The sequence below is a fragment of the Dioscorea cayenensis genome, chromosome 11, assembly GCF_009730915.1.
Source record: "Dioscorea cayenensis subsp. rotundata cultivar TDr96_F1 chromosome 11, TDr96_F1_v2_PseudoChromosome.rev07_lg8_w22 25.fasta, whole genome shotgun sequence".
NCBI lineage: Eukaryota > Viridiplantae > Streptophyta > Magnoliopsida > Dioscoreales > Dioscoreaceae > Dioscorea > Dioscorea cayenensis.
This window is the reverse complement of record NC_052481.1, coordinates 3,729,792-3,801,880: the sequence shown is the minus strand read 5'-3', so window position 1 is coordinate 3,801,880 and position 72,089 is coordinate 3,729,792. Positions and strand designations below refer to the sequence as shown.

Sequence of the window (72,089 nt, the reverse complement as noted above, 5' to 3'; positions counted from 1 at the left end):
ATTTTAGTATTCTGCGTATTTTCTGTATTCTGTATGAAGCATGAGCTTTTATTCTGTAATATCTGCTATATTTGTTGTTTCTGCGATCCTACTGGGCCCTTGTGGCTCATGCACTCTGAATTCTGTTCTCGCAGGAGAAGATCAAGTCTAGGATCGGGGGGTGTCTGTGGATCGTATTGTCTGCTTTTATCAATATCTCTATATTACCCTCTTGTGAGTGTAAGACTTGTATTTTGACTGTATTTGTAATTTGTGAACTGTTGGGTTGTATTTGTATTCTGTAGGGCTGCTAAAGTCCGTACTTGTAGTATTTCAGTTTCCAGTATCCTATTTGTGCTTTTGTGTTCTGTTCATATCTGCTTGTTAGGGTTGACTCTGACCAAGTTAATAGCTGAGGCCTTGCACCCAGTGGGGCCTAGTCCCATTGGATGCGGCCGATCTGTCCGCGGGCCCGGCTGTGGGGCTGGGACGTGACAAGCCCAATGGTAATTACCCATGGTTGTAAGTGAGAGATCTCGAGTTCAAACCTCTCAGCTTACGGTCCATATTTAGGGTTCCATGTGAGAGTTTTGTGTGAGGATTATCTCTTGTTCTACCCTCCAGAGTTGTATGGTGGGGGGATTATTCTCATGAGGTCATTTAAGCCATCGTAACTAATGCACCTCCGTGCCCGCTTATCCTTTGTTTTTATCGACATTTGTCACTTTTGTCAAAAAAAACTCGATTTTTTTCTCATATAAAATATTCATTTGAAATGAGAGAAATGTTATTCCTTCCACTCTAACACTTTTTTTAACTTTCAACTAAGCCTACTGTAGTATTATGTAGTATATTTTTACTAGGAAAATGGTGGCTTTTTTTTTAAAATAAAAAAAATATTTACTAAATTACGCATGTTTGGGATTATTTACCAAAATACGCACGTTGGTATAAAACAGTAAAATTTTCCCCGTTTTCAGCTTTTTTTTATTTTTTTTTATTTTAAAATTATGAAAACGGGAGAGTTTCTCCCGTTTTCATAATTTTTAAAATTTTTTTAATAAAAGAAAAAGAAAAACCGGAGAAACTCTCCCATTTTCCTTTTTTTTTTAAAAAAAAAAAACTTGATGTAGTTGATGGCCTTTTGTCTTAAAAGAATTCTTTTTATATAATTAATTTTTTAATTAAAAAATAATGGTTGATATATATATGTATATATATATATATTAACCTTTTATTTAAAAAAAACTATGAATCTCGAAAATATACAAAATAGGATGGTTAAATCTACAACGGTAAGTAGTTAGTATAAAGTAGGACGGTCAAACCTATACCGTTAGTAATTAGCACAAAGTAGGACTGTCAAATCTGCACAGGTTAATAATTACCACAAAGTAGGACAATGAAAAGTGCAACGGTCAGTACTAAGCACCGGTCAGTACTTAGCACAAAGTAGGTCGGTTAAACCTGCACCGGTCAGTAATTGGTATAAAGTAGTTCGGTCAAACTTGTATCGGTAATTAATTATGATAAAGTAGGAAAGTCAAACCTACACCTGTCAGTGATTAGCACAAAGTATGTCGGTCAAACTTGCACCTGTCAGTAATTAGTTCAAAGTAAGTTGGTCAAACCTACACCGTTCGAAGGGCGGTATTTATCAAAAACCTACGAGAGACACAGAGACTCCATCAAGAGCACTCTTGTGCAACTTGTTCGACGGAGGGGAAGAAGATAATTTTTGTCAAACTCCCCGATCGTCTGCACCTCATGGGTACGTCCTCTTCCCAAATACATCATGCTCGATTCGAGCGGATCATTGATTATGTCGATGATCTACCCGCTATATGGCGATCACGCATGGGCGTAGGGCGACGCACTGCCGTGGGCGATGGAGGACATTCCACAGCGCCCAGCTCGAGTGCAAGATAGATGCGTCGGGAAGAATACCAACACAGGATATATTAAGGGGTGCTCGGTCGCGCTTAACGTATGGTTTTACTGAGTGACCCGGAACGGGAAAAGAAAAGTCTGTTTCTGCAAGATCCCAAGGATCGTCGTGCTACTGGTAAAAGTAGTTACGAGGAAGCAAGCGACGGTAGAAACCAGACTTTGTCATCGCTCGAAGGAAAAAGAGGTAATAAATCATGGACAGATGTTTAACGAAGTCTTTAATGTTTAACCATTTTATTTAGCGTTTAACTTTATGATTTCTTCGTTTAAAAATTTATTCATAAATGTGTAAATATTTTTGTTCTCCGTTTAAATATATTCTATAATGTTTAATATATAAAAACTACGTTTTAAATATAGTTGTTATAGTTGAAACCCGAATGATTTCACTTTGAAAATTGTTTGGTTTACATATGTTAGTTTCTCGAGTCGGTTCCGCTGAGCGTCGAAGAAGAAATATTTGTTGGGTCCAACCGAGCGGATGGATGCTATCGCTCCGGAACCACTTGCTCGAGGTAGGGATGAGAGGCGACCTCGTCATGCGCGCTCAACGCCGTTCTCCTACTTCCAGACCCACCACGCCGCACGCATTCCTCGGCAGCCGAGAAGCACTCCCCCACCACGCCCGATTGCAACAACCCCCTTCCACGACATAGCGATGTCCCCCCAATTGTGGCGCACCGACCATGGCGACCCTCCGACCGCGTGGCGTCCCACCGACTCCCTTTAAGAGAAGATGTCATCAGTAACTCTTATGCGAGCGCTGCAGATATTGATGATCGAGGTTTCCTCGGCTTGTCGCTCGTGTTGAGGCAATCGGAAGGGACGTTCACAATTTCATCGTGTCTGTCCCTCCAAAGAAATGAACCACCCGGGGACTGGGACGAGCCGTCGGAATTTGACGACGCATCTACATTATCGGGAGTGGCCATTCCAAGACGGTCACATTCGAAGAGACTTGCGAAAAAGAGGAGAACAATCTCGCCTCTGTCTCCACCGCCGGTCGACGATGAAACAATAGCAACACCATCGGCGATCGATGTCATTCATCGAGTCTCGTCAGTTGATGACATGGCCATGACGGTGGAGGACATCGTAGATGATGTGGCCGTTGTCGCGGTTGAGAAGATCATTTACTCCCTTTGTTAACGAAATCCCGACCCGGTAGAACCCGGCCGCCGAGATCGGCGATCAAAGATGGACACAATCCACGAAGAACAAGAACAAGCTAAGGGTGTGTCTCCGGGTTGATCTCTGCTCGCGTGGCCATAGGCGAGAAGATCGTTGAATCCGTTGTCGTGGCGTGGCCGACAGATCGCGCATCGAGCAAGACACAATCCCACAACAAAAAGAAGCATGTAAGGGTATGTTTTGCGGTTGATCGTCGCTGCGTCCCCGCGATCGAGCTGGACACAATCCAACAACAACAACAACCATGTAAGGATGTGTCTGGCGTTGATGTTGTTGCTCGTCCCCGCGATCGAAAGAAGATCGTCGCTGAGTGCTTTCGAACACCGTGAAGGCTCAACGACAGATGCCCGTGAAGACCCCGACCGAGCAACGAGGGAGATGATCGAGGCCAATCAAAATTGGGACAAGACGGCTCGGCAAGTCTTCGTTCAGAAGAAGAAAAAAATGGGTTGACGATCGTGTCTTAACAAATACTGACGCAGGAGTTGATGAGGATCTTTCTTAAGCTGCCGTATGGGACGAGGTAAGTTTAAAAGTTTTCATGATATTGTTTAAAGTTTTTAAGATAGTGTTTAACTTTTTTGTGATAGTGTTTAAATGTTTATATGTTATCATTTAATTTATATACTTAACATTTAATTATTTATAATATCATTTGAGCATTGATAATATCATTTAAATATTTAGAATATGGTCTAATTATATCTGTTATCGTTTAATCTCAGCACTGTCGTGTGGAAGAATGACGCTGTCAGCACTACACGGGACAAATTATACACTCTGCTTGAGGGTAAGGAGATGGTCACAGATGATGTGATGGACGCTTTTGTATGCATAATACAAAAGTCGCTGAGCAAAGTGCCCTATCCCTACAAGAAGCGCGCCTCCATCACAAGACCGCTGGCACTATTTATGTCAAAGCAGGACGACGCACATGAAACAACTATGGCTATGATCGGAGATGCTGTGCGTAGCTTGCATGAAGTTCAAATTGTCATCCTCCCGATAATAATGAATGGCCACTTCCATGTCAGTCGTCCCTCGATAATGACAAATAAGAATACTGAGCATTATTCTTCATGCGCGCGAGTACGAGCGCGTTGGACATGGTAAGTTCTTTAATTATGTCCGATTGATAGTGTTTGTTATTTAAACGGTATCTTAATCTTAACTTGCATCTCTCGACAGCGCAATCTATTCGACACGTACTGTCGATATGCGGCTCGGGCGAGTCGGCGACCGAAAGTACCCACTGCGTTTCGACATGGAAACCCCACGGCAAAAAAACAAGGAAGCGTCGATTCATGCGTCTATGTCATGTGGTTTATCGAGTAATTACTTTGGGGTGAGAAGCTACGTCTGCCACGAGCATGAGCGTTCCCTTACACGAGATTAAAAGTATGTTACCCGCATACTTAAGGAGGGGAGAGCAACCGGCGTCCATGAGAAAGGGGGGTCGTCCGAAGCGGGTTAATTTTTGATTTCGCAGGACAGGACTTGTATATGTTAATGTTAATTTTGTTTTCGAATGTAAACCAGTACAAATTCAATTCATTGTTTTTTCATTTTCGAAGAACATGACTTGTATATGTCGATGTAAATTTTTATGCATTTTTCAATTGTAAAGTCGGACAAAAATTCCATTCAAATTCAATTCATTGTTTAATTTACTGATTAATCATTGTTTACATTTCAGTTTAAATGTTTAACTTTACCATCTATCGTTTAAATATCAGTTTGAAACATTTAAAATTAAAGTTTCTCTGTTTAACATAACACTGTCTCTGTTTAAAATTAAAGAATAAGAGTTTAAATATGAAATATTTCCAGTTAATTCAGATTATTTCTCTTTAGAAGTCAGCTTATTTTACAATGCCTGAGTCGGCGACAATTTCATTCATCGGATCTCACGATTGTGATCGGATCCATGGCGACTGATCGCAATGTAACTTCGCGGACATCTAACGCTTGCGACTCGATCCTCTTTCGCTCTAGGGCGGCCACGTCGCCTTCTCGCCACGGGCGGTCGCAAAGCGAAGCTCACGATTTCCGTCTCGAAGGCCATCGCCGTCGGGTATGGGGAATATAGCTTCCTTATACGCCCAGGTTTGTAATTGTCGACGGTGAAGTAGCCGCTAATAAATTGATGGACGTTGGTGTGCATGCGCATTATTGCGGTCATAGCGTGTTTTCGCAAGAGATACCATAAACTTGCCACCTTTCGACATGAACAAGTTCCGATGGTCGGTCTACGGAGTTCTTGCATGACTGGTCGATCGACCCGTAGCGATCATCGACACAACGACCAACACGAATATTTTGGCTATCCTCAACAATGATCTCTACCTTCGAATGTATGTCTGGGCATAAGTAGGTCTCCCATTTGTTCGCTTGCTCACGTCGGTTACATAACATGCGCATCAACTTGAACCTGACAAATAAGGTTAAATAAAGACAATGATTGTTAAATAATTCGTAAACATGTTTAAACATTATTATAAATAGTTAAACGAAAGGATTAATATTTAAAGTCAGACAAGTCGAATTAAAAAAAGATTGAGAATGTTTAAAGGGTAACACTATATGTTAAGTGTAAATCAACATTTGCAGACCTTATGGAGTCGACCATTTTCATCACCGGTAAATGACGAGCTTCTTTGATCCAAGCATTGAACGACTCCACGACATTTGAATACATCTCACCCCAACGATCACCTCTGAATAGATAATTCGACCAATGTGCCATATCCGATTTATTAATCAACCAGTGATGAGCTTCGGGTGATGTGGCATGCAGTTCATTCACGGTATCATCGAAATATTTAGCCGTGGATGCCCACGCAATGCGGAAGCATATAGACCAGCACTCCTCCCTCAATGCCTTCCCAAGTCTAACATTGGCTTTTCATAAAAATTGGCCTCCAAATGTCGAAGGCGATGATGCATGTGGCGAAGAAGGGAAGACTCTCACAATTAGCGTTCACAAGGCCCTTGGACTCGTCCGACACGAAGGTAATTATCTCATGATAATCTCCTTCCTCGTATAAAAGCATCGCCCTAACTTAGATATGAACCAAGTCGATTGGCATCGGTCTCGTTGTTGACTATACCGAAAGGCGACGTGGAAAAAAACCATTGTTTCCATCTTTCCTCGTGGCACCCGATGGTGTACCCCGATATTTTTCCAGGAGGTGGGTACCATCGAGAAAGCATGACGGCTTGCAAGCCCTCTTGAATCCCACAATACACTCAGTCGAAAGAAAAGAATGCCGCTTAAAATGATCACCGTCTCTTTCCACGATCGTAGCTGACTGCCGGATTTGTCTCGACCACCTTATCCACATGCCAAAGCAAGCGATCGTAGGCGGAGATGTCAGCGTCGATCGAGGACTACCCGGTCATGCTCTTTTTCCCAACCAAGCACCGCTTGTATGGTATGTGGACACCATGTTCTCGCAACATGTCCTTTCCGAATGTCGATGGCCTTGTCTGAGGGCGGTCCTCGACTTTTACGAATCACTCGTGCGCTAACCCATTTTTGGGACGCTTTTCGGATGTGGCCTGAACCTATGCCACCACCATGAAGTGTGTGACGGGTTGATTGTCTTGATTACGAAAGTATTTTTTTGTTATACTCTTTTGATGCATGAAGGCGCCAGCGACAACCATCGGCAGCGATTCCACGATCGCTCGATGTTTTTCGTTCTTTATGAATTTGAAGTCAAAATTCCGTTTGATTGCATGATTTCGAAGTACATCCCTGAAATGTTCAACACCATCAAAACATTGTCCAATATCCAGCGGCGACGACTTCGGAATGATCGGCGAGGAAGGAAGACATCACACGCGTCCGGGTCGCTATGGGGATGAGCAGGGAGCACTGGCGGGAATCGAATTCACGCGACACTTCGATCAAATGAAAAGATCAATATGTTAAGCGGAGAATATAATGTTTAAGTGATAATGACAATATTTAAACGTTAAATTAAATACTTAGCGATTCATCGAATAACATAAATGACTAGTACAAGATGTTAACCCAGATGGTCGACATATTTAAACACTAATGAACCCATACTAGTTGGATCGAAATAAAAGAGAAGGAACTTACTGACGAGTAAAAACTCGTTTTCATTAGGATTCGACGATGGCGCATCTTACGTCTCGACAACAAGATCAACTACGAGCACATTTGAAGATGGAGTGCGCGTGACACATCCATTTGGAAGTCAACATCGTTTTCTATTGGACAAACCGTTTTATATCTATCTGGTGTGATAAACTTCACGCTGACAAGAGAAACTTTGAGACCCCATCGCTCGCATATCTCAGTAACACCAACTCCCAGAAGTGCGAGCCGTGAACATTAGCACTCTTCCCTCCCTGTTGAATCTAGCAATACCACAAAAACTCTCCATAATATATCGGCCAAAAACCAAATCGTACAAACCAAATGAAATAAAGAACAAAAATAAGACGAAGAAGAAGAAGAAGAAGATGTAAACAACAAAGCAGCGATCGAATAGGCAAACAAAAAAAGTCTGCGAGTTGTATACATAGAGGTTAGACTAGGCGTGATGTGATTGGGCGGTATTTTTCCCTCCATCCCGAGGGCAAAAAGGGAAATATATGTCATCTGTCGCGATGAAGACATATTATCATCGCTCGACGTAGAAAGTCTCTGTTTAAACGTCGAGCTTTTTTATGTTTAACGAGATACATATAGTGTTTAAAATAACGATTTCACTGTTTAACTAAAAGTCTATATCATGTAAATAATACGTAAACCGTTTAAATATAGTGATTTAACTGTTTAAAATATATGTTATTGTTGAAATTGAATGCTTTCACTGACATCGCGTTGAAGATGGGTACCTCCTGGGTCACTGTTTAAACATCTTTATGTATTTTCTTAAACATCGCATTGAATGCTTTCACTGACATCGCGTTAAAGAGTAAATTGATTATTGTTTAACTTTTTGTATTGTTTACAATGCCGTTCTTTGTTTCCCAAATTGTTTTTACTATGTCTCTGTTTAAATTTCACAAGTTATCACAAGGAGACACTGAAATAGGTTTGTTTGTTTAAAATATTTAAACGTTTACAATGGAGAATCTGATTAAATATTATAAGTTCACATTCAAATAAGCTTGTTTCATTTAAAATAAAACATTTACAACATTTACAACATCTTCTCGGACCTTGGACACTCACGACTCGACCCTCGTAGAACGAAACAAGTGTCTGTACATTTGAATGCTCACGGCGGTTGCATAACATGCGCATCAACTTGAACACCACTGGCGTAGAACATTAAAAAAAGGTTAAACAAACACATTCATGAAAAGCGTCTATTAATCGATGTGTCATGGTTTGACTTAAGCGAAGATCCTGATAGTTAAACACAGAAAGTAATAGTTGTACACTAACGTAAGGTTCTTAAACGGTAACAAAAAGTCTCAGTGATAAATATCAACTCCGTCTTAAAGGATGTTTCACGATCTCCCTCCTCTAGAGAATCCTCCATGATCACGCAATAGGTGAAAACTTTCTTTTTCTTACCCAGTCGAAATACCCGCTTAATTGCTTGCCGTCGTCCAGCATTTGGAGAATCCTCGCGTTCGAGGCGATTATGCGGGTATTTCGACTTAGGGCGGGGAAAAAGATAGTTTAACTTGTTGCGTGATTACTGGCGATTGATTCTCAAGATAAGGAGGATCACGAGACATCCTTTCGAGATAGAGTTGATCTTGAACTTTTAGTCGACTCCGGTGAATATCATACACAGGAAGCAGATGACGAGGAGGAAGAGGAGGAGGAGGAAGGGTTCTTCCTTGTTATTTATGGTGTGAAGTCCACAAGTAGGCTGACGCTTCATATCCGAGAAAAAAAGTTAAGCACGCGATGGGACCGAGCGTTGTTGATGACAAAAGAGCGAGTGTTCGGATATTTATGTTACCATGCATAAGAATTAATGTCAGTCATTAATTCTTATGCACGAGATCTCATAACCTTGCCACTGCCGCGTGCCACTGCCCAGACAATTCGGATCAAAGCGAAAAAGATCACCGTTTCTGCTGAGACTTTGAGAATTTACCGTTAATATGAATAGTTATACGGGTAAAGATAAAGTTAAGCGGAGATGACAATTATTAAACATATTGGTAATATATTTAAGCAGGATAATAGCAAATAGTTAAAGCGAGTATTTAAAAATATACAAATAGATAACCATAAGCGAGGAAGAACTTTACAACGAAATGAACTCGTTTTTCAAACGGAGACAACAGATGGCACGTCTTTGTAATACCACTGAACACATGGATAGCTGTTGGAAAAATATATTCAGGGGTATTACTACGATTCTGATAAGATTTTTTGTCTGAGTAATTTTTGGTGAGAAACCCAAGTGAAAAGAACAAGGACTTAAATGTAAAAAGTTTTTTTAAAAAGATTTTTGGGTTAAAGAATAAATGAAAAGGATTGATATAAAATGTTTACGAAAACCAAGGACTGAAAAGGTAAGATGGAGGGATCTTTTTGAAATATTGTGTTATAATCCAGGGGACCATTGGATAATTTGAAAGGACCTTTTTGAGAATACTATTTCATAACTCAAGGACTATTGGGCGGTTTTTTTCAGGGACTGTTTTTGTAAGAAGTTAAGTTTTTGAGGGACTAAAAAGTGAATTTCGGCTGAAGAGTTAATTGAGAAAAAAATCTAGAGCTTGTGTTGTTCATCTCTTCTCCACCATTTTGCTCTGATAACCCGAGAGTTAAAAATGAAGAAATGGGAGAAATTAGAGGTTTTTAAGGAGAAAGATTTGGAGATCGCTGGGAGGGAGTTCGTCGGAGTGGCTACTTGCTTTAGTAAGGGTCTTCTTTGGTGTTGTTTTTTGTTTAATGTTTGTGTATGTTTAGATGTATGTATTTTTGGGTGATTTTTGGAGGAAATAATGAATTTGTTTTGAGGAAATTATGATGGAGTTGATGAGAGTGTTGTTGTGAAATTATTTTTTTGTGTTAAAAAGCCCTTAGTATTGGTGATGAAATTGCTTGGATTGGTGGAGATGTTTGCTTAGGGATTCTTGTAGCATCAACTGTAGCACGAGATTAGGGTTTGGTTTAGTTAATTAAATTGATGATGATGATGATTAAGGTGTTAATGATGATGGTTAGATTGAACTGGTTGGGTTTAACCAAATTGAAATTGGTTGAGTTGAATTGGTTTTTGTTGAGTTGGGTTTGATCAAATCAAGTTGAGATGGTTTTGGGTTTGGTTCAATTGATTTGGGTTAAGGATTTTTGGACTGAACCAAGTTGGTTCAATGGATTTTTGTGTAAGAATTGAGTTGGTTCAAGGTGGTTCGAGTAAAATTAAGTTTGGTTCGGTCAGATTAAGATTGGTTCGATTGATTCAGCGAGTGTTTAGCCTAAAGCGAGTTTGTTTAAATACAATTGAAAGCCGGTTGGATTATGCAAGGTCGGATTTTTAACCGATTGGAGTGAGTGGAGCGATAGAGAGTCTATTATTATTTTTGTATTTTTATTTTTGAGTTTTAAATGTAGTATTTATTTTTGTTATATTATTACATTAGGGTGTTGTTCGGGGCTTAGGAGAGAGTTCCGGGCCTAGGAAGGAACCCAAGGACACCGAGTGAGTTGGTAGTGGCTATTATTTTTAAATAATTGATTAATTATTATTATTTTTGAAATAATTGTTTAATGGCTAGTATTTTTGGAAATAAATGTTTAAGTATTTCATTTTATCATGTTTGATTCCATATATAGTTGAAATATACGTATATTTGTTTGCCATTGATGTTCATGATAACCCAGTATTGATACATTCGTTTTGTATAATTATACGTATTTGTGAATAGTAAAAAAATACATGTATATGTGATTTAATCATTCAATTCTTGTATTTATTTTTTTGATGGGTATATATGCTTTTGATTTGGAGTGATTTGCGAAACCATGTGAGCATATTAAAGATGTTTTATCGGCATTGTTAATAGAATTGGTTTTCATTCACGGTATAGGAATGGTATCGTGGATCTGGGCTTTCTTGGTATTATGCATTATTATCGTTTGGCGTTGGCTTTGTGGAAAATAATGTTTATTTACGTGATGTGAATACTTGTCTCGGAAAAGGATCACGTGTTATGATTTATACGAGATGGTATTATTCTCTGTATTTACTTGATGGTTTTGATGGTGACGGGCTAAGGGCCCGACTCTGCGATAGTGGGTCCCCACGGGCCGACCTTTAGAGGTGGCGTGGTGGACTGGGTATTGATTACTACGAGGGCCGGTTCGGTGGGAGTGTAGAGCCACGGCTGGATATTCAGTCGGGATGGCAGGGGTCAGCGGCCAGGTGAGCCGATGGGTCAGCGATTAGGGACATGAGTTCCTTGACGGCTCCGAACCTAGCCGCGGCCACGTGCAAGGTTTAGAGAGTTTTCTAGACTCATGTTATCTTTGGGTGAGTGTTGGGTATTCTTTGTATTTTTGAATTTGAGATTTATGTTATTTTTTTGAATTGTGATGAGGCGTCTCTCACGAAATTTGTGTTTTTCGAGAAAATCAAATTGATGTTGATCTATGTTGAATTTATGTTTCAAGAGTTCTTTAAAGATTGTATTTTGCTAGAATTCTGGTATTTTGGAAAAGTTGGAAAAATTATTTGAGCGAGTTGGTATTTATATACTTTATATATCTGTATTTAAATATTTGAAATTATTAAGCCACTCACGACCAACTGAATGTCTTTGTAGCTGCGGGGAGCGAGGACCCTATATTACCCGATTGAGTATAGCGCTAGTCGGGGTTGAGTCGAGATTGCAGTGGGTCCCTCTTTCTTTCTTTCTTGTTATTGGTGTGGTGATCTTGTAGCGGTTGTACCATAATTTGAGTATTTGTATTTATTGTATTTACGTATTTGAACACTGTATTTGGTGTGAAGTTGTAAATTGTGATTTGTAGGTCCGATTTTTGTTTTAAAAGCGAGTGTCGGGTTTCCAGTTAAAAGGGAATTTTAACTGATGGGTGCCACATTTACCTCAGTAGAAGGGGTGGGTGTGACATCTTTTGGTATCAGAGCTGTAGGTTGAGATATCCCGGTTTGGTAAAGATCACGGGTTGTGATCTGAGCCTAAGTTTAGAAGTCATGTCTAGACTTGGAGAGTTAGTAGTGATTAGACATAAAGTTAAGGGCCCAATAGAAGTATTTAGAGTCTCTAATCGGGTTAAAACCTAAGTTGCATATTGGGATTGAGGACTGATAGTAGGTTTTGATATTTGAGACAAAGAACTGAGTAGTGTACTGTGATCAGGATCATGTGTTGAGATATATGTTGGTTTTATCCAAAATGATTTAACTTAAAGATGCCAAAGAAAGGGTGTTTGGCATGCTCTTTATTGACTGATATATAGTGAATTGCAGTGTGATTATTTACTATTGAGCAGATTTGTAGCAAGAGAAACAAGGTCTTGGAACAAATAAGTGAAATTCAGTGATATCAGATGGATAAATGCTAATAAATTTCGAGGACGAAATTTTTTTTAAGGGGGAAGGATTGTAATACCCTGAACCTGTGGATAACTGTTGGAAAATATATTCAGGGTATTACTACAGTTGCAGTAAGATTTTTGTACAGAGTAATTTTGGTGAGAAACCCAAGTGAAAAGAACAAGGACTTAAATGTAAAAGTTTTTAAAAGATTTTGGGTTAAAGAATAAATGAAAAGGATTGATATAAAATGTTTCTGAAAACCAAGGACTGAAAGGTAAGATGGAGGGATCTTTTTGAAATATTGTGTTATAATCCAGGGACCATTGGATAATTTGAAAGGACCTTTTGAGAATACTATTTCATAACTCAAGGACTATTGGGCGGTTTTTCAGGGACTGTTTTGTAAGAAGTTAAGTTTTGAGGGACTAAAAGTGAATTTCGGCTGAAGAGTTAATTGAGAGAAAAATCTAGAGCTTGTGTTGTTCATCTTCTTCTCCACCATTTTTGCTACTGATAGCCCGAGAGTTATGAAGAAATGGGAGAAATTAGAGGTTTTTAAGGAGAAAGATTTGGAGATCGTGGGAGGGAGTTCATCGGAGTGGCTACTTGCTTTGGTAAAGGGTCTTCTTTGGTGTTGTTTTTTTGTTTAATGTTTGTGTATGTTTAGATGTATGTATTTTTGGGTGATTTTTGGAGGAAATAATGAATTTGTTTTGAGGAAATTATGATGGAGTTGATGAGAGTGTTGTTGTGAAATTATTTTTTTGTGTTAAAAACCTCGATTGGTGATGAAATTGCTTGGATTGGTGGAGATGTTTCTACGGGATTCTTTCGTAGCATCAACTGTAGCATCGAGATTAGGGTTTGGTTTTAGTTAATTAAATTGATGATGATGATGATTAAGGTGTTAATGATGATGGTTAGATTGAGCTGGTTGGGTTTAACCAAATTGAAATTGGTTGAGTTGAATTGGTTTTGTTGAGTTGGGTTTGATCAAATCAAGTTGAGATGGTTTGGGTTTGGTTCAATTGATTTGGGTTAAGGATTTTTGGACTGAACCAAGTTGGTTCGATGGATTTTTGTGTAAGAATTGAGTTGGTTCAAAGGCTGGTTCGAGTAAAATTAAGTTTGGTTCGGTGCTAATTAAGATTGGTTCGGATTGATTCGCAGTGTTTAGCCTAAAGCCGAGTTTGTTTAAATACAATTGAAAGCCAGGTTGGATTATGCAAGGTCGGATTTTAACCGATTGGAGTGAGTGGGCGATAGAGTCTATTATTATTTTTTTGTATTTTTATTTTTGAGTTTAAATGTAGTATTTATTTTTGTTATATTATTACATTAGGGTGTTGTTCGGGGCTTAGGAGAGAGTTCGGGGCCTAGGGAAGGAACCCAAGGACACCGGTGAGTTGGTAGTGGCTATTATTTTTAAATAATTGATTAATTATTATTATTTTTGAAATAATTGTTTAATGGCTAGTATTTTTGGAAATAAATGTTTAAGTATTTCATTTTATCATGTTTGATTCCATATATAGTTGAAATATACGTATATTTGTTTGCCATTGATGTTCATGATAACCGTATTGATACATTCGTTTTGTATAATTATACGTATTTGTGAATAGTAAAAATACATGTATATGTGATTTAATCATTCAATTCTTGTATTTATTTTTGATGGGTATATATGCTTTGATTTGGAGTGATTTGCGAAACCATGTGAGCATATTAAAGATGTTTTATCGGCATTGTTAATAGAATTGGTTTTCATTCCTGGTATAGGAATGGTATCGTGGATCTGGGCTTTACTGGTATTATGCATTATTATACGTTTGGCATTGGCTTTGTGGAAAATAATGTTTATTTCTGTGATGTGAATACTTGTCCTGGAAAAGGATCCTGTGTTATGATTTATACAGATGGTATTATTGCTGTATTTACTTGATGGTTTTGATGGTGACGGGCTAAGGCCCGACTACTGCAGTAGTGGGTCCCCACGGGCCAGCCTTTAGAGGTGGCGTGGTGGACCTGGGTATTGATTACTACGAGGGCCAGTTCAGGTGGGAGTGTAGAGCCCTGACTGGATATTCATCGGGTAGCCGGGGTCACCGACCGGTGAACCGATGGGTCAACGTTAAGGACATGAGTTCCTTGACGGCTCTGAACCTAGCCGCGGCCACGGCAAAGGTTTAGAGAGTTTTCTAGACCATGTTATGCTGGGTGAGTGTTGGGTATTGCTGTATTTTGAATTTGAGATTTATGTTATTTTTGAATTGTGATGAGGGCAGTCTCTCACGAAATTTGTGTTTTCTGAGAAAATCAAATTGATGTTGATCTATGTTGAATTTATGTTTCAAGAGTTCTTTAAAGATTGTATTTTGCTAGAATTCTGGTATTTTGGAAAAGTTGGAAAATTATTTGAGCAGTTGGTATTTATATACTTTATATATACTGTATTTAAATATTTGAAATTATTAAGCCACTACCGACCAACTGAATGTGCTGTAGCTGCAGGAGCAGGACCCTATATTACCTGATTGAGTATAGCGCTAGTCAGGGTTGAGTCCAGGATTGCAGTGGGTCCCTCTTTCTTTCTTTCTTGTTATTGGTGTGGTGATCTTGTAGCGGTTGTACCCGCAAATTTGAGTATTTGTATTTATTGTATTTCTGTATTTGAACCTGTATTTGGTGTGAAGTTGTAAATTGTGATTTGTAGGTCTGATTTTGTTTAAAGCAGGGTGTCAGTTTCCAGTTAAAAGGGAATTTTAACTGATGGGTGCCACATTTACCTCAGTAGAAGGGGTGGGTGTGACACATGCTCTGTCTTGACAATAAAATCGACTACACCTCATTTGAAGATGGAGTGCACTTGACCAATCCGATGGAAATCAACTTCATTTTCTGTTGGAGAAACCGATTTATATATTTCGGGTATGATAAACTTCACCCAGACTACCACAAATGAGTTGCCATAATAAACACCTGGAGAAACTTCACCCTGATAGCAACGAAGAGATTCTCACCGTATTACGAAACCGACAGAACTGAAGTCGAACAAATCAAATGAGGAGAAATGAGGAGAAGAACAAGATGTAATGCAACTTCTAGGCATTGTCTATCAGAAACCAAGCAGAAAGCCCTTGAAAAGGTTGAACATGATGTGATTTGGCGCTTTTTTTCCCACCATTTTCAAGGGCAAAAATGGGATTTCACAACATGGACCCATTTGAAGTGAACGGTAGGGGGTAAAAGGGAAGTTAAACACTAACGGAAGGGTTGTCCGGGGTGTGTAAAAGTAGGAGGGGGTTTTTGGGAAGTTTTGAAAATTACGATGGGTGAACAGTAATTTTCCCTATAAAATAAATAAAAATAATAAAATTATTATATAAGATAAAATTCATGTTGGGTGATAATAATAATATAACATGTGCAATGAAACATGTGTCTTCATAATATTTTTTGTTTTGAAATTTATATTTTAAATGTATTTTTTTATTAAACTTATCCATTTATAATTATTAATTATCTAAGCATATTAATGTAAAAATAATAGTATAATAAATAAAATAAAAACTTTAAAAAATGCAACCATTATCTCAAAAATATCTAACAAAAACATAATCCATCGGCATTACAGTGAAATTTAACTCTAGATTATTTGCTGGTTTAGTTGATTGGTGAGTTTCTTTTTTTCACTCAATCTCTTCTAAATTTATATTTTATCTTGTAGGGACTTATCTTGCTTTTTTTTAATATATCTAATGTAATTTGTTTCATTGATTGTGTTGATTTTTTTTTAATGAAAATTTAATATTTGTTAAATATTTGTTTGTTATTTGTTAAAAAAATTTGTTATCAAGAATTTATTATCCAATGATAGTAAAAAAATATTAAATATTTGTTTGATTAAATGTTGTGAAAATTTTGATTATTTATTAAATTATTAATTGAATGAGATTATGAATTTACATTAAGTTGTTTTCTAATTGCATTATTTGTTACTTTAGTTTTTTGTTGAGTTAATTGTTAATTATGTAAATATAATAGATTTTTTACACTTAACCCAAAATTTTTAGATGTATGTATATTTTATATAAATTATTATTATAATCTCAAATTTAAATTAATAAAATTATTTAAACTTTATAATTTTTTAAAATTTGAATTCAATCCTTTAATTTTGTTTTTAGTTTCACCACTGCATATAATCTCACTTTCTTTCGATCTTTTCCTGTCATTAAAAAGAATTGAATTTAAAGATTTCATATTGAATTGAAAAATACAATATAAAAAGAAGAGATAAATAAATGAAAATTATAGAAAACATCCCACATGCTTTATGTTTGGTGAGGTGACTCCTTCTTAATTTGAAAGTTCATAAATATTTTTATAATATAAAGACGTGCCATGCAGGGACGTCCACAAGTTTTAAATTTGTGGTATGTTAGATCTCTCAATTTCAACCCGTCTCTTTTTTTTGTTTAATTTTTATCATCTGTAGGCATCTATAAACATTCATAAATGATATTTAGTTTTATAATATTATTAAAGATTGACAATTTGGTAGGCTGATCATGATAAATATAAACCAAACGTATTATTTTAAATTTCATTCAATTTAAAAACTTAAGTTAATTTAATTTTATAATTTTAAATTAATTAGTATGAAACTATTAATTCATCTAACAATGATAAATCAATATAGAAATCAACTATTTTCTAGTATTACTAACAATCAGGTACTTATTAATTAACTGTATAATAAAATGATAAAAATAAAAAGGACTTCAAAATTCATGAACCATCTCAATAAAATAAAAGAACAAAGCTAAACAAGTAGTTTAAAAAGTGGGTTGGACTTGGAATCAAATCAATAGGACAAATGCTTGCTACCAAACAATCCATCACAACATGCAAAGACTAGTAACATAATAGAAAGAAACATGCACTACAACAAATTTGTCAATTATTGACATATGTGATAATGTCATAAAATAATATATTTTTGTCACTAAAAATTTTTTATGACGCTTTGTTGCCGTCACCACATTTTGTCGCCTTTGCTCCGTCGCTAAAGGGTTAATGTGACGATTACATGTTCGTCACATAATGATACCTTTTATGTGACAAAATTATCATATTTTTACCTATTTTATAATCATTAATGACATGCATTTTTATCACTAAATGTTGTGCCAAACTGTCATAAAATGTTATGAATTGTCACTAAATATAAGGTAAAGTTTTATCATTTGTGACATTCCATTAATTTTCAAATAATAAATAATAAAAATATTTGTAACCATTTCAAATAGAATAGCGTCATAAAAAGTGGTTAACGTCACTATATATTGTTAAAAAATTATAATATTTAGTGACAAAAGTCTATTTTTGTGATGATGAAAATGCGTCACTAATGAAAAATATGCCATAAATTAATTTTTTTTGTAATATCACAATTAATTAAATATTATATAGTTTGCAATATTTTTATAATGTCACAATCAATCATGTTTTTATGATGTATTTGTAATTTGTGATATATTTTAGTGAATATTTTTAATAAATTAAATAAATTATCAAAAATTTAATTTTTGATAATATATCATAAATAAAATTAAATCAATATTATTATTACAAAAAGAAAAATAACACAATTATCATAATTTATAGTTAATCTTATGGATTAACAAATTTCAATTTCGTAAAATTTCAAAAACATTAAAAACTTATAATCTTAAGTAAATCATATCAAAATAGATAACTATTCTTCATGCAACTCTTGTGGAGTTCGTGTTTATGGTGTTTTGTTGATGCAGAGCTTGCCTCATTAAAACCTGAAATAAATATTTTTAAAATAATAAATATTAATTTATAAGAAGAGTAAATTAACAAAAGTAAAGTTCAAAATATAATTATATATACATATACATATATACTAATATGCATCCAAAAAATTAATAAAAAGCACAATAGATAGTCATAACAAAAATTAATTGATTAATGACAAACTTTAACAATTTAAACTGCTAATCAAACAACTATAGAAATTAAAGCAATAATTCCATTATATAATAATGATGATTAAAAAATACATAAATTAATCAAAAAACACAAGAATCAATATTGTTAGCAACCCTTTGGAAAGAAAACTTTAATCTAATGATTGTAGCCGATGTCAATCTCTTTCCCATTCAAATATTCCCTTCTCCAACGGAACCATTATCACTACAAAACCCATAAAATTAGAAGCGAATCAAGCAATTATAAAAAATTTATGAACTAAGTGCATTGGAACACTAATGCAAATACTAAAAAGATTCATGAGATCTTTGATGAAGTAGGAACTTACACAAGCATTATAAAAAAAAATCAAGAACTTAAAAAAAGTGGAAGTGTGCCTTAAGATGGAGGCAACAATAAAATAAAAAATAGACGGTAGTATAAACATTGAGAAAGAGAAATATAATGTACCTTAGTAATGATGAGAGAGAAAGAAAGATTGAGAAAGAATAGAAATTGAGATAGAGATTTATATAGAATTTTGTTTTTAAATTTTTATAAACTTTAAACTAAATTTAGATAAATGAAAATTATTCAGAAATTTTTATAGGATATATCTTTTTATTGAATGAAAATCTGTTCAAAGTCTATATTAAAACTAACATATTTTTATATTTTTTAATTAAATTCACAATAATTTTAAAAAAATTATTAACAAATTTAAACTAAATTTAGATAAATTAAAATTATTTAAAATTTTTTATAGGATATATCTTTTTATTGAATGAAAATCTTTTCAAATTCTATATAAAAACTAACATATTTTTATATGTTTTTAATTAAATTCGCAATAATTTTTTTAAAAAATTATTAACAAATTTAAACCAATGAAACTTGAATTTTAAATTATCGTTTAAATATATTTCGCAATAATTTTTTAAAAAAAGCTTATAACAAATTTAAATCAATGAAATTTGAATTTTAAATTAATACTGTAGTTATAAAAACTTCTTTAATATCTTTATAAAATTACTTCAATAATATAAAGGTCTTTTATAATTTAGTCCTTATTAATAAAATAAATTATAATATATATGAAGGTGTTAATATAAAATATCTCTAATAAAATCTTTAAAAATAAAAAAATTCAAAAAGAGATAAATAGAGTTATTTGAATAAAAAAATAATTTAAAATAAATCAATATGAAATTAAACTAATATGGGGATGCTATAACCCTATATTCACAATTTTTTTTTTGAAAATAAACAATGTAGAAATTGATAAATATAGTTTAAAAAAATTATATTTTTAGGAAAAATATTTGCAAAAAATTTTTTTTTATCCCCTTGCCCCTAGGTATTAAATTGGTTTATATAACATGAAAAAATTTATATTCGTTTGCAAAAAATATATTGTTTTGCTTTCTCAAGTTTTTTTACTTGCAAAAGCTATTTATATTGTATAAAAATATATGATTTTAGAAAAATATTTGGAAAAGTCTTTTATTTGCTTTTATATTCGACAAATTGGTAAGCATGATATTGAAAATTATATTTTATAAAAATATTTATATTAGTTGTTTGGTTTATTAACGTTTTGCGTGACTCCACCCTAAAAAAATTATTATATGTCCTTTACTCATATCTATGTCAATTTATATAAATAATTTTTGTTATATTTTTCTCCTAAATTAATTGTAAAGCATAAAAGAATGTTTACGTCATTTAGTATTTTATCTTTCAATGGTATTTAGCATTTGACTACGAAAAAAAATTATTAGTGAGAGATAATTAGTGTCATTAAATTTAGTAACAAATAGTGACATTATTCAATATCATCAAGTAATGCGATATTTATTTGTAACAATATTATAATATCATTATTACTTATATTTTTGGTGACAAACCCATATGTCACAAAAAATAAATTAAAGATGACATAAAAAAATTCAAATTATCGGGTGATAATATATGTTAATATTAGTAACATTATTTAAATTTAGTTTTAAAACAACAAATTTTAAAATTTGTCGCGAAAAAATATTATATTAATGACGTACTATATTTGTCACTTAATATTTAAACCGTCACTAAAAGTACGAGTGCATTTGGAGCTAATTTTTTTGTGACAATATCATGTGATAATTTAAAATATTGTCACATAAAATTATCAAACAAGTAAAATGAGTGACTAAATAATGATTTCGTCACATTATGTATTTTTTTGTGACAAAAAACCAATATGTCAAAATTAAAATTGTCACTAATCATCAATTTTGTTGTAGTGATGGCACCAAATATATAAATAATATAAATAAATAAATCATAGTTTCGGACAATGGAGTGTGATGGAAGATGCCAACATTGCCGAAGTTATTATTATTTAGGTAATCCATCATTTCATTTATTTATTAATTAAAAACTAAATATTAAAATGAAAATTTAATAATAGACCCAGATTGAGAAACTCTAACCCACTTCCTGTGGCTGATTTTTCATTAAACCCCTTTAATTTATATTGTATATGTTTAAAAATAGTCAATATAAATTTGAAAAATGAGGAAAATAAATCTCTCCAAGATATATATATATATATATATTATTTATAAAACTAATCAGATAATTATTATTTTTAAAATAAAAGAGGTTATCTCATAATCCTAGATTCATGGATACTAAGTTTTTTTTTTTTAAATGACCTACCATTAAAAAATCAGAGACATACACAAATATTGGTGAAGTAAGTGGAAGTGAGATTTATATACTAATGATTGCTAAGGCTATCTACATATAACCATTACTCACACCCTCATAAATATATCTTTATTCGTGATTCAAATTCTTACCACTTGTGACACATGGGCACTGAGATCATCTGCATACAACAATTATTCACGATTTAAAAAAAATATGCACTCATTAATGATTCGAACTCTCACCACTTGTGATATATGAATACTGAGACCATCCACATATTACTATTATTTACATTTCAAAAATATATGATCATCTATAATTTAAACTCTCATCATTTGTAAATAATTATAATGGGAGTTTTACTATTATTCATATTCACATCTCAAAAATACATCATCATTTATAATTTAAACTCTCATTATTTCATTTGTAAATGGTTGTAATGGGAGTTAGAGTTTTTTTTAAATTGAAATAGAGATAAATAACAGTGCTTTCTTAAAAAAAAAAAAAGAATTAGTTATAAACCGCTCAAAAATTCTATAATTGCATATTTACCATCAGAAGAAACATAACTTATATATATCGCTAAAAAATATAGGTAATTATGGATATGCCCCTACTGTTAGATTCCGGAAATCAAATTTAATTAACTATGGTTATAACTTGGATTAAGATATACAAAAGGTCCAAATTAACCATTGTACAACCTAAAAAAACTTTTCAAGAGTATATATGCAATGGTATAATGATAATTTTATATATTTGTTGTTTGTTAATGTATGGTTTTTCAACTAATTTGAATCCCAAAAATATATACATAATTATGTATATTATTCAAGGGTATGTATGTAATTAACTTTTATTCAAAGACAAATATGCAACTTCAAAATTTTTTAGGGCCCTTTAAAAAAAAACCTTTCTTTGTTATTCTTTGAGATTCGCGCTGGATGACTCACTGCTGACCATCAGATCTAACCGCTTGGTGGGGGCAGCAAACGACAAAAGAACTTTTGTAGAGTGTTAAAACGGTTGGGGTAATCCCGTAATTTAAGTACATCAGGACACGTGTAAGGCCAAGATCGATTGAGTTGGCGGGAAAATCATAGAATATTATTTTTCACGTAAACCCCCAAACTTTTCATAATATATATATTTTTAAAGGTTTATAAAAACTCAAACCCACTAAAAACCGATTCCATTCCACTTCTTCTGCTTTTTTTCTTCTCGTTTTTCTAGGGTTTTTGTCCGGAGTTTTTTAGGGTTTCCGAGGGCGATCGGGTTAGCAGTTGGAGTTAATCGCCGCTCTTTGTTGTGAGGTTTGTAGTGATGGAGTTGCATCTCGATTTCTGGGTTTTTTTTTTCTTTTAATTGAAAGAAAGCTTTTGAATTGATGATAGGAATTTTTTTTTTTATTGTTTTTAATGTGAAATAATGGAAAAAGCATCGTGTTTGTTGGATTTTCCAGTGTTTTTGCATTAAAAACCTATTTTTTTCTTTGTGGAATTTTGATCTTGTTTGTAGAAAAGAATTGAGAAAAGGTGAGTTGAAAAATCGGTTCTGTTTCTTCTTCTTTAAAAAAAAGCTATTTCATCATGTTGTGATTTTATGTTTTGATTTATGGATTCATTGAAACTGAGCTGAAGGTTGAGATTTTATTTTATTTTTTGGTGATCTTTATTAATGAGAATTTGTTCAAATTAGTAGAAATTAATGCAAAACAAACAAAGAAAAATTGGTTTAGTGTTTGGATTAAATGATGGTCATCTCATTGATTTGGTGATTTGGTTATATACCCAGAGTTTTTATGCTCTAATTTAAGCACTCAGTTTAGTCATATCTATTAAATTTTTTAATCTTGTTCATAGGGTAAATCCATTGCCAAACTATCAATTTACTGAAAATTTCATTGTTGGCAGTAAAAGGATCATCAAACAATCACAATGAAAGCAGTCATTCTTGTTGGAGGTTTTGGGACAAGGTTGAGACCTTTGACACTTAGTATACCAAAACCACTTGTCGAATTCGCTAACAAGCCGATGATTTTGCATCAGGTTTATGAACATTCCATTCGATTTCGCCTTTATTTCACATTTATATAATTTTCTTGCTATCCCTAAATCATTTCCTTCTTCTTGGTTGTTTTTGTTTCCAATTGGATTAGATTGAAGCTCTCAAAGCTGTTGGAGTGAAGGAAGTTATCTTAGCTATCAATTACAGGCCTCAGGTGAAGTAAATTTTGATATTGGATTTGTTGAGAATTGAGAGTTAATCATGGAATTCTCTTATAGTTTGAGTATTTTTAGGTGATGATGAGTTTCTTAGAAGAGTATGAATCAAAGCTCGGGATCAAAATCACATGCTCACAAGAGACGGAACCGTTGGGTACTGCAGGGCCGTTGGCTCTTGCAAAGGAGAACTTGACTCAGGATAACGACGAACCGATCTTTGTCCTCAACAGCGACATTATATGCGAGTACCCTCTCAAAGAAATGCTTGAATTTCACAATGTTCATGGGGGAGAAGCATCAATCATGGTCACCAAGGTTAAATCTTCACTAGCTCTTATTCTCTCTACTTCGGCATTCAATGCAATATATGTTTAACTCGATGAAATTAGGTTGCGGAACCTTCGAAATACGGGGTTGTGGTCATGGATGAGGATACGGGCAAGGTGAAGAAATTCGTCGAGAAACCTGTGACTTTTGTTGGTAACAAGATCAATGCAGGGATTTACTTATTGAACACCTCTGTTGTTGACCGGATTCCGCTTCAACCTACGTCCATAGAAAGACAAGTTTTCCCGGCCATCGCCGAGGAAGGGCTTCTATACGCAATGGAATCAAAAGGTTTCTGGATGGATGTTGGGCAGCCGAAGGATTATCTTGCAGGTCTTAGGCTCTACTTAGAACACTTGAGGAGGAATTTCGCAAATTCTCTCGTTGCAGGGCCTAACATTATAGGAAATGTTTTGATTGATGAGAGCGCGAAGATTGGGGAAGGATGTTTGATAGGCCCTGATGTTTCTGTTGGTCCTGGTTGTGTGATTGAATGTGGAGTGAGGCTCTCTTCATGTACATTGATGAAAGGGGTGAGAGTGAAGAGCTCGGCTTATGTCTCCGGGAGCATTATCGGCGGGCATTCAACGATCGGGCAATCGGTACATATTAGTAGTATGGCAGTTCTAGGAGAAGATGTTCATGTAAATGATACAATGTTCCTTAATGGTGTGGTGGTTTTGCCTCACAAAGAGATCAAGACACATTTTGTGAAGCCAGAGATAGTAATGTGAAGGAGAATGGAATGAACTTTGTATGTGCTGCTCTATGTGAATTTTATTAACTTTGTATGGATTCCACATATAGAAATCCACAACTCTGGTGTTCAATTTGGGCTTTATTCTGCTCATGAAATGGAAAGGGGAAAAAGGGGCAGAATGCCAGAATCTATCATTTAAACACAATAATTATGCCATTCTGATTATTATGTTCAATTATTTTCATTTAAAAAATTATCCCACTGTAAAATCATCAAAATAAAATAAAGGAAAGATTTAAACCTCCGTACAGTCCCTGTACTTTTCGAAAAATTACCTTTTAGTCCCTCTACTATTTTCGGTGCCTTTATAGTCCCTTTACTTGTTAAAATGTGACTTTTAAATCCAGACGAAAACGGACGTCCAGTTTGCCGTTTAAAACGGCTGATGTGGCTTTGTTTTATACAAATTTAATTGATGCCATCTGACGTGGCTTTTTATAATAGATTAAAGATTAAAAAAATTGGAAAAGTAATATTCATATATGTTATCGGATCCTCAATCCTGGATCCGAAACTTAAAAAATAAAACCCTTCTTCTTCCCGAGCCCTATCCTCTCACTCATCTTCGACGATCCTCCGGCTATCTCAACCTCCATCTTCCCACCCAAGCCGACGATCCTCCAGCTATCTCAACCTCCATCTCCCCCTCCCACACCTATTTTTTGATTGGATTGGATTGGATTTTGATATTGTTTAACACAGCTATTGTTTTTGGATTGGATTGGATTTCATCAAAATTTTTGGATTGGATTTCATCAAAATCAGAATGAGTGTCCTGTAATTTTGATATTGTTTAACACAGCTATTGTGTTTGGATGTCACTTGGATTTTGCCAATTTTTTGAGTTTGAAATGTATGCAGAATGATATATGCAGACCTGCTGATATAATACATCAATGAGATTTTTTTGACTTTTTGTTCCTTCTTTTTTTATTTTTTTGGGAAATGTTTTGATGTTGTATTATAATTGTTATAATTGAATATGTAAGTTGTATTACATCAGGTTAGTCTACACAAGTGTATTTCATCAAAATTTTTGGATTGGATTGTAATTGAATAAAATAAATATTGGATTACATCAAATTAGTCTTGTATACAATTGTAATACATTAATAAAACTGGACATATGTGCAGGTCAATACAATGAATGTCGGATTATATTAGATTATTCTTCATTACATCAAGTTAATAAAATTGGACACAACCAAACGGGGGCCTAAAATAATTTCCACTAGGATTCGGTCGCTCGGCTGACGACTTCGGTGTGGGAGGGGGAGATGGAGGTTGAGATAGCTGGAGGATCATCGGCTTGGGTGGGAAGATGGAGGTTGAGATAGCCGGAGGATCGTCGAAGATGAGTGAGAGGATAGGGCTCGGGAAGAAGAAGGGTTTTATTTTTTAAGTTTCGGATCCAGGATTGAGGATCCGATAACATATATGAATATTACTTTTCCAATTTTTTAATCTTTAATCTATTATAAAAAGCCACGTCAGATGGCATCAATTAAATTTGTATAAAACAAAGCCACGTGTAGGCCACATCAGCCGTTTTAGACGGCAAACTGGACGTCCGTTTTCGTCTGGATTTAAAAGTCACATTTTAACAAGTAAAGGGACTATAAAGGCACCGAAAATAGTAGAGGGACTAAAAGGTAACTTTTCAAAAAGTACAGGGACTGTACGGAAGTTTAAACCTAAAGGAAACGCCTGTATCAAAATGCATGGACCAACTTAAGCACCACCCTGTTCCTCACTCTAAGAAGGGAGAAAAAGATTCAGAAAGATGCAAGCAGTGAAAGGACATGGTCACCTTATTAGCCATGAAGGTAATTAGGTAAAGAAAAAGTAGAAGACAATGATAGCAACAGTAGCCACCAACAGCGAGCAGAAGCCTGCCATCCACAGCACAAACACCACTGCACCAACTGTCATCCTTGCTTATTGGGCTAACAGGAGTTCAGCACAGTGACTAGTACTTATAGGTTTTGTTTGAATTGGTTTTTAAAAAAAATTGTTTTTTCAGTTTATTAGAAAAACTTCTTAAAAAAAGTACTTCTTACGTTAAGTTAAACGTTTCTTTGTATTTTGTATTTGGATATGTTAATATAAAAGTACTTTTATGTTTGAGAATTTGTTTGTTCAGTAGTAAATTACTAAAATGAGTATTCATTGAATTATAATAATATTCTAATTATTATTCATTTATCACACAGGGCGAGATAGGAGCAGACAGGAGAAGAGGCTTTCAAATTTTGGAGACAAAAAAAAATTCGATGGAGATGCAAAAAGATTGAAGAGAAAACTTAAAAACCTAGATCGTTTCTTTATTTTATAAGAGCAGTTAAATAATTGTGTAATCCAAAACTTTGTTTTTTTTCGAAAGAATCACAGGACCAGACTACGAAAAAAAGCGTGTTTCTACTTTTTGTAGCTTCTGCAAAGAAGCTAATCCAAACAATAATTTTTTTTGAATCCGGAAGCACCTAACTCATAAAAAAAAACATTTCTAAGTTTCCTAGAAGCTAGTTCAAACAAGACCACAATCTATCTCTAATTAGGGTTGATTAAGTTTTTTCTAACTAAAAGTTTCCAGACTTTGTGGTGTGTGTTTCCAGTGATTGGCCTGAATTTAGCCTCATGCATGTACCCTTCTGTGTCTTCCTAACCAACACAGGTTTTCACTTTTACAACCAAAAATCAATAATCAAACAAACTTAAATATTTCGTACTCTCTGAATAAAAACCAAAAACTTATTAATTTATGAAACAAGAATTAAAATGAGTAATTTTTTTAAACAACAGGACTTTTTAAGCAACTATTCTTGTCGCTGTAACATAAGCAAGTCAGCATTCAAACATGTGTATAACAGAATCAGTTTGAACATAAATGTTGCAGATCAGTGGTAGAGATGAACTATGTGCAACTTGTTACAAGAAATAGCAGGCCAAAAAATTGAGAACCAAACACACCTGGGCCAACGACAACCACCTTCATAAAATTATGTATGTTATAAAGTTCACACCCAATGTAACTTGCCTTGTAACTCGATGCTAGACCGCACGTTGCCATCGTCGGAGATGACTTGTTTTCTGATGGCTGCTGGCCTGGTGTTGTACTTCACCTCGAATTTGGGATGTGTCTCTGTAGTGCAAACTTCACTCAAGAACTCGTCTGCCATGTCTCCGTCTTCATCGATTCGCATTCGTCTGGAGTACCACCTGAAGCCCTGATGATAATAAAGTGAATGCAGCAGTTTAGTGTTTGATTTACTTGTTTTCATAATTTCTATTCACTGCATTTGATCACATTGATATTTATCCAGGGAGATGATAAAAAAAATACATGAATAGCTGACAACAAATGTGGAATTCAGGCAATGATCAACACAAGAAACTAAAAATTAAAGTTTATGATGTTCATGGGACAAAAGTATGGTATGTTCAAGTAGTACTCTGTATTTGCTTTGATGTGAAATATAAATAACCATAACTTGTTATTGCAAATCAACAGAAACTTCAGATTATCCAGGCAAAGTACGCTCATCTACAATTGGATTCTATATAGGAGATGACTTTTGACAATAAGTACTGATAAATATCCCTATATCTCTTCCATGACTATAAATGTCTTAGCAAAATAATTGTGATGCAACTAAGCTAATACAACAGTAGAACAAAATTTAAAGAGATTAACACAGAGCAGTAACAAACTTCAGTGTTCTTTTCCCAAGTAACAGTCATACAATTGATAATATACATAAAGATAAGTAATAGTGGTATACACAATGCAATTCATTCTTCAATTAAAATGAAGATTCCAACATTATATACCATGTGGGATTCATCTTCCAATCCATATAAAGGTCATTGCAGTTATATTGGCCCACCTGAAGACCATGTCCAAAAACAAATAGCCCCTCCGGAAGGGACTTATCCATGTAAAATTCTTTAGGGGCACTTTCCATAATAATGATCATGCCACATAAATCATATAATTGTTCTATTCTTTATTTAAGTATATGACCACCACTACTTTCAAGAACCTATACATAGTGCAAATAGGAATATCAAGATTTCTACCATGCAAAAAGTTTTGATTTCTATGAGGGCTCTTGCACAGATGAAGCCATAATCATCCAAAAACAATGAAAAAATATTAATGGCTATTCATTTTATTAACTACTGGTTTAATGAATAGATCAAACCAACTCATATGTTTCTCATCTGAGTCACCATGTGGTATAGTCTTATCGAATAATCATGCTAATAATCAAGTTTGATCACAATGGCCATTCCTCCAAGGGCAGATTTCCTAACTAATAAATTTAGCAGCATAAAGTTCCCAATAAAGACTTGAGGTATATAATACACAAGTGTAATAGTGTCGAAACATTCTTGCTAGAAAACAAGTGCAATGGTCTTCTGCCACAGTTTTCTGCTCTGCTCTTGCCTAACAACATTTGAATGCCTAAACTTTTATCACCCTACATTGCATCTGGTATTGAGCTAATGGACTTCCCGAAAGCGTGTCATAAATATTGTCTATGTAAACAGAGCAAGATAGAAATAATACCCTCTTGGAAGCAAATCCATATGCCCAAAGACACATGTATTGGGATACAGATTCTAAGCTAAGAAGCTCAAATAAAATGAAATAAAAAATTATGTTTATCAGCTGGCAACAAAAAAACAATTTTATAACCAAAGATGTACTACATTTAAAACTACCAGAACTTTAGGCAGCATGTGCGTTTGCCAAAGAACACGCCAAGAAATTAGTGAGCTAAGAGACCTAATTATGATGTTTATGAAGGAAAGGCTTATACCACCATAAAGGCTTAATGCAGCAGTACAAGATCACAATAGAGAACGGAGTCCAGGACAAAATTGAAATCAAAAGAAGAAAAAAGAAATCACAAGCTTTGAAACTGGAGTTTATGCAGATCAGAAAATGCAATTTGCTGCCAAAACGCCACAATGATGTATTAATCACAGCGAGATAGAGAACTATGCTACATGAAGAATTCCAAGACCACGAAAAATTAAGCATTTCAAGAAGTTATCTAATGCATACACAAATGTGAAGACATAATCTTTATAGCACCTTACCTCAGAAACAATACAAGAAGCAAAGATTGAAAATAACCTAATTTTCAGGAAAATAAAATAAAATAAAATAAACAATAGATCAAGGATTATAGGGTTAACTTCCATTCAGTGGTTTGAAAAAAACTTGTCTCATCGCGCGCGCTCGTGGTCCAATTTTACCCACCAAACCCATCGATTCTCACCACAAGCCAAAATAGCAGCCAAGTAACAAAAACTGCCACAAAGACTACAATGTCCAACTTTTCTTTGGTTTTAACAATGTATTTTTTCATCTACTCATGCTCTAATCACAAACACTGCACTCATCACAGACTAAATATAGAAAATCTCAATTTCAGCGAACTTTCAATTTCATGAACGGAGGGAGACTCCATATCCAAGCTCCTAATCACCAACAATCAAACTCAACCAAGCACCAATCCAACACCAATACACAATCAATTGATCGCTTTTACAACAACATCCAAAGCAATTCCGAGATTCCAACCAATTAAACAAAAAAAGATCCAAAATTTAACCATTTCTAAGCTCATAAATCAAAAGCAAAAGAAACAAAACCGAAAAAGGAGAATCCGATCCGAGTACCTGAACGCCGCCATCACCAAGCTTACAAGGAATGAGAACAGGACCAGGGGCGGGACGATCGACCGCAACTGGGACCTGAACACTGAACCCTTTGGTGCCGCGATGGTGCACATCGTTGGCCTTCCGGTCATCGTCCTCCTCGGCCTCATGCCCACCGTCATGCCCGTCGTCCCTCGAGAAACCGAGCATCCCTGCGATCCTCCTGAAGAAACCCATGGATCCGAAGAGGCGTTCTTGTTCTGGGGTTTGCTTCTCGGGTTTTACTTATCATTGTGGAGATAAACCAATTTTTTACAAATAAAGGAGTGTAAATGTAATTATTATTTTGTCCCCTTTTTTTTATTTATCCATTTTAAAGTTAGTTAATATTAATTAGATTAAAATTATAAAAAAAATTAAATAATTTTTTTTAAATAATATTTAATAATTTATAAATTTTTTAAATTAACAATTAAAAATAATTAAAGAAAATCTCTAAATTAAAACAATTAAAAATAAAAAAGTACTATTATTATTATTATTATTTTTTTTTACTTTTTACATCTTTTAAAGGGTCAAAATTTACACCTAAAATTTAATGTTTAATTATATATATATAAATTCTATTATTTCTTAAAATTTTAAAATTACAAAAATAAATTCCAGTTTAATGTTATTCTCAAATAAAATGAAGGATATTTTTGTAAAATTACGTGTCTTTGACTAGAGTTCAAAACCATCGAGATGTGGAATGAAATATAAATGGTTGAAAATAAATTCAGTAAAAGTAAAGGTGTAAACTCTAAAATTCTCGTTTCTTATTTAAAAATAAAAAGCTGAGCTTTTTACACAGTTCATCAAAGGAAAGCCCTTCTTCCTCTCCAGGTCGAAGAGAAGAAGAGATCGAGAGATCGAGAGAGAGAGATGCCGTTGGCCGCGTCGGCCATATACTTCCTCAATCTTCGCGGCGATGTGCTTATCAATCGTCTCTACCGGGATGATGTGGGGTGGGATTCATTCATCGTTTTCTCTTGCTGTTTTTTTTTGTTGCAATTTAAGCGTATGGTCTTGATTTGATGAGTATATAGCGTTGTATTGCTTGTGAATGCTGGAAATTTTTGTGATGGATTTATCTGAGGGTTTTGCTTGTGAAAATTTTTTCCATCTTTTTGAATTATTCATAGGAATGGGTTTCAATCTATATTTTTGTGTGGTTCCTAGAGTTTTAAGAATCAGTTTGATTTTAGGAGCAGAGAACACCATTGTTAGTTTGGTTTACATTCAATGCATGAGGAGCCTAAGCTAATTTTATTTTATTTTATTTTTTATTCTTGGGATACAATTTTAGGGTTCTTGTGGTTGAACTTTGTTATGGATTTTCATTTAACTTAATTAAAAGTTGGTAAAAGTGTTGGTGATAGATTAAATTCGGCTAATCATGTCTGCAAATAAGTTGATCTTGTTACTTGAGAAGCTCATGCTGTAATGGAAGATTGACAAATTTAATTTCATTTTTGATAATTAAACACTTGATGCCCGAAAAAATTATGTAGGTAAAAAATTCAAGCCCTCGTTTAGATTCTTAGATTCTAATTATTTGCTTTGTTCTGCAGCCTTAGATGCATTTTGTTATCGTTTCCTGAAATCATTGTTTGTGTTTGTTTGCCTTTTTGTGGATACAGATAGATAATAGATATCAAGCCGATATTGCTTATAGGGTGGTTGCCTTTTTGTGGATACAGATAGATAATAGATATCAAGCCGATATTGCTTATAGGGTGGTTGCCTTTTTGTGGATACAGATAGATAATAGATATCAAGCCGATAGCCTTTTTGTGGATACAGATAGATAATAGATATCAAGCCGATATTGCTTATAGGGTGGTTGTTGTATTTTTTTTTTCTTTTGAGACAATGGATTCATGTCTTCTTTTTGTAATTTTAAAATTTTTTGTTTTTTACAGTGGCAACATGGTTGATGCATTCCGACAGCATATAATGCAAACAAAGGAACTTGGTACATGTCCTGTGCGGCAAATTGGAGATTGTTCCTTCCTTTACATGAGAATTAGCAATGTGTACATTGTGATTGTAGTTAGCAGCAATGCTAATGTTGCATGTGCTTTCAAATTTGTTGTTGAGGTAGATATCTTTATTGGTTCTACTGGTATAATTTACTGGATTTCAAGTTTAGCTCTCTCTTTCTCTCACCTGTATCTGTATCTTGCTAGTTGACATTGTCAAGATGCTTTTATTTTATGTTCAATTAGAATTGTAATTGTTGTTGGTTGATTAGTTTTATTGTTTATATTTATTTTTTAAATTAATTCTCTGAATTTGGATATCAGGCAGTTCAACTATTCAAATCTTATTTTGGCGGTGCATTTGATGAAGATGCCATAAGAAATAACTTCGTTCTGATTTATGAGCTTCTTGATGGTATGTCTCCATTCCTATGTACAATGACTTTAGTCTTTGAAATCATGGTTCAAGTCCTAAATTTGTTTTTATTGTTAGCATGGAATTAGATTTTTTTTTCTAAAGTAACATCCTTTTAAAATAGCTTAATTGCGTACTCTGTTAAGGGGTTCCTTTTGTTTGTGTGGGATGTGTATAGAATATTGTTGCATTTAAGATTTTTTAATCATTTTTTCCTTTGCCATTAGTTTTGGACAACTGTTGATAAAATATCTCAAAAAAGTCATAAGAGATATTGGATCAATTGCAAATTAATTTAGGTTCTTAGGTATGAAATTGAATCTTGCTTTGGAAAATGTAATGTTATGTACTTGATGGGAGACCCTTGGGAGGTTCAATCAGTTATTTCTATTGCAATACATAAGTATTCACTCTATCTGTATTTATTTCGTATTAGCATTTGGGTTGTTTGAAGGTGATTAAGGGTTACATAATGCATGATTCCGTCCAAGAATAACATTCCCAAGAAAGTAAAACCTCGGGATTACTTTTCAAAGAACCTTGGAATGATTTATTTGGTTCATTTACAAAAATTGCTAGGAAAGTAACATTGCTATGTTTGGTTCAATAAGATGTCTTCTAAGAATATTTATATTTAAGGGATTCATCAAAAGAGAAATGATCCCACTAACTCGGTTTTGTGGTAGTTACAACGGAATTGAGATGTGGCTCAATTTTAGTGACTTTTAAAATAAAAGGCAACAATTTTTCAATGTAATTACCAATTTATTCCAATACTATATAATAAATAAAAAACAAAATTTATAAATCCATGGCTAAGAATGAGTCACGTCTCGGTTCCGTGGTAGTTACATGGATCCGAGTCCATTGTATTATTTTTCTTCATTCATCAAAACACCCTTGATGTTATTATATTTTTTATTTTAAATTTGTTATATTATTTAATTTAAAAACCTCTAACTTTATTATATTTTTTTCCTACTTTAGTCTACATTACACAATAATCCGAAAAAGAAATGTATGGGGCTATATATGCAATTTATCTATTTTATAGGTAAACATAAGTGAATTCCTTTATAATAATTGATGGAATATTAATTAGAATAAATCATAAAATTTGACTTATTCTCTCAATATTTTGTTCTAATTAAATAAAATTAAAAATCAAGCTATAGTTTTTTATTTATGGCAATTAGAATAATAAGACTAAAATTAGGATTTCTGAGAATATATATATATATAAGTAATAAAATAAATCATATATATTCTAATTGAACAATAAATGTGAGTTTATCATTATTCTCGTTAAACCAAAATAACATTTAAAAATTCTAGATATATTGAAAAGATTATGCTGTCAAAATACCCTAACCTTATTATAATTTTTCTATTCAAATTTTTTTTTTATTATTCTGTTTAAAGCTACATATTCTACATATTCCTTATATAATCGTCATCATATGCAATAAATTTATTAAGTTTTTTTTTTTTTACCAAAGAGTATATTAACAAATTCATTTTTATCTTTTTTCTTATCTAGAATTTTTGCAAAAACAAACAAAAAGACATAATGGCCTCTTAATATCTAAAATTTATCAATGAAATTGATTTTTATTTTTTACAAAAAATTTTGCATAAGACATTTCAATTTGAAAACCTAATCCAATTATACAAATAATACAAATCATAGTTTGGGAAAAAGAAGTATACGAGAGTAGGGAATGGCTTGTTGACGGTGATGAGCAGACCTCCTCGACTTCTGAACTAGTAGATTGTGAGAGAAAAGAGGAAAATTTTAATTCACCCATTTTATCAATTATATAAGGGTAATTTTAGAAATTTTTTTGTGTAAAGATTCTCACATGATAGAAATCTTACATTTTGGCTTTATGGATGGAATCAAATTACCATAGTTTATAAGAATTCAACACCCATGCATTTATCACTTTCCCACCCATTTAACCTGTATGTACCAAATGTAGGAATCGTATACATGCAACATATTGTTTACATTCCTGGAAAGCGTTTAAAGATTATGTGAACCAAACGCTCCCTTATGCTTTCTAAGCCTTTAGTTTTACTGTTGTTATTCTCCTTATTAATATGTTATCATCCAGTGTTTGAAACAATGTCTTTTGTGTTTTTTGATTACAGAGATCATGGACTTTGGGTATCCTCAGAATCTTTCACCTGAAATTTTGAAGTTGTACATCACCCAAGGGGGAGTCAGATCACCATTCTCATCTAAGGTTGTATTTGAAAAGTAGTATTTTCAGTTCATATAGAAGTTCATATGCAATTGTTAGGGCATACTCACTGAATAGATGGATAACAGATAATTGACCTAGTTACTTCATAGCAAGTTTATCTTTATTTGATGTGGACAAAAGTTGACTGATATATAATCATAAAATTCTTATATTTTACCCTGTTCATAAATAGCCTTCAGAGAAGCCCGTTCCAAATGCAACCCTGCAAGTTACCGGTGCTGTTGGTTGGAGACGCGAGGGTCTTGCATATAAGAAAAATGAGGTGATTTTTTTTATGGTGTTTTGTGAATTTAGAAACTTAAATTTTCTAATCTTGTATATTTTAGGTTTTCTTGGACATTGTAGAAAGTGTCAACCTTCTAATGTCTTCAAAAGGTATGTGATGATAAATTGTATGTTGTCCTTTTTTTAATAGTCAAATATTCTTGTTTTATTTGAGACCATGCCATTGTCTTTCTTGAAGTTAAACTGATTCTTTGGTGAATACTTAAATGCTTTTACAGGGAGTGTTCTACGTTGTGACGTGACTGGAAAGATCCTTATGAAATGCTTTCTTTCTGGTATGCCTGATTTAAAGCTTGGGTTAAACGACAAAATTGGTCTTGAGAAAGAATCAGAGCTCAAATCCAGGCCAACGAAAAGGTGAGTTAGCACAATCTGTGTACCGGAGGTTGCTTGTTTTTTATGCTGTATAACCTGCATCTTCTTTTTGATGAACACTGCTGATTTCTTCTTGTTTCATTTTTATAAATCGAGCTAGTCCATCTTTTTATGTTTGAGTTTTTTGACTTCCCTGCATATGGATGGTACTGAAACACTGAGATGTTCTAAAAGACTGATTTGGAAATGACTTGTTTTACTAAATATTGTCTGCATAAAGCATCATATTTTTGCTACATATAACTGTTCATATTATTTGAGCTTTAATTGAAGATGGTTATTCTTAACAGTGGGAAGACCATTGAGCTTGACGATGTTACATTTCACCAATGTGTAAACCTGACAAGGTTCAACTCAGAAAAAACAGTCAGTTTTGTGCCTCCTGACGGTGAATTTGAACTGATGAAGTAGCCACCCCTCTCATTTTATGTTCATTCTTGCTTCCTGTCTCCTCCTACTGTATGATACATTTATTTACCTTCCCATAGATATCGTATTACCGAGGGAGTTAATCTACCATTCCGAGTGTTGCCAACAATCAAGGAATTGGGCAGGACACGCATGGAAGTAAACGTCAAGGTCTGATATTACTCAAAAATGGGCAAAATTGTTTAGTATTCATATAGAAGATGACTGCGTAAATGCAACCCTTTTTGCAGGTTAAGAGTGTTTTCGGTGGTAAAATGTTTGCCCTTGGAGTAGTGGTTAAGGTTCCTGTTTCAAAGCAGACAGCCAAGACAAACTTCCAGGTGACATCAGGTCGTGCCAAATATAATGCTGCTACCGATTGCATTATCTGGAAGTAAGTGATCCATCAACACACTTATGTATGGTTCTAAATTATTTGTTGATCTTTTATTAATCGTCATATTATAGTTTTTCATTAATACTGATTGCAATATGCATCATGGTTTTTCTATTGAATTATTTGCATTTAGTTTTCGACAAGTAGCTAGCTTACATTTTTTCACTTAATACTAGTGCTTAATGCTTGGAATGTTAATAGTAATTTTTGTGCGACAGAGTTAACTGAATTCACAATGAATCAACTGGCTGTCACATTAGGTTAAATATAATTCTTATTACCTGTGACCTAGTAACTTTTCACAGAAATGATCACACCTGCGCACGCACGCACACACACACACACTGATAAGGGAGTTTCTAGTTGCACAATTGTTACCTAGGTTTGGTTTGGTTCAGGTGGAAAATAAAAGATAGAAACTTTAAGATGATAACTCATTTAGCATATAATGATATATTTAAGTAAATAACATCTTTTTCTCTTAATATCCCGAATAATATGATATATTTATTTATTTATTTATTATTTCATATGATTATTATTTTAATATTTAATGTTTGTGTTTATATTTTCATATCTTTGGGTTTATTTGGATATACACTTTGAGATTGTTTTTATCAGAGGATATTTGAATGTTACATTCACTATGTCTATCCAAATGAAATGGTTAATTAATTTTAAAAGAAAACCCAACTTTAACCGCTAATGGCTTCTTATGACATCTGTAAGTCTCCCATAATGCAATGCCTAAAACACTTTCATAAGAAATATGATTAACATTAAGTAACAGAATAGAAAAGAGCTACCATTGCAAGTGGATTGCCCTTTTTTCAGAACTTCATTGTCTTGAGGTGGAAATGGGTTGGTGGCTTGTATTTGCATGCTGGTTCTGATATTTTTATAGGTGGCCATCCATGTTCTTTGTGTTGATTTTTTTTTAATAAATTTTTTCTTCTTGGGCTGAATTTTAGTGCATTTGTGGTGTGGGTTGATTCTGATATTTAATGGATGAGTGTGCATGTTCTTTGTATGGACCATGTTTTATTCTCAGTATTTTAAGGCAACCTTGCTAAAGATGGTTGAAAAGGTGTAGTTCATTATCAGATTCTGTGTTGTTTCAACCAATTAATTATATGCTAAATGTACCCTTGCAGGATAAGAAAATTCCCAGGACAAACTGAGGCAACCATGAGTGCTGAGGTTGAGCTGATTACTTCAATGACCGAAAAGAAGCCTTGGACTCGACCACCAATTCAAATGGAGTTTCAGGTTCGACTTAAATCAATAACTGCCCTTTTCTCCTCACGCTACAATTGCATTTTAGAACCTGTCGAAAATCCAAGCAAAGTGCTCTATATAAATCAAATTGCACTTGGAATGCAAGTCTAAAATTTAGTTCAAGCTTTATCCAACACATGTTTTTCCAACATCTGTGATTTTTGTCCTGTAGGTTCCCATGTTCACTGCATCAGGATTACGAGTCCGATTCCTCAAGGTACATCCAATAACAACAACAACAACAATGCAGTTGTGCTAATTTATGCTTGCAAACAATTAATCAATTAAAACAGCAACTAAAATTCTTCCGCTCCTCGTCTTGATGCAACAGGTTTGGGAGAAAAGCGGTTATAACACCGTCGAGTGGGTTCGCTATATCACCAAAGCCGGATCATATGAGATCAGATGTTAAACAAAACCTTCAATTGTGCATCAGTACTGAATCAATAACTGTATGTCATCAGGGTGTACTATATCACAACATTGTGAGGCTGTTTCTTGTGTAATGTAGAAGGATATGTTTGCATTCCATAGCCTTTGTACATGCTTCAAAGGAAAGCATTTGAATTGTGAAATGAAAGCGATGTTTTTGCATTGGCATGAAAAACCTGAACTTTACTAATTTGTAAAACAACTCAACTGCAGAGTTAAATGTCACTTTAGTCATCCTGAACTTCCGACGACATAAAACACTAAGCCTAATTAGAAGACTGATAAGGTGCAGAAAGAGGGTAACATCAGCCAAATACTAGATGAAGAACTACCATATTACAAATAACTAATTGATCGATGTTGATAATTTATCTCTTAAGGCATCATCTTTCGCTCAGCGTCATGCCGAATCTGATTTGCCGGGTGAGGCCATCCCATGGGATTGTACAGCATATTGTGCACTGGAGGCATTGCGTTGTTGCAGTTTACTCTGTTTTCGATTGGGCTTCCTGCAGAGTCATCGGATGATTCGCTTGAGGTGCCCTGCGACGGTGGGCTTGCAACCGATGGTGCGCTGAAGCCTGTGATTTGCGGTGGCGCTGATGAAGGGTCGATGTTCAGTCCTTCAGACTTCTGCTTCTTTCCTTCTGCTATGAAACTACCCACCACAACCTGCATAGAATTCTCAGAATCCCATCAGAGTAAACAATACAAAAAAAATGCATGTAATAATGTAAGTCGATGTAGGACCTGCACAGGGCCTGCTGCCATAAGCATTCCGGCTACACCACCTCCGAGTACGCGACCATCTGGCCCAGCTAAAGCGATGCTCAAACCCCCAGTTCTACTTCGAGTGCCACCATTCTCTGTGAGCAAATAAGAGCCTGAAAGAGAGATGATCTCAAAGCGACCCTGTACCAAACATCCAAGAACCATCACATTCAGTATTTTGATCTTCGGTATATAACGAAATCATTGTGCGGATTTTTGCAAGTAAATAACTCGATTTTTTCTTAGATTTTGCGGAGTCAACTTTACACTATAACATTGATTGGAAGAAACTTCATCAACTCCATCTTGTTTAAAAAAGTAGATAACAACCAAAAGCAAGTACCTCAAAAGTCACAGTCCCACCAGAAGTTGAAGATTGTCGAAGAGTAACATTACAAACAATGCCATTAGCCGAGAGAATGCATACTGTGCGAGGACCTTGCTGTGAAAAGGCCAAAATCTTTGAAGCAACATCCTGCCGGAATAAAGAGAGACGAATGCCTTAAACAAACTTTCTCATAATGGAATCTGTTGCTAAATGCAGAAACTGAAATTTTACTGCAAAAAATGATTACGTCAATTGTACAAAGCCTTTCCGATATTTCTAAAAGGGCCACCAAATGCATTCAAAATCTACTAGTAAGCCCCCAAAAACATATGCATACAGAGCCTTCATCTGATATGTATATATAAAAATCTAGACGATAAGTATTAAAAGATGTCGTCATGAATCCCTATCGTGATGTGATCCCACTCATCATTAAAAGAGGGGCCCTCTCAATCATACCAAAATTCTACATAACTTTTATCGATCCGGCGATACGCAGGCTTGGGCTTCTCCTTATATTATATATGACTCTGGCTCCAAACATAGCCTGAGGTGGGAAGTTAAATGATTTTGCACTATTAAACACGACATGCAGTCAGCAGGCGGTGGAGCAATGAATGAAATTTCCTTCTTTCTTTCACTTGTGCATTGTTTTGATAGTTTTCGGAGAATACCAAACACTATCTAGCGATTGTTTCTCAAGTAAAGCATTGAATTTTGTCTATAAAAAGTAAACCCTGCTATGAAAAAAATTTTCATGAGAAAATTCATCATACCTCTCCAGATTTAACAGTAATGACATGCGGAGTAAAAGAAAACCCTGCAGAACCTGTCGTAGAGACAAAAATTTAAGTAGTTCAGATATAGAGCATGATAATGGTACAATTAATAACCATTTGAAAAGGACAACAAAATCAAACAATAAGCTAAAAAATAGTAATAATAAAACAGTCATTACCTCAGATGTTTAATACATAGAAAGCATTTAAAGCCACCTTCTGTGACAAATTAATAGACTGACTCATGTCACAACCATTAGTTACACATTTAAATAAACAGACCGACAAACATAGCAATTGTACTATATTTAATTATGGAAGTGAAGTGCCATAAATAAAACACAATTACTCATTCTATGGCATTCTCTCAGAAAAATGGAATTAAAGGTTACCAAAGCTATAAAAAGTATTGAACATACAGCATATCATTATTCAAATGGTTGCAATTCATGGCAATACCTAAGGCATTAAGCTGTTGCTTCTTTCCCGACCCCGGTGGGCGGCCACGCCTTTTACCCGTTGATTCTGATTGTTGATTGTTGGAGTAAGTTGGAGCTGAAGGCATCGGAGATAAAGCCAATGCCATACTGCCATCCGGTCCGTATTTCCTCGGTCTACCTCTCTTCCTCTTCACCGGCTCTACGCCCATGTTCAGCATACCAGGCCTAATTCCCTGCATTCCATCGCCATGGAACAAAGAGCTAGGAGAGTCTAAGGACTTTGACACATTAGGTGGTATGTGGTTAAAAGAGAGCCGCATTCCCGGCATCATCATCCCTACAGAGCTCTGCGGCATCGCCATCGAATTAGTCGGCACCGGGCCGAAAGGATTAGAACCCACCATCATGCCAGGAGGCTCTGGTGAATTCATTTTTGAAGGTTCTCTAGGGTCCATTCATGCACAAAGAAAAACACCTGATCAAGCAAATGCCATCAAAATCTCAGCTTTGAATCACTCCATATAACACTTCAAGATCAAATAATTTTGCCTAAAAATCTCTAAAATAAACCTTATACCCCCGGAAAAAAAAAAACACACCTTGTCTTGCAAAAAAGAGTAAAACCTAAAAACACAGCCAAAGATCCGATAATTTTCCTCTACAAACAGGAAATGCGCTTTAGGGTTCCAGCAAACACAACGAGTTTCATCCATAAAAGATCAATAAAAACAGAAAAATCCTATCAAAAACCCATAAAAATCCCATCTTTTTCACAAAATCAAACCAAAAAAACAACATTTAAATGAACAAAAAAAAAGGGGGCTGAAATCTACAAAGAAATGCAACCAAAAAATTGGGGAAAAGATCACCTCAACACCGCCAAAAAACACAGAACTAGGGTTAGAATTCTCACATATATCTTCGATTTCTCAAGATTCACCGATCTAAAAGCAACCAAAAGCCCACCAAACCCTCGCCGCTCGCAAACGAGAAGAGAGAGGGATAGATGTGAAAAAAAAATAAAAATAAATAAATATATTCCTCAAAATTAACAAAATTCAATTAAAAAATCAGAAAACTAATATCCTCTGAAATCCTGACCGTTGATTCCAAGATCAACGTCTGAAAACGCGTTGTTTGTTTTATTGGATAATTTTCTTAGTAAGATAGCATAAGAAAAAAAAGGAAAATAGCCAGCTTTTTGGCACAATGGCACCTGCGCGTGGGCCTTGTGATTCTCTTTTTTCTGGAAATAAATAATTAACGCGTTGAAATTTTAATTAAAATTAAAATTAAAATTATTTTTAGAAAAAAAAAAAAAAATTTCAAACCCGAAAGAGAAAGTTGGGTTCGTGTCACAATTTCCCTCGCTTTGGAGTTCAAATGGAGAGTGAAGACTTTGGGGGTTGAGTCACGTGACAAATGTGTGACCGGCAAGTGAGATATTGCTGGTTGCCTCGGGATTTGGTTTCTTTTATGATATATATATATATATATATATTATCTTTGAGGGATGGGGAGAATATTATTAAAAAAAAAAGATAAGAAATTCATTAAGATAAATTAGTTATTTAATTAATCACATAAGATTTTCAATAAAAATTCCTAAATTTAAAAGAAAAGAAATAAAAAGCGATGCTATTTTTACTGAATAAATCTACTAGGTTTCCCGAATGACGTGGATGCCCAACTTGTCATCCACATCCTTATTTACGTCATTATTTTTTTAATATAAACTTCAAATTTGAACATTAAAAATTCTTAAATACTTAAAATTAAAAAAATATATATAAAACTATATCTAAAATCATAAACCCAAATACTACAAAATCTATACCCTAAAAATCTAAAAATTTAAACCCTAAATAATAAATACTAAACCCTAAACTCTAAATCCTATGCCCTAAAACCTAAACTAGAAATCACTAACCCTAAGGGTTTTCAGTTTATCATTTACATGTTTATTTTTTTAGGATTAAATGTTTAAATTTGGGATTTAGATAATAAAAAAAATTAAATTTTTTTAAAAAAAATATAAAGAAAGAATGACGTGGATGCTGACATGTCAACTTGGCATCCACATCATTCAGGAAACATATTCGGGAAATCTATTCAGTAAAAATATCATTACTCAGAAATAAATCAGTAATAAATCAGTGGAAGAAGATCAAAGGATGTGATTAATTCAATTATAGTAATTAATTTTTTAAAAATTATGGAAATGATTTAAAAAATTAATAATAATAATAATTACTATTATTATACAAATGATAATATTAGTGTTTATAAAATAATAATTAATATAATAAATTGAGTATTTTGAATAAATCAAAAGTTGATCTAATTCTGTGTCATGTTTATTTTTAGTAATTTTCAACTTTTGAATTAATGTGTTACAGTATGAACTGCTTAATCTAGTTATAGAATTGATCCTATAAAACACAGTCATTCAAGCAAAATTTATAACGATCATAATTTCACATGACAATCTTAGCAAGTCCTTAATGAGTATTATCATGTCTACAATAAAATATTAATTTGTAATTTAATGATAATTTAGAACTATCTCTGCATGCAATAGATAAAATAGTAATGTTATTAAATTCTTTGCTGAAGATTAAGAATTCTCCGGCGTATGAGAGTTGGAAAATTAAAAAAAAAATTGATGAAAATATGCAATTGATATTTTGACAAAAAAAAAAGTATGATTTTAATATTTTACTTGTAGTTATCTTTTATCAATGAATCAAAATGACAAGTTAACTCAACCATATTAAAACAATTGATTCTATTGGAATACTATAAAGTTAAAAAGTAATTTAGAAAAAAATTGGAATCTAAAAAATACATGTAATTAACCAAAATTAGTTAAGATGTATAAATCTCTGAAACTAATTAATTCATTAACTTCTAATCTAATTAATGTTTAATTGCCCCAAAGTTGAAGCACTATAATTACTTCATAAGTGGCTAATTTCTTGTACGTGCTATAAAGTAATAAGATATTGTTATTGAGGTATATGAATCTAAGATATTTATATTAAAAAATTAAAGTGCTAATGGGATTCAAGTTTAATTAATTTCTTCATCTTTTTAAACGTAATTAATCAAAATTGAACAACTATAACTAATTTGTTAACTCTTAATTATAAGCTATAGTACATATATAGTATATACAAATATATATAATACCTATGCTAATGCAGTGTATACGCTAGATATTGAAACCCGCAATTGTATCTAAACCCAATTCATTACCGTGCTATTGTAGATAAGTACATTATTGTTCACCCGAGAGAGAGGACTCTTTAAGTTTGGTGCTCATCGAGAGAGGAAAAAAGAAGATAGAGTTGAAATGGAAAGGAAGGAAAGGAAGGCATTTGAAGGGCTGAGAGGCTAGAAGAAAAGAAGGAGAAGAAGAAAAAGAAGAGGGAGAGATATTTTGAAGTGTGCAGTGCGGGCTGCCGGGAAAGTTGAATTTTTCATGTGTTTATTGTGTTTGGAGTTGGTTTGCAAATTTCAGGGTTGCTTATTGTTTGTTTTCAATTGAATATGGTTGTTTATATATATATATATATATATATGTTGGGGTTTGGACGATATTTTGAAACAGTGAAAAACTGCGGGAATTACTGTAGCAATGTTACTGTTCACTGTCACTGTAGCACTGTTACTAGCTTGAGCCCCTGATTGGTCTCCAAGCAAATGTCTCCAATACCCACAATCTTTGATGCACCACTGTTACCCATTTTAACATTTCCAAAATCACCACTAGAGTAGGTAGAAAAGAAGTTACCATGGGGAGTGACATGGAATGAAGCTCCTGAATCAAACACCCAGTCACTCTCTTGGCTAACAAGATTAATACAATCATCATCACAAATGACACTAATGTCACCATCTGTGGCTACTGTATTAGTCTCCTTCTCCTCTTTACTTCCACCACTCTGCTCTCTTTTTAGGAGCCTGCACTCCCTCTTCATGTGGCCCATCTTGTTACAATGAAAGCACTTGATGTTTTTCCTATTCTTCGATCTACCTCTGGATATGTCTTTGTTGCCGTAACCATGAGGAAGTTTCACCTTTCTCCTTCCTCCTAGCCTCTTCGCTCAAGAGACTTTCCTTAACCATTTCCATGGTTAGCTTTCCACCTGGTGCTGAAGTGCTCAGAGATACCACCAAAGTTTCCCAACTATCTGGCAAGGAACTTAGGAGTAGCAATGCTTGCAACTCATCTTCAAGAGTCATCTTCATAGATGTCAATTGGTTCACTAAGCCCTGGAAGTCACTAGTATGCTCTGTCATACTTCTTCCATCTCTGTACTTCAAATTTACTAGCCTTCGAATGATTGAGGCCTTGTTCCTGGAGGTGCTCTTTTCATACATGCCTTCTAACTTTTTCCAAAGTGCATCGGCCTTCACTTCTTCGGAAATGTGATGAAAGATGTTTACATCCACCCATTGCCGAATCGTTACGGTAGCTTTTAGATGTAAAATTTCCCATTCACCATCACTCACCTTCTCCGGTTTTTCTTTGCCCATCACCGGCATGTACAAGTCTTTTACAAAGAGTAAGTCTTGCATCTTGCGCTTCCAAATCGAATAATTCGATTGGGTTAACTTTATCATTCCACATGAAGCTTGCTCGGCCATCTCGATTCACAACAAATAATCCCTAACCACCCTGGATGCTCTGATACCACTTGTTGGGGTTTGGACGATATTTTGAAACAGTGAAAAATTGCGGAAATTATTGTAGCAATATTACTGTTCACTGTAGCACTGTTACTGTTCACGCGCGGACGGTGTGCGGCCCGCGTGCGGCCCGTGCGGTTCACTGGCGATCCGCTGTGGTTCACAAATAAGCTTGCGCGGCCCGCGTGCAGCCCGCGCACTTCACTGGCGATCGTCACACTTCACTAACAAGTTTGCGCGGCCCACGTGCAGCCCGCGTGAACTGAAAACAACTTGAACTAGATCCTTTGAGGCTTCAAAATCTTCCCAAATGTTCTACAAATCTTCAAGGTTTCAACACAAGCTCAAAAACACCATCAAACCCTCAAATCTTGTTAGAACGAGATGAACAAACATACAAAGATTCAAGACAACGATTTTTAGCGTGGAAACCCTAAAAATCGAGGGAAAAACCACGGGACTCCTTAGAGCCTCTTAAACATGAATCCACTAGGTCAATAATGAATTACAATGGATATTCTCTAGCTAACTAGAGGTTTACATGCACAAGGGCAAAGGCATTCATGAGAGAAGAAGTCTCATTGACAAACATCATCATCATCATCATCAAGATGGCTAACAAACAACAAGTAAGGGAAAATAGAAGGATCAAACCTAATCAATAGGTAGTGCTTCTTGCAAGGAGTCTTCTCCCGAAGTTTGAGTGAAATCCGGCGAGGATTGGCCTTCCGATCTCCTTGCCCTAGCCCTCTCTTCTTCTTTTTCCCTCTTCTTCTCTTCTCTCTCTCTCTCTACTCCTTCTCAATCAAAAGGAACCCACACACTACTCCAGCATGACCCATCCTCATTCCCAAAGAATGAGAAATAATTTCACCTTGTGAAGTTACCTTCTTGCCCTCCATCTTCCCCAATATTGACCTAGCTTCATTTTTTTTTTTTTTCATCATGGGCTTGGAGCCCAATTATTCATCCAACCCAACAAATGGGCTGGACCCCAACAATATATATATATATATATATATATAAAGAGTAATTATTTCATGGACTTGGAGATATGAGGATTAAGCTTGCAATTAAAGCATGATTCACCCCCTAATTGGAGGGATTGTGAATTTCAAGGCTTTGGCATTGAATTGGCAAAAATTACACTTCAAATTCGGCTCCGGGAGTTAGATTGGATTTGGAAAAATGTTAAACTAGAAAATTGTAATGCTTTATATTATACCAAATTAATGATTGGACTAAATAAAATAAAATAAATAGTGAAATAAAAAAAGGTATAGCTAACTACCTGCAAACTTTGAGACTCACTAGGTTTATATTGTGTGAAATATGATTTTTTTCATAGATCTACGCTAAAGACACTGCTATGCAAAACTTGCAGATTTAGAAGCATTTTTTTTTACTTGTTACGTGGAATTAGGCAAAGTGCAAAGTAAGCAAAAAAAAAAAGTCCTTTATTGTCTTACCTTTCATCTTGCAAAATATCTTTGTATTTGGAGGTATAATATTAGTTATGTGTGTTGAAGTGTGCTTAGAATGATAGTATGCTTAAATTGATGGTATAAATTGAAGAGAGTTCATAATAATTTTAAATTTTAATATGTTGAACTCCAATGTGTTCATTTTTTTATTGAAGCAAGGTTCATGTGATTTGGTTAAGTGTAAGTAAGATTATGGTGAGAGCAATGCTTAGTGTATAGGCTTGTATGCATGTATGCATATTCCTAATATTCTTCATATTTGAGGTGATTGGAAAATCTGCTTGGAAAATGAAGCAAAGCTAATGATTGGCTTGCATGAATATATATATATATATATATATATGTATATGTATATGTATTTAAAGCTTATGCTCCTAGCTAGTTTGGTAGTTTTATTTCAAACCTTGCTTTGTTAAACCAGAGATTGTGGCATTGGAAATCGATTGTTCATATGATTCTAGGTGTCAGAATGGGGTAATTGTTGTTGTTATCATATTTGTTGGTTATATGTTATAAGAATGGAAATGTTTAGTGTGGGTTTTATATTCCAAAAGAGGTGTTCCGTTGATGCCCGCAATGTGTTTAGTAGAAGGTATAATCATCAAAATAGTCCATGTACTTTTCTCTCTCTTCCCTTTTGGTCCCTCTACTCAGAAATACTCCTGACTAGTCCCTCTACTTTCGAAAATGTGCCCACTTAGAGAAAAAAACTCCCAACCAGTCACTCTATTTTTAAAAATGTGCCGACTTAGAGGGACTAAGTGGGCACATTTCTAAAAATAAAGTGACTAGTTGGGAGCATTTTTAACTAAATAGGCACATTTTCAAAAGTAGAGGGACTAGTCGGGAGCATTTCTGAGTAGAGAGACCAAAAGGGAAGAGAGAGAAAAGTAGAGGGACCAACTAGGGTATTATACTTTAGTAGAATGTTCTAAGAGTTTGATTTTGTTATCTTTATGACTTTGAAGTATGGGTTCGAGGGAGACATTTTGGAGGCTATAAGTTGTTGATGTGTTTATTAGTTTATACCAAGGATTTAAAAACAGGACCGGACCGGCCGGTTGAACCGGTTGAACCGAGAACCGGCCACCAGTCCGGTTCATTTGTATATATTGAACCGGGTTCTAATTGAACCGGCTATGAACCGTTGTCGGACAGGGAACCGGTGAACCGGTTCAACCGGACCGACCGATTTTTTTTTATTAAAAAAATTGAACTTTGAATTTATTTGGTGGTTCATGTTATATTAATATTAGAAAATTTGTTGTATTAATATTGGAAAATTTGAATTTTATTATGTTGAAGTTGTGAATTGAATCAATTGATACTTGTGGACTTGTTTGGTGCTTTGTTATTTGTACTTTGTAGATTTGTAGTATTTTTGTATATAACTATGTATGTTCATGTTGAGAAATTAAATTTTATATAGAAGTGAAAGTTGTGAATTCTTCAAGCTTGTGCCTTGTGGTAGTGGTGGGCTTGTTTGTTAATGTAGTCTTGTCTTGAGTCTTATAGAGTGTAGACTTGTAGTTATATACTTATATTTTAAAAATAAAATTCATGGAGGACTTGTGATTTGTGACTTGTGAGCTAGTAAAAGAAATAAAATTTTAATTTCATAGTTATATTTATTAAATTTCTATTTTTCCCCATTTTTCTGATTTTTCTGGATTTTTTTTTTATAATTTTATGAAATATTATTATTATTTTTTAAAATTTATTTATTTAAAAAAATTTAAAAATAAAAAGCATTGAACCGGCCGGTCGAACCGGTTGGACCGGTTGAACCGCGAAGCGGTTGGCCAACCGGTTCGTCGACCGGTCCGGTTTTTAAATCCTTGGTTTATACCTTGATAATTCATGTTTTATTTATATTGGAATAAGTCTTGGATGAATTTGAGTAGAGGTGGGCACGGGCCGGGAAACCGGGCCCGATGGGCCTGACCGGCCGGGTTCGATTCACCGGCCCACTGACTCGGACCCGGCCCCGGCCCGGCTGGGTCTAGAACCCGGCGGGTTCGGGTCACATGAAGCCGGGGCTCGGAACCGCCCGGCTCCAAGTTGGCCTGGGCGGGCCGGGCCAAACCGGCGGGCCAACCTGCCGGGTTGGGCCCGGGGTCGGCCCGCAGCTTGGGCTCGGCGGGCCGGGTCGTGGCCCACCCTAAAAAAAATTAAAAAAATTTAAACAAAATACAGAAAATTCAGAAAAAATTCAAAAAAAATGAGAAAATTTGTGAAAATTCAAGAAAAAATTCAGAAAATTTCATAGAAAAAAATGAATTAATTAAGACCCCAAAAATGAAGACCACAAGTTTCCAAGTAATAAGAGATGCCCCACGTATTACACTAAATTTCACTAAAAATTGAAATTACACTAAATTTGAAAATAAATGGCTTGGACTTAATTCGTTTACATGCCGAATCAAGTTGCCTACGTACCTCCTGGGTGCAAGAGGAATCAAAGCCCACGTAGTTCTATTACACATTATAATCGGTCACCCACTTACTTAATCGGTACCATCTAGGTCTTGGTCGGACTTAATGACTGTCGAGTCAGGTGTGCTCATCATGTTATCTGTGTAGAAGAAATCACTAGCATCTGGACTTCCTTCTTCTGCTTCTTGTTGCCGAACTTGAGCACGTTTCTAGTCATCCGTGCAAACTTGAATTTCAATATTTTGTGGGGTCAATTGCGAATGTGTCGAATCCAACATGTTTCCACCTGCGCTAAAAGTCTGCTCGCAAGCTACTGTAGACATAGGACACGCAAAAATATCTTTTACCATTAGTGAAAGAATGGGGTACAGATTTTCATTACCTTGCCAACAGTTGATGACGTTGAAAGTCATGTCTGTGTTGATTTCTTCTGAGAACCGGAAGGTTGTGTTTAAGTACAAGTTGAGCTCTGTATATTGTGATCCGCTTGGTTTCTTCTTTGCTTGCCTCTGCCGGAATGATTCTCCTCCACCACTACTAAATTGTCCTATTGCCTCCTGTGCAACCTGTGGAACTATATGACTATATCTAATACAATAGCTATCATATAATTCAACAAGTTGACTCCTAGTATCAACAACAATTTCATTGACATCCACAATGCTATCGGAGTCCAGTTCAGATTCTTGAGTATCCACGTCGCTCATGGGCAAGCTCATGGGAACCGGTTGGGAATCTTGTCCTCCATTGAATCCTAAGAATTTGTAATATGCGTCCAAATATTCGTGCAAACCTTCTAGCTTCTGCCTTGGATCAAGAACAAATGCAACTAAAGCAATAGGGGGTATATTTTTATAATAAGACAACCATTTTATTTTCATAGTGATTAACGCACTAAACAATTGTGGATCTAATCTAAACTTCCAAAATTGTTCAGCCACGTCAACAGCACCATATAGAAATAAATGGGAAGTAGGAAAATAAACTTGCGAAAACAAATTAGTACATGTGTTAAAAACCACAAGCAAATCAATAATACGAGCGATAATTACCCAGTTATACTCATATAAAGAAAAACCAACTAAGGAATCATTAACAAACTTAGTCAACAATGTCCTATAGGGAAATGTTGCACTAAGAAGCCGATAAGTTGAGTTCCATCTTGTTTTGACATCTTTATGGAATTTTTTGACCCTCATGTTATGTGCTTTACAATAGCGAGCCCATTGTTTCATGAGGGTCATGTTTTTTCCCATATAAGCTACGACCTCCCTAACGGGGAGTACAAATTCTTTAAGCTCTTTCAAACCACTTTGCACACATAAGTTTAAAACACATGACAAACACATCTTATATGAAAATATTTGCCACCGCATGAAGGCCTCAAAAAATCTTCTAGAGGTGTAATTGAGGCCGTATTAGCGGAGGCATTATCAAAAGAAATCGAAAAAATTTTAAACATTAAACCAAATTCTTCGATAACTCCACGCATAAGTCTATAAATATTATCGGCACTATGGGACTCGTTGAACACCCTAAAAGTGAGAACGCGCTTTTGGATATTTCACTTGTCATCAATCCAATGTGCCGTAATACCCATAAAAGAATTTTCATGAAAAACATCAGTCCAAACATCGGAACATAAAGAAACCGAAGAGTTGAAAGTACGAAAATACTCACAAAGTTGTTCTCTACCAAACTTGTATTGTTTGAATATTGTTCTTTGAATTGTCCTTCGTGAAACCTTCTTGCATGCCGGTTGTAGTGTGTCATTGATGCATTCTTGAACTTGACACCGTTCAGCAAAGTTGAACGGCAAGCGTTCGACGGAAATTGTCTCCGCAATTTTATCCCTGTATTTTGCTTGCGAAAATGTAAATAGAGATGATCGAGAACCTGTACCTTCATCCACAGTGAATCGAATTTGTGACTGTGATCGGGCATGTCCAAGCTTGTCCGGGTGCTTCTTCTCCAAGTATCTGTTGAATGTGCCATACTCTCCACCCTTACAATGTTTAAATTCGGAACCACAATAGTTACATTTACCATGTGTTACAATGCCATCATTATTATACAATTTTGTAAAATGAGTTTTAAAAATGTTAGATTTGAGGGTAATTTCTGTGGAGTTGGTTGCTTGTCCGGTTTGTGAGGATACATCAACCGGTGCCGATTGTTCTATTGGGCTCTCAAAATCTTGAAATGGATTGCTTTCTTGAGTAGGTGGTGTGGGAGTGGAAGCCGATCCAACAACGCTTTTTCCTCGAGAGGATCCACCCCGTGAAGCCATGTTTTAATATCTAAGAATACAACAACTAATTTCATTCAAGTTTACAACAAATAATATCTAACAAGTATTTACAACAAAAAAAAAAGTCTAAAACTAATAATGGAATTAAATATCTAACAATATTACAAATAATTTCATTCAAGTCTACAAAAATAATTTCATGCAAATATTAAAAAAATGCATACACAAGTATAAAACTAATAATGAAATTAAGTATATGACAATGTTACAAATAATTTCATTCAAGTCTACAAAAATAATTTCATGTAAATATTTACCAAAAAAAAAGTCCACAAAAACCACACATAATAATTTCATGCAAATATTAAAAAAATGCATACACAAGTCTAAAACTAATAATGAAATTAAATATCTAAGAATACTACAAATAATTTCATTCAAGTCAACAAAAAAATAATTTCATGCAAATATTTAAAAAAATAAAAAAAACAAGTATACAAAAAAACTACACATAAAAAAATTTCATGCAAATATTAAAAAAATGCATACACAAGTATAAAACTAATAATGAAATTAAATATATGACAATGTTACAAATAATTTCATTCAAGTCTACAAAAATAATTTCATGCAAATATTTACCAGTCCACAAAAACCACACATAATAATTTCATGCAAATATTAAAAAAATGTATACACAAGTCTAAAACTAATAATGAAATTAAATATCTAAGAATACTACACATAATTTCATTCAAGTCTATAAAAATAATTTCATGCAAATATTTAAAAAAATAAAAAAACAAGTATACAAAAAAACTACACATAAAAAAATTTCATGCAAATATTAAAAAAAATGCATACACAAGTATAAAACTAATAATGAAATTAAGTATACGACAATGTTACAAATAATTTCATTCAAGTCTACAAAAATAATTTCATGCAAATATTTACCAAAAAAAAAACAAGTATACAAAAACTACACATAAAAAATTCATGCAAATATTAAAAAAATGCATACACAAGTCTAAAACTAATAATGAAATTAAATATATAAGAATACTACAAATAATTTCATTCAAGTCTACAAAAAAATAATTTCATGCAAATATTAAAAGATGCATCATTCAACTTTACAAAAAAATAATTTCATGCAAATATTAAAAGAAAGCCAAGTCTACAAAAAAACTAGAAATATTAATTTCATGTACTTTTTTTAAAACTCCCACAAGTTAAAAAAATAATTTCATACAAGTCCATAAAAAAATGGATTCATGCATTTTTTTCAAAAACCACAACTATAAACTAATAATAAAAAAATAAATATCATAAATACAAAAAAATTCATTCACAAAAAAATTTCATGCAAATATTAAAGAAAACCAAGTCTACAAAAATTAGAATTATTAATTTCATGTACTTTTTAAAACTCCCACAAGTTAAAAATAATTTAATACAAGTCCATAAAAAATACATTCATGCATTTTTTTCAAAAAAAACACAACTCTAAACTAATAATAAAAAAATAAATATCATAAATGAAAAATTTCATTCAACTCTACAAAAAAATAATTTCATGCAAATATTAAAGAAAACCAAGTCTACAAAAACTAGAAATATTAATTTCATGTACTTTTTTAAAAAAACCACATATCCATTCTAATAATAAAAATAGATATGAAGAATATAACTAATAATTTTGTTCAAGTCTACAAAAATAAATTCATACAATTATTTAAAAAAACAACTCTATGGAAACTACAAATAATAATTTCATGCATTTCTTATATGTCCACAAGTCTAAACTAATAATTAAAATAAACATATCTAGAATACAACTAATACTTGCATGATTAAATTAAGACAAGCCTATGAAACTATAACTAAACATAAAAATAAATAAATCATCACTAACCTTGTTAATTGGGAACTTCCGAAATCTTAAAAATTAAGAGAAAATCCAAAGTTGAACCACTCCAAGTCTCCAAGATTCCAACTTGTAATATTAAGCCTTGATAATATTGACTTGAAATAATTAAACTCCAAGAATCCAAATAATATGCCTTGAGAGAGTGAGATTAAGAGAGAATGAAAGTAGGAGATTAAGAGAGCATGAGAGTTGGGAAAGAGTAATAATTGATAAAAAGTAAATAATAGTGGGGTGGGGGTATATATAGGAATTTATAAGAATTTAAAAAAAAATTGAATTTCTGAAAATTTGAAATTTGAAATTAAAAAATAAAAAATAAAAAAATTGGCCAACGGCTGTCTGTGATTTTTGAATTTCAAAAATCGTAGCCGTTGAAGCCCGCCGGGTTGACTCGGCGGGTTGGGAACCGGGTTGCAACCCGGTTTTAATTAGGGTCGGGCTCGGCGGTTGGCCCGCCGGGCCACGGGTTGGAAGAAGCCCAACCCGTAACCGGCCCGTCTACAGTACGGGCCGGTTACGGGTCAATGAACCGGCCCGGGCACGGGCCGGGCCGGGTTGCCGGACGGCCTGTGCCCACCTCTAAATTTGAGTTGCATTGGGTACATGGGAAAGTAGCCAATTTTCTTTGGAAAGTATCAAAAGAATCACTTTACCATGTTTGGTAGAGTTTTTTCTTTGGAAAGTAGCATTGCCATAAGAGAGTAATTCTATTAAATTGAGGGAAGTGATTCTCTCACTACATGATAGGAAAGTCAAATTCCCATGGGAAAGGAAAGTGATCTTATATTATTTTACCAAAATACTCTCAAACTTTTTCAAAATTACTTTCCCACTCTAGGTTTTTCCCAAACACATAAATATTTAAATATTGGGAAAATTGCTTGCATACCCCTACAAAACCATGAAATTGCTTATATACCCCCATAAAAATACTATTTGCTTGCATACCCCCATAAAACTAACTTTTTTACTTATATATCCCTACAGTTAGTTACCGTTAGCCACCGTTAGGGTTTATGGAATTAATCATACTTCCCACTTAACCCAACTTAACAAAATTATCTAATTACCCTTAACATCATCCAAGGTCATAATTTTTAGTATGAAATTATTTGTTATTTTTTAGTATGAAATTACCCAATTACCCTTAACATCATCTAACTACCCTTAACATTATCCAAAATTACCCAATTACCCTTAACCATAGTATGAAATTATTTGTTATATATTGTTACACGTTGTAATTTTTACATATTTTTAGGTTGTGTTTGTAAAGAGCATGTGATAATGTAAAATATTTTAGAGATGTTTGTAAAAACCTTAAAAATATGAATTTACTCAAAAATTCATGATTTTTAATAAATTTTAAAAATAATTAAAGCGTATATAAAAAAAATTATATTGGTTATCTATAATTTAAATAATTTAAAGTCTATAAAATATAATAAAATTTTTTGATGGGTATATTAACAAACTTATAATGGTCATTTGTTGAATGAAATGAGTAATGTCTATAAAATAAGAAAAAAAAAATTAGAGGGGTATATAAGCAAACCCATTTTGGTAATTTACCTTTATTCCATCCATTGATGTAACACCATTAAGAGTCAACTTAGCCATAGGGGCATAGAAGCAAATATAATTGATTTGTAGGGGTATACAAGCAAATATCATTTTTATGAGGGTATTTAAGCAAATTCATGATTTTACAGCAAGTAAAAATCCCTTAAATATTTAATCTTATAAAATATTTAATATGTTTTTAAAAATATTTTTTTATCATTAAATTTAAATAAAAAATATTTTCTATATCACAAAATTAATTTGCAAATTACCATAACTAGGATAATATTATTTTCAGATAATAATTGCAATCACCACAATTCATGAAAGAACACACATAAAAAAACAAAAATAAATAAAAACATTTAAATCTTTTTCTATATATCAAGTAAGGAAGAAACCCTTGTAACCGACATTGGGGTTAGCACCCTTGTAACATAATTAATTTAATTTTAAATTAATTTAAACTAAAACAATTGATTAAGTTAATAAAGTATTTTATTAAATTTAAAAAATAGTTTTTTATTTATTTGATTTTAAAGTATTTTTTATTTATTTGCTTTTTTTAAAAATATTTTATACATTTTAAAACATTTTTTTGTTAATTTAATATTAAAAATGATTTACAAGTTGCTGATAAATCGAATTATAGAATGACATTTTTGTTATTATGCCAAAAGATTCTCAATAATACCTTATAATACCAAACATAGAAATATTGTTTTCCCATAAATTTAATCAAATTTTGCAATGCATACCAGACAAAGGAATGTTATTTTCCCAAGAATTATTTTCTCATTAATTACTTTCCCATCAACCCTTGTGATATGTGTATTTGTACGGTTAGAAAGTGTTGAAAATTTTATAATATTTAGATTAATTTCATTGAGCATGAAGGGGGGTTAAATTCATGTTTTCGATGAATTATACTAAGATGTTTAAAATGGAATTCAATGTATCGTCTTAAATATAGTTACCATTGTGAGAAATTATGGGTTGGTATTATGAGCTAATCTAGTAATATGTGTGGTTTCAAGGCAATGCAAATTATCTTATTAATGTGTCATGGTTAGAGATGTTAATGTCCGATAGTATATCAAGGTTCATGAGGCTTGGGTATTGTTCGATGTCAATCTTGATTTTGTTAAATAAAATTTGGTAGCAAGGAGATATGTGTGGACAGTCATGCTGTCACACCCACCCCTTCCACCGAGGTAAATGTGGCACCCATCAGTTAAAAATTCCTTTTTAACTGGAAACCTGACGCTCCTCAAAATCAAATCAGACTTACATATTACAATTTACAACTTTACACCAACTACAAGTTCAAATACATAAATACAACAAGTATAACTACTCAAATTTGCGGGAACAACCGCTACAAGATCACAACACCAATAACAAGAAAGAAAGAAAAAGGGGACCCACTGCAGTCCTGGACTCAACCCTGACTAGCTCTATAGTCGAACAGTGATCTACTAAGGTCCTTCTCCTGCAACTACAACACATTCAGTTGGTCGATAGTGGCTCAATAATTTTAATTAATTTAAATATAGTGTACATAAAACATATAAAGGTCAATTTCTCAAATAATTTTCCAACTTTTTTCAAATACCAGAATTTTAGCAAAATACCACTTTAAAAAGCTTTTCGAACTGAAAATCAACATAAATCAACATCAAATCGATTTTCTCAGAAAACACAAATTTCGTGAGAGACTGCCCTCGTCACAATCCAAAAATAACATAAATCTCAAATTCAAAATAAAGCAATACCCAACACTCACGCATCATAACATGGTCTAGAAAACCTCTCTGACCTTCGCCGTGGCAGCGGCTAGGTTCAGAGCCGTCAAGGAACTCATGTCCTTAATGTTGACCCATCGGTTCACCGGTCGGTGACCCCCGGCTACCCGATGAATATCCAGTAAGGGCTCTCCGCTCCCACCTGAACTGACCCTCGTAGAAATCAATACTCAGGTCCACCACGCCACCTCTAAAGGCTGGCCCGTGGGGACCCACTACTGCAGTAGTCGGGCCTTAGCCCGTCGTCACCGTCCAAACCATCAAGTAGATACAGCAATAATACAATCGGTATAAATCATATCACAGGATTCTTATCCAGGACAAGCGTTCACAGTACAATACATGCATAATACTAGAAAAGTCCAAATCCAGGACACCATTCCTATACTAGGAATGAAAACCAGTTCCACGAATATTGTCGGTAAAACATTTTAATACACGCACATGATTTCACAAATCATTCCAAATCAAAGCATATGTAACCATCCAAAAATAAATACATGAATTGAATAATTAAATCACATATACATGTATTTCTACTATTCCAAATATGTATAATTATACAAAACTGATGTATCAATACGGTTATCGTGGCACATCGTAGGAAAATAAATATAAGTATATTTTGACCTTATACGCAATTAAACATGATAAAATGAAATACTTAAACATTTATTTCCAAAATACTAGCCATTAAACAGTTATTTCAAAATAATAATAATTAATTAATTATTTAAAATAATAGCCACTATCAACTCACCTAGTCTTCCTTGGGTTTCTTGCTATACCTGGAACTCCCTCCCAAGCCTAATCAACACCTAGCAGGATAACATAATAAAAATAAATAAATACGACAACTAAAAACATAATTTATCCCAATAGAAAATACAAGAAATCAATAACTGACTCTCTAATTGGCCCACTCACTCCAATCGGTTCAAACCTGATCTTGCATAATCAAATTGGTCTCCAATTGCACTTAAGCCAACTCAATTTGGGCTAGACCATTCTGAACTAACCTGAACCAACCTCAATTCCACTGAACCAAGCTCAAATTCACTGAACTAAACTCAAATTCACTGAACCAGGTTTAATTAAACCAACCAGCCTTGAACCAACTTAATTCTTATACGAATTCTGTTGAGCCAACTTGGTTCGGCCCCAAACCCTTAGCCCAACATCCAAACCAAACCCAAATCAACTTCAACCAATTTAATTCAACCAAACCATTCAAGTCCAACCACACTCAACTTGATTTGATCAAACCCAGACCAGATCAATTCAATTAAACCCAACCACTTCAATTCTCATCCAAACCCAATTTCAATTAAATTAAAATGAACTTGGTTAAACTAAATCAAACTCAACTCAATCAATTCAATTCAACTCAACCAAATCAATTCTAACTTGGTTTGATCCAACCAAATCAACTTGGCTAACTCAACCAATTCAATCCAACCATCATCATTAACACCTTAATCATCATAATCATCAATTTAATTAACTAAACCAAATTTTAGGGTTTGATATGCAAAATTTTGAGGTACAACACAGCACAGCTTCTCTTGTTTCTTGTTTGGTTTGTTAAAAAGTTGAGAGTACAGTACAAGAGGATGTCAGAGTACAACACAAGTATTTAAAATTTTTGTACCACCAAAACCTCGGTACAAAAGTTTTATCGTGGTACAGCACAACTAAAGACTAAATTACCCTTAATAAAAAATAAAAAATACAATCATATATATCACATCCCACGACGCTCATCAAATCCCACGACGCTAATCAATTTTCATAATATATATTTTTTTAAATGTAAGATTGATATCTTAAAATTAAAATTTTAAATCATAAAAATTAACATAAATTTTTTTAATATTTTTATCCAAAAATAAAAATTCAAATTGTATAAAAAATAAATATAAATCTCTTTATATCTTATATTCTTGAATCATAGATATATGCTTTTCATAAACATATCAAATATATTAGCAATCTCATATAAAAAATAATATTATTTAACGGATTGATATATTAACCGAATTTATCATGTATTTTTTTTAATAAAAAATTAATTTTGTATATACTTTGAAATTTTTTTAAATAATATAATTATAATTTACTAAATTGATTAATTATAAAAAAATTAATTAAAATATTGAAAATGATAGCTTGTTATGAAGCTGTTTATTATAAAACAAACATAAGATAATATAAAGGGTATTAGAAGTAATTTTATAATATTTTTGTCCAGTACTCGAGAAGTTATCCATAAAATATCAAATATGGTACAAGATAAATAGTTGTGCTGTACCATAACTACTTGTTCTGTTCTGTACTGCTTGTGCTGTACTTAACTGCGTATCAAACGCACCCTTAATCTCGGTGCTACAGTAACGCAACAGTAAATTCGGCAATCTCATTTCCATTTCAAGCAAATTTCAACTCAAATACAATGGTTTTTCAACACAAATTTCATCTCAAAACAACACCCTCATCAAATACATATATATACATGCATACATACACATGCCAAAAACAATACAAAGAAAGGTTCTTACCAAGCCAAGCTATCCCTCCGGCGAGCTCTCTCCGAGTCTCCGACGATCTCCAAGTCTCTCTCCTTAAAACCTCTAATTCCTTCCCCTTTCTTTTTTTTTTCAATTTTTTTTTTCTCACGGGGTACTGTAGCGGATGAAGGGAGAGGAAGATGAACAACTCTCAACTCTAGATTTTTCTCTAAATTTAACTTTCTGCCGAAATTCATTTTTAGTCCCTCAAAATATAATTTCTTACAAAAGAGTTCCTGAAAAACTCTTCAATGGTCCCTTAATTATGAAATAGTATTCTCAAAAGGTCCTTTCAAATTATCCAATGGTCCCTGGATTATAACACAACATTTCAAAAAGATCCCTACCACCTTACCTTTCAGTCCTTGGTTTTCAGAAACATTTTATATCAATCCTTTTTCTATTACTCTTTAACCCAAAATCTTTTAAAATCTTTTACATTTAAGTCCTTGTTCTTTCCACTTGGGGTTTCTCAACAAGATTACTCTGTAGAAAATTCTTACTGTAACTGTAGTAATACCCTGAATATATTTTCCAACAGTTATTCATAGATTCAGGGTATTACACATGCTGTTGTGAAGATGGAATACATGAAGTCTAACTTGCTTATAAGTTGTTGGTAGATATTTATTATTGTTGTTAAGGTTGAAAAGATTGGGTAGAGTTAAGTTAAAAAAATTTGTATACATATCTGTATTTGGAGAGTAAGAAGATGATGTTATGGATATTGAAGATATTAGTGAGATGATGCTGGTGGAGTGAGGGAAGGGTTGCAATAAGAAAATTATGCATCTTCTTACATATTAGGGAGTTTCTATGGACTATTATTGCTGTAGCATTTACTGTAGTTCCAATATAACATTGGTTCATTTGCTCTCTCCCCTAGAATTTTGCTTTTGTTTCCCCTAGTATGGAGTTAGTTAGAAAGAGAGGGTATGTAATTAATGGTAGAAGAGTTTGGGAAGAGACCTTTAAATAGAAGGCCATAAGTGCCTACATCTATCTATACTTGCATGCCTTGTTGTATAATAATATGTTTTATAATGTTTTTAACCATTTATTTACTTGTTTCATTGCATGATTTATAAGTGGTGTTAAAATGATTCACCTAATCTATAATGATTTATAACTTGTTTTATAATGTCCTTAATACTGGCTTTATGACATTTATATAGTGGGTAAATTATTTAAATAGTAATCTAACTATTGGCTACTCCTATTTGAGTCACTCAATTATAAAAAATTTTAATTGGGCACATCAAATTTAGATTCATGTTCAATTGAGTCACTTATGTTAATGCCATTAATGGAAGGTTAACATGGCATGACACGTCACACAAGTTATTCATGCCAACTATGCCACAACATGTTCTCTCTCTTATTTGTGTGTGAGATTTCAACTTGTATTTGAAACCAAGTTACCTTAATTATACATTGAAATCTCATAATATTATTATGTTATGCCACATGGCATGGCTGCAGTGGCATAAATTGTGTAATGTGTTATACAACGTCAGCTTCAAGTTAATGGTGTTAGCATGAGTGACTCAATTGAACGTGAATATTAAGTTAGGGTACCTAATTGAAATTATTTATAATTCATTGACTCAAATAGGAGTAGCTAAATAGTTGAGTGACTATTTAAATAATTTATCAGAATATAATTTGATATCTAAAGGGCAATCATTTGCTTCATTGAATGCCTTATTATGCATGTAAGTAATGTTTTACAATATTTTGGTATACAAAGAAGGTTTTCTAAATAATAATGATTTCATAAGAGCGTATTATTTCTTGAGTTTCTTCATGAAATGTTCTCCATTTTGGGAAGTGTTTGATAAATGATTGTTGGTAGCTACCAAGTTTGTAGCATGTTACTACATATGTGTAAATGCCACTGATATTACAAAAGATATATTTACTCCTATGCTGACAATATCACTCATTGTACTTTGATTTTGAGATAACATTTTATGGTGATGAGGAGCTAAGTGCTTCACATATTGCAATAGAGGTCTCTATAGTCCAACCTATCAAGAGGCAGCGTGGTTGACTGAAAACTTGTTTGAACCCCATGGAGGATGAATGGACAAGACATAATGTGGAGTGGGGAGGATACCATCAACCGCTATTGAGACATAGTACATTACCACACATGTGAGCTTAGGCCAACGCCAAGACGGTTTAAACTTATGTTCAATTTTGATTTTCATAATTTAGCCTTGGCCAACTTTGAATTAAGCCGCAACCACGGCCAATTCGAGAGATATTTTTGGCATACCTAATGATTTGATTTTCAAAATGCAAGCTATGGGTTATAATATTTTTACTAAAGAAATTTTATCATTAAGTTTAGATCTCTACAATGTGTACTCAAGACTATTTAAGGAGTTCCGTATGTGTTTCAGTTAGTATGCTTGTTTTTGGAAAACTATCCTTCAAAATTTTCTTTAGGATTATGTTTGATGTGTTTTATACCAAAATTCAGTATACTGATGTTTATACTCAAGGTTATTTTGTTTTCCAGGTAACTTTGTTTATCCCCTAAAGAGTTGGTAAGCAAAGATACCATTAAGCCTTATGGTGTTTTGGAGATAGGCGTACATAAGTATTGTTTATTCCGGGACATTAATGTGATTTTTACGTGCTCAATATGCGGGTCGGAGTCAAGGCACGTGTGGCAATATATATATATATAGGATGTATCTTCTATGTACGTTCATAGATTTCTAATCTATAAACGTTGATGCAACCCATTGGATTTTCATCTAATGGCTGTACACTGTTTAATAAATAGTATCACTGTGCTTATAAATAGTAACACAGTGAAAATTGGGATGCATAGTATTTTAATCTGAACCATTCAATCAATTTCAGCACAGTAACTCAACAAATCTCAACCGTTCAATTCTATTTTTACTACATCTATATCAACTTTTTATAAACAACTAAACAACTAATCTACCCAAACTAAACTCCAATTAACCCTCATTGTACACCTTAATTAATACTATGCTCAATTGCAGACGTTTGTAGAACGTCTGCAGTTGAAGTTTTCTTATATATATATATATACTTCTAAAAAATATATAAATATTTGAAACGTATTTCTTCAGCTTTAGAGTTGATGGGATTCTTACATGTTTAGCGAGTATGATGATATCAAAGACGGTTAATTTATTATCCTACCTACTTTGTAGCTCTTTTTAAATATATATAGGCAGTTAATTTATATTCCAAGAGAAGGACAAACTTTAATAAAGCTCAACCTATGTTGATTTGCAGATAAAAATACAGTTATAATACAATATGGTATAAGTGGTTAAATTATAGGACAAGTACCTATAGGGTGCGTTTGATACGCAGCTAAGTACAACACAAGCAGTATAGAACATAACAAGTAGTTGTGGTACAATACAACTATTTGTCTTGTACCATGTTTGATATTCTATGGATAGCTTTTCGAGTACTGGACAAAAATATTATATTCTAATACCCTTTATATTATCTTATGTTTGTTTTACAATAAACAACTTCACAATAAGATATCGTTTTCAATATTTTAATTAATTTTTTTTATAATTAATCAATTTAGTAAATCATAATTATGTTTTTTTTTTTAAATTTTCAAAATATATGCAAAATTAATTTTTTGTTAAAAAATACATGATAAATTCCGTTAATATATCAATCAATTAACACTACAGCATATTAGGTCTTCCCCGGCGTTTTTATTGGCCTTTGGGGGAGTTTATAAACGCCAGTAAATCACACCATGGCGATTTCAGAAAACGCCGGAGAGAACGCCGGGAAAACGAACGTCGCTGAAGTAACGGCGTTTTTATATAAAACGCCGCCTAATGGCGGCGTTTTAGAGCAAAAAACGCCGCTATAAGTTGCGGCGTTTCATACTAAGGCACCAGCAATGATGAAGCGAATTGTCAGAGAATGGTACAGGTTTGCCGGCTTTTATAATATAAACGCCACCAGTATTCCGGTGTTTATTAATGTAAAACGCCGCTAATATTTACGGCGTTTCATAATAAGGCGCCAGCAATGGTGAAGCCGATTATCCAAGAATGGCACTAATTCGCCGGCGTTTATCGATTAAAAACGCCACTAATATTACGGCGTTTTTTATTAATAAACGCCGATAAAAACCAAACTTCATTCTTTTGTTTATCCTGGCGTTTTTGATAAACGCCGGCAAATAAATAAATCCTGTAATATTTTTTTATATTTTTTCACTTAATGCCTATAACAAACTTGAATATTACTTTAAACCGAAATGAAACTTCTCTATATGTTAATAAACAAAAATATGAAAGCAATAAATAATGTACATTCTTGTATTTGAATGCCACAAAGATATATAAATCAACTTAGAGAGATCTTGAATAATCTCATTCACAAACATAAGTATTTAACAAAATATGATAGGTGAAATTGTGCCAAAATTTCATAGAGACATCAAGACCATCAAAGTTCACATAAAATCACATAAAAAAGTGGGAAAAATCAAACGTTCATCGGTCTTGTTCATCGAACTTCCTAAGAGGGCATCAATGTTTTGGAGAAGGCTTATTCTACAAGAATAATGTAGAGTATTAGATAGTATTCACAAACACAACATTATATATTTAATGTACAATTACCTGAACATGCACACTAGACCCGGCTGTGTTAGCCTTAGGGGTTTGAGATCCAATGCATTGATTCTGCAATAATTACAATTACATGTTTAAAATATGGAAATGAAAATAATAATAATATAGTACTAGAAACTTATAGAGAGTATCATCCAATCACACACACAAACACAAAAATGAAAAAAAATAACTTCTGTTTATGGAAGTATCTAAAGTATCTAATTACTAGTTTACAAGTTTGAAGTACCTGCGATTGAAAAGATGATCCAACTATGGTAGGCGGGGGGATAGTTGCTCCTGGGAATTGCTGTTGTAGGAAAGTATATAGAGCGTTGTAATTAGCTCGTTCTCGCCCAAGCTCATCTTCCATCTTTTGGAACTTTTCATCCATCTGTTGGCGAAAATCTATGCACTCAGATGAATGACCACCACAAGTTGCGAGACGACGGCTATCTGAATGACCGTAATATGTTGTAGGTGTAGGACCCAATCCAAGCCCTCTTACTCGGCCATGTCGCTCTTTTCCTATCACCTGAGTCAAAATTTCTGTTTCAACCATTCCCTCATCCCCATCTATTGATTCATATTCAGGTAGTTTTTCATTCGCCTTTTCCTACATTTATGTAAAAAGCTTTTAACAAATGTTATTTCTAAAGAAATCAATAGAAGAAAAAAAAATGGTCAAAGACTTAGTACCATAATGTCTTCTGTCTTTTATTCAAATATGATCCATCTTTTTTAGTATGGGTCGCTTTGAAAAACTCAAAACGTCCTATTTTCTTTCCACTTCTAAGCTCCTAAATCAAGAAAATATAGATTAGTAATGTTTAATAGCAAATTGTACTCTTTGGGAAAAAATTGTACATAACCAAATATTGAATCTATTTCAAAGAGTTAACAATTTGTTACCATTTCTTTTTCTTTTCTCGCAAAACTTTTTGAACCAGAAGTGTGTGTATACTTTTGTTGCTTTCTCGAGGAAACCCCAACTTGTTCTGATTCCTGCATAATAACATGAACATTAAATTACATATGTAAGATACCATGATTATTACATTTAAAATAAACAATATATTATTCGTACCTCCCCTTTCCTCGAGAACCAGAAGTCAACTAACTCTTCCCATTGCCAGGTAATGGTCCCTTCTGGATGCTTCTCTTTATTTGCTTGCAGTCCATCCTCTTGTTTGAAATATTTTTTCTTCAAATCATGTTTGTAGTCCCTCCATTTCTTTCCCAAAGACTTAAGCACATAGTCTTTTGGGATTTCAAGAACAAAGCGCATCTATTTGACAACCAAAAATAATTTCAACCAAATATTATGACCATAATAAGATTTTTTTGTAAATAAATAGCACCTTATGCATAACACAAATTTAACCATAAAAGAATACCTCGATGAAGTTTAATAGTTCGTCCTTCAATGTTTTTGGCACTTTATGCCAACTTTCATATTGAAGACCAATCTTTTGGCTAGAGCGAGCGATCATACCCAAGAATGAAGAAAACAATTGTGCCTCAGGCCCAATTGGTTGTCCAAGCCGATTTGCACTGACCAATACTTTATCTTCTGGAGGCAGTGCCCACAACTCCTTCAAAGTTGTTCATCCTCTTCCTTTATGGCGTCCCACATTGTCAACTAAAACAATTCATGTGCCTGTTCATCAAGACAAAATGGTTTGAATCCATTACTCAAAAAAGTTGTTTTTTTTCAAATCAATTGCACAAAATACCTGTGTTTACATTAACCGAGCCACTGGTATTTTCAAGTATGTTACCATGGTCTTGGTTTTCATCATCTCCATTGTGGTTTGAATCAGTATCTGATGAATGACTTGAGGTGCGAGGTTGAGCATCATGCATTTGAGTAGATGACATCCCACCTTCATTAGATGTACTAGCATTTCAACTGGGATTTGTTTCAGATCGGATTACTTTCATAGCCTTCAATTTTAATCTTGGCATCTTGATGTTGTCTACATGACATCATAATTGTAGGTATACATCAAACAAGAATAAATAATATATATATATATATATGTATGTATGTATGTATGTCTATATATTAACTTGCTTGAGATTCAATCATGTGAAGTTAATTCAGTAATAGTAAGCATATTCCAATCAAATGATTAAATCTATATTCAACAAAGAGGTTAAAAAAGGCTTAGAAAATATAACAACAGCTTAACAATTAATTGAAACTATGAAAGGCATTAGAAATTCAATTTGTTCATATATATATATATATATATATATATTTTTAATTGTGTGGTAAAATGTTGAAAGAAAGAACTTAACCTGCTTACTATTTTTATTGATGCAATCCATGCAAGTAGATAAGCAATAAAGTTTTCAAAAATAATCAAATACATATGCATATATATGTAATTGAATAGGCAGGCCTTTTGTATGCAAGATGGTACATAAAAAAGCATCAGACTTGCATTATTTCTTTCTGTCGCAAGTGTTACCCATGCACGCTCTGCTATTTTCCACCAACTTTTCCCACTTCTCATTGTACCATTTGAAATTTTAACGGCTACTGTAAAAGCATCAGATTTTAAAGCTGGCAATGACTTTCCCTGGTCTTTTGTTTGGACTTTGGTTTCATTAAGTCATTCTAGCTGCCTAGTTGTCAAAGTTTATCTATTAATCAATAGGCCAAGAAGCATGTACTTGTTGAGTTCCATTTCTCTACCAAAAGTGATTTCCAGAATCTCAATTATTAGAAAATCAGTCTTCTAAGTTACCTGCTTTTGAATGATCATTGAAGCTTAGCACCATGTGCAAATTACCCCCCAACAAATTATTCCTTTCAACACCCTTTCTCTCACCTTCTCAATCAAATTTTCATCCACTTTTCTTATTTCTTATCTTGTATTTGGTCAATATCTTCTCAACATTAGCATTTGGCAGCTTCTGGCAGCTTCATAATGAAATCTACCAAAATAACCAAGTTTGTAGTTAAGGGAACAACATTTATTTATTTTTTTCCCAAGTAAGACCAGCAATCATCTTTACAAATGAAAACAGATTTTAAAAAAATGCACTATAAAGTGATTTCACTGAAATTTAAGAACATCAATCTCAATAAAAGCTGCCCTATTTTTATAGGTTAACTGCTCTTCCATCTCTGACACTAGTAACATGCAAAACTTATATTTGTCAAACCATGCATCTCAAAAGTACTGTGCTATAAAGAAGATGGTGATATTTCATCAATCACATCATATGCAGAACACATATTAGGAGCTTTATATCTGAAAATTAAATAAACAGTTCAGATTCTCAAGCATGGCTTCCCAACCATTCCATTTTGATTGAACATACAAAAATTCTTGAATTTCACATTAATCAGTCCTTAAAGACTCCTGAAACTCATCTACTATTTTGCTCCAGGAGTCTTTAAGGGCTGATTATTTTGCTGGTTCTGTTGATAACAACCAGTGAACATGACTATATTGAATAAATGAAAGACTACCTTTGATGTGATAAAGAGACGTGAGAAACTCATCCACTAATAAGTCATAGATTATCTCATAGACTTTATGATACAATCCATACCACCTTTAATTAATGGCTCTGTACTATTTCCATGTTATTTTGCAGGTATATTAATTTCTTGTTTTATCTCACACTCTCTATCAATCAAATCTATTGATGAACATTCTATAACCATTAATTTTCTCAAGGACTTTGAACAATCATTGATATATTTACTAATCAGAGTCATCAGACCAATGAATGAACTCGATTCTGTTTATTCAATTGACAAATTACTACAGTATTGCTTGGTCTTGTCATTTTAGAAGATAAAACAAAACTGGCAGAGCATGATTCATCTAGAGAAACAATTAGTGACAATTGACAATTGCCATTATTCACATGGTAAAAAATAAAATTGTTTTCTAGGATAAGATTGCATCTGAAGAGCAAATATATAATGCATGAATAGGAAGACAAAAAGAAATCAACATTCAGTGTTTCTCAAATAAGTCATGCATCATGTTGTTTGTAATAAAACAATGAACTGCAGATTATGCAACAAGATTCTATAAGAATATAATTCAAGTTCTTCTTTTCAAGTTCCTAAAGAAGAAGCCTTATGCAGATTAATGTCAAATATATATCACTGATGATGTCAAAAAATAAAAGGCATCTACTATCTTTGGATAAAATCAAAGAAAGCAGGGCAGTGAAAAAAATCAAAAACCAAGACAGCCAGCTCCTTGACTGAACAAACTTATTAAAACATAACATGTCCGGATTACAAATCCCTTCCTGAATAAAATCAACAAAAGGTCTCTGGACATAAAAAATAAATACACTGAAATAAAACTATTCAAGGAAAAAGCAAGAATGCTCGATCTTCATGGATGAAGTTAATTCATCATGATTGTAAGCTTTCTTGTCAAAACACAATATACATACATCCATATGAGAAAAAGGAAGCACCTATTATCTTGACAAAGTACATCCTACTTCCAGGAAACTAATTGATTAAATCAGATGTTCTATTTCAGCACAAGTCTATATGGTTTGTGTTAAAGACATCATCACCAAACTGAGAAAATAATCACATTAACCTTGAAAGATATGGGTGTTCAAATGACCTTGAGCACAGCTACTACCATCAATGTCAATCTGCTGAAACAGACTCTAATCTAAGTCCAGGCCCTCCATAAGCACGCCAGTCCACTATTCTCACTGTTACTTGATCATTAGTTTTAGTATTAGTCACCTGCATCAACAAGAAAAGAATTCAACGTCATCTCTACGATATATGTAATCATTACAAGTAGAGATTATTAGAGTGTATATGTATATATACTTACCAACAAACACTTGCCACAAGCAACTGTCTCGTAGAGCCTCATAGGCCACAAAAAGCAATCCATCCATACTTCTACCTCCAAGCAAGAGACTTCTCAAAGATCCCATATTGCACAATATGCACTCATCGCATTTAAATCCCGATGAGTTCTGCGGATGGATTGTAGTAGTGGTATGTGGCTCTTACATTGCTTGCTTGTTGTGCTCTCACACCATCACCCAACAACCCAAACACCACAACCATCTTCTTAGCAATCTCCATTGTTGTGGGTTAAACTCTAGCATACCAGATCGTTTTTCATCTCTACAGACTTTAGCAAATTATTTTTCTTGGCTCCTTATAAAGAAAAAGGATGAAGGTTGATCTCAAGTAAAAAAATTATGCAAATGTCTTAACCGATATCCCAACTCTTATCTCCCCAAAGACATTCCACTTTCTTGTTTCACAATTTGGTTGGCTGCATTCTCCGAAAGAAAGAAATTAGATGTCAACAGACCACAAGTGCAATGGACAACATATTACAAAAACTTCATTTGGAAGAAAAAGGCAAGCTTGCAATAGCTAATATATATATATATATATATACAAATATAAGAGAGAGATTGAAATTAAAGAGTGATGAAGTGTCATGAATACTTCAGAGAATAAAATAATAAGGTATAAATTTATAACTAAGAAACTCACCATGAATGATTAATCGAGCTAGGCTTAAATTTCAAAATCACAACGCACTCAAAAATAATGTAAGAGTCTCACTTTGCTAGATCTTTGAATACTATACTTCCTAAAAACATCAAACTTCAATAAAAAAAAAGAAAAGAATCAATATAACAATCACTAATGAAGAGAAGAACTAAGTTAAATTATAAAGATGAGATGGATTGGCAAATAAATTATAGATTATGAAAGAGTACATAAAACTAACACTAGAAACGCTGAAACTGGAAAATTGTAAGTCATCATACAAATATTAAGTAATTAACTGATCAAGCTGCATATACATCCTCATTGATATCTTCACGAACCCATTGCTCATCATCATTAGAAGATAAAATCCTTTCACTACTAGTAGGAAAACAATCAGTTCGAGAACCACTTTCTGTGGATTCATCACCCATGTCATACACTTCCCTGGCTTGATTGCGTATCACAACATACCATCCAGATTCGCTGAGATCTTTACTATAGAATACTTGCTTCACTTGTGATGAAAATACATAAGGCTCATCAATGACATGAGCACCCGTGTGGATTAATCTGGAAAAATTCACCATGCTAAATCCATATTTATCTTTCTTGATACCACGACTATTAGTAACATCAGCCCAATCACATCGAAACAACACAACTTTGAATTTTTGAAAGTAATCTAGCTCAATAATGTCATTCAAAATCCCGTAATAGTCAACATTTCCTTGGACGGGGTTAGCATCACTTGCGCTAGCATAACTCATTGTTGAAGAATTAACAAGGCATCCGGAATTTTGAGTTCTCCTTAATCTCTCACGGGATTTGGTATGGAAGCGAATTCCATTGATAATGTATCCTTTGTATCGCTTAACAATTCGGTTTGGTCCTTGTGCAAGAAATCTAACTTCTTCAGTCACATCTCTTCCACGAGAGACCTAGTAAATTGCATCAACATATGTATGGAATTAAAATTTGACAAATTTATAGAGAATTATGCTTCTAATTTTCAGCACTTACAACTTCCTCCAACCATCCATGAAAGGTCTTAGTGAATTGCAAATCAACATCGCGAGCGGTTGAACGGCGACCACGCATTTGCTGTCTCAAGATGGTCTTATACTCACTACAATTAATTGCAATACAAATTTTTAACTTATGCCATAGAAAGTAAAAGACATAAGGATGCTTCACTTATGATTGCAGTGTAATGGTAGCATCATGGTGTAGTAAGACATATCGATGTGCTTGAGCCAATGAGTTAATTAGTATCTTATTCTGCTATTTCAAATTTTCCTATTGGTTGCCCATGACTGTGAAATAAATAATTTCCACCGAATTCTTCATTATGAACTTCACCCAAATTCCTTGAGGGTTTATCAAATATTGTTCAACATCCTCCAGATATCGAGAACAAAAAGTTACACATTCCTCGGCCAAATAACCTTCAGCAATAGAACCTTCAGGATATCTCTTGTTGTGCACATAATTCTTTAACTTCAACAAGAAACTAAAACAGGTATGCCATGTCAACAAAAAATTAAACTTATTTCGTACTAATTATAACTACGTTTATAATAGAAAATGTTACCGTTCAATTGGATACATCCATCTGTAATGGACAAGTCCACCAAGTTTGACTTGCAATGGAAGGTGAATAACCAAATGGACCATTATAGTGAAGAAAGATGGTGGAAAAATCTTCTTTAATTGACATAAAACCATCGTTGCTCGATATTGAAGTTTCTCGAGCTCGTCAACCTTGAGAACCTTACCACAAAGAATTTTGAATATGTTGCAAAGCTCAGAAATGGAACACATCACTTGTTTTAAAGATGATAAGCGTAAAGCAATTGGAAGCAAATCATGGAGCAATATATGATGATCATGTGATTTTAGAGAATGTAGCTTCCGTTCTTTTTGGTTGACGCATCTTGATATATTTGAGGAATAACCATCCGGAACTTTAATGTCCTTCAAGACTTGGCAAAACACATCCTTCTCCCCTTTTTCCATTGAATAAACAGCAGGAGGCAATCTTGTTCTTCCATTAGGGAGATATTCAGGATGAAGAACATGATGAATTCCTGTATCTACCAAATCAAGTCTGGCTTTAAAGTTATCCTTTGATTTGCCATCAACATTAAGAATGGTTCCAATAATATTTTCACAAACATTCTTCTCGATGTGCATCACATCTAGATTATGCCGTAGAAGGAGATGCTCCCAATATGGTAAATCAAAAAATATACTTCTCTTTTTCCACAAATCTGCTTCATGTGCTTCATTTTCTTCCTTGTCGATGTCACTTTCTTCTTGAAAATTGGATTCTTCCTTCTGTCTTTTCTTTGAGCTGCTAGAAGTCTTTGTTTTTTTAGCCTTTGTTTCATTCGTTTCCCATAGCTATATTGCACATCATTTAACATCAACAAGATGTCTGACACACTTGTAGATAGAGGAGCCTCACGTAGCTCTAAGGTACCATCAAATAGATGTTTTTGGAGCCTATATGGATGATCTTTTACTAACCACCGCCGATGTCCCATATAACAAAATTTTTGTCCATTGGATAACCATCTTGACGATGTTTCTGCAGCACAACAAGGGCAAGCATACTTTCCCTTCGTGCTCCAACTAGATAAAATTGCATAAGC

At 33.7% G+C, this 72,089-nt stretch overlaps 5 protein-coding genes and 1 long non-coding RNA gene across 7 annotated transcripts in view; 3 read left to right on the top strand and 3 right to left on the bottom strand.

Moving 5' to 3' along the window:
• The window catches only part of LOC120271945, a 2,330-nt gene extending 1,977 nt beyond the window's left edge, over window positions 1–353 (top strand). Inside the window, exon 3 of the long non-coding RNA XR_005540090.1 lies at window positions 135–353. This is a non-coding gene — a long non-coding RNA (uncharacterized LOC120271945). The remainder of the gene's footprint in view (window positions 1–134) is intronic.
• A 22,176-nt stretch (window positions 354–22,529) lies between these two features.
• On the top strand, window positions 22,530–24,650 carry LOC120271815 (mannose-1-phosphate guanylyltransferase 1-like). Its single transcript, XM_039278489.1, has 5 exons — window positions 22,530–22,654; window positions 23,255–23,389; window positions 23,500–23,562; window positions 23,642–23,881; window positions 23,956–24,650. Exons 2-5 carry the CDS (start codon window positions 23,279–23,281, stop codon window positions 24,625–24,627), a joined length of 1,086 nt encoding a protein of 361 aa, XP_039134423.1. The 5' UTR covers window positions 22,530–22,654; window positions 23,255–23,278; the 3' UTR covers window positions 24,628–24,650.
• Window positions 24,651–27,517: 2,867 nt separating this feature from the next.
• Window positions 27,518–30,605, bottom strand: LOC120271904. The gene is made up of 2 exons (XM_039278591.1): window positions 30,348–30,605; window positions 27,518–27,880 (listed from the first exon to the last, which is right to left on the bottom strand). The coding sequence occupies exons 1-2, from the start codon at window positions 30,561–30,563 to the stop codon at window positions 27,671–27,673; spliced, it is 426 nt and encodes a 141-aa protein (XP_039134525.1). The 5' UTR covers window positions 30,564–30,605; the 3' UTR covers window positions 27,518–27,670.
• A 560-nt stretch (window positions 30,606–31,165) lies between these two features.
• On the top strand, window positions 31,166–38,372 carry LOC120272024 (AP-2 complex subunit mu). The gene is made up of 13 exons (XM_039278733.1): window positions 31,166–31,333; window positions 32,291–32,468; window positions 32,675–32,765; window positions 34,920–35,014; window positions 35,208–35,297; window positions 35,362–35,410; window positions 35,539–35,677; window positions 35,986–36,102; window positions 36,184–36,274; window positions 36,355–36,497; window positions 37,655–37,769; window positions 37,951–37,995; window positions 38,110–38,372. The coding sequence occupies exons 1-13, from the start codon at window positions 31,251–31,253 to the stop codon at window positions 38,188–38,190; spliced, it is 1,317 nt and encodes a 438-aa protein (XP_039134667.1). The 5' UTR covers window positions 31,166–31,250; the 3' UTR covers window positions 38,191–38,372.
• LOC120272025 (AT-hook motif nuclear-localized protein 10-like) lies at window positions 38,346–41,580 on the bottom strand. Of its 2 annotated transcripts, none has more exons than XM_039278734.1 (6): window positions 41,442–41,580; window positions 40,548–41,003; window positions 40,086–40,138; window positions 39,325–39,456; window positions 38,961–39,122; window positions 38,346–38,882 (listed from the first exon to the last, which is right to left on the bottom strand). In XM_039278734.1, exons 2-6 carry the CDS (start codon window positions 40,981–40,983, stop codon window positions 38,586–38,588), a joined length of 1,080 nt encoding a protein of 359 aa, XP_039134668.1. In that variant the 5' UTR covers window positions 40,984–41,003; window positions 41,442–41,580; the 3' UTR covers window positions 38,346–38,585. The 2 variants fall into 2 exon arrangements, with proteins under 2 accessions (XP_039134668.1, XP_039134669.1); XM_039278735.1 differs by having other exon boundaries at window positions 41,398–41,546.
• A 26,973-nt stretch (window positions 41,581–68,553) lies between these two features.
• Window positions 68,554–69,009, bottom strand: LOC120271524 (wheatwin-2-like). Its single transcript, XM_039278213.1, has 3 exons — window positions 68,935–69,009; window positions 68,750–68,824; window positions 68,554–68,655 (listed from the first exon to the last, which is right to left on the bottom strand). Exons 1-3 carry the CDS (start codon window positions 69,007–69,009, stop codon window positions 68,554–68,556), a joined length of 252 nt encoding a protein of 83 aa, XP_039134147.1.
• Window positions 69,010–72,089: the final 3,080 nt, after the last annotated feature.

What these genes read in the sequence shown, in the direction of transcription:
- LOC120271815 (XM_039278489.1), top strand. Translation starts at nt 23,279, where the DNA reads ATGAAAGCAGTCATTCTTGTTGGAGGTTTTGGGACAAGGTTGAGACCT. An exon ending in AGCCGATGATTTTGCATCAG is followed by an intron (nt 23,390 to 23,499) that starts GTTTATGAACAT and finishes CAATTGGATTAG; the next exon opens with ATTGAAGCTCTCAAAGCTGT. An exon ending in CTATCAATTACAGGCCTCAG is followed by an intron (nt 23,563 to 23,641) that starts GTGAAGTAAATT and finishes GAGTATTTTTAG; the next exon opens with GTGATGATGAGTTTCTTAGA.
- LOC120271904 (XM_039278591.1), bottom strand. Translation starts at nt 30,563, where the DNA reads ATGGGTTTCTTCAGGAGGATCGCAGGGATGCTCGGTTTCTCGAGGGAC. An exon ending in TTGGTGATGGCGGCGTTCAG is followed by an intron (nt 27,881 to 30,347) that starts GTACTCGGATCG and finishes TATTATCATCAG; the next exon opens with GGCTTCAGGTGGTACTCCAG.
- LOC120272024 (XM_039278733.1), top strand. Translation starts at nt 31,251, where the DNA reads ATGCCGTTGGCCGCGTCGGCCATATACTTCCTCAATCTTCGCGGCGAT. An exon ending in GATCACCATTCTCATCTAAG is followed by an intron (nt 35,015 to 35,207) that starts GTTGTATTTGAA and finishes GTTCATAAATAG; the next exon opens with CCTTCAGAGAAGCCCGTTCC. An exon ending in GCATGGAAGTAAACGTCAAG is followed by an intron (nt 36,275 to 36,354) that starts GTCTGATATTAC and finishes CCCTTTTTGCAG; the next exon opens with GTTAAGAGTGTTTTCGGTGG.
- LOC120272025 (XM_039278734.1), bottom strand. Translation starts at nt 40,983, where the DNA reads ATGGACCCTAGAGAACCTTCAAAAATGAATTCACCAGAGCCTCCTGGC. An exon ending in GCAACAGCTTAATGCCTTAG is followed by an intron (nt 40,139 to 40,547) that starts GTATTGCCATGA and finishes TCTCTACGACAG; the next exon opens with GTTCTGCAGGGTTTTCTTTT. An exon ending in TGGCAGCAGGCCCTGTGCAG is followed by an intron (nt 38,883 to 38,960) that starts GTCCTACATCGA and finishes AATTCTATGCAG; the next exon opens with GTTGTGGTGGGTAGTTTCAT.
- LOC120271524 (XM_039278213.1), bottom strand. Translation starts at nt 69,009, where the DNA reads ATGGAGATTGCTAAGAAGATGGTTGTGGTGTTTGGGTTGTTGGGTGAT. An exon ending in GAGCACAACAAGCAAGCAAT is followed by an intron (nt 68,825 to 68,934) that starts GTAAGAGCCACA and finishes TCTTGCTTGGAG; the next exon opens with GTAGAAGTATGGATGGATTG. An exon ending in CTTGTGGCAAGTGTTTGTTG is followed by an intron (nt 68,656 to 68,749) that starts GTAAGTATATAT and finishes TTGTTGATGCAG; the next exon opens with GTGACTAATACTAAAACTAA.